The following is a 71,463-nucleotide window of genomic DNA, read 5'->3' as shown; positions in this document are numbered from 1 at the left end:
AAATATGGCAGCTCATTGAATTAACGCACCATCCTTTTCCCAGAAGACATGTCGGCGATAATCAGATTATCCGTGTCGCGGTTTTCCGTGAAAGCGGCCAGGATCTCGGGCGAGCGGGAAGACGGCAGGGACGCGCGGATTAACCCCGGCGCTTACCTCAGCGGCACTCCCACGAAAACGGAAGAAAAGTCTCCAAGAGCGAGTCCTGGCTCTCCTCCAGATCCGGGCCGTGGTAAAAAGGAAGAAAGAATTCCAAGGTTTACGATCCATCAAAACCAGCAATTTACCGTGTCATTTTTGGCACGTCGAGGGCGGATCGACGGTAACGTCTCGGTCTCCGTGTCTTCCCAGGAGTTTCCGTTGCTTTCCCCTAGCAAGGAATAGTGGATTAATACCTGTTGCGCGCAGAGACGGCTGTGCCCTCTTTAATTACAGCGCGCTGCCCTCCGGCATCGAGCAGACAGGCGATGATGTACGGCAGCACGCCGGACCCCGGCTGCAAAAGCCGACGTCCCCCGAGCCAACGGCACGTGCAAGAAGCCTCCACCACAAGTCTTCACGAAGTCCGGCTCGATCATCTGTGCCGAAGCGCCCGCTAAATATCTATTTCCGTTAGGTATTAGGAATATATTTATGCGAGCGGAAGTGATATTCTCTGAACATAGATAGTCTTTTCTGCATTTTTAGAAACATTGAACTTGAGAACAATCAGCGTGTAGCGCAGTGTCAGTTGTTACACAGGCTCTACGCGACACATTCGGACCAGAGGGTGTTTGCTGTGATTCTTGAAAAAAAGAGTTCAGACAACAGCAGAGGAACTTCACACATAACAAACCACATTATACCTTTTTTTCCTCTAGAAAAGATATGTTTTCGCTGTTTTTCTTTAAGTGGACAGTGGAAAAAAATGAGAGAAGACTCAAAAAAGGAGTGAACTTGGGAGCACTTTCATCACTGGAGAAAAATGACAAATGCATGTATTATGTGCCATAATAAAATTCAACACAGTATGTAAAATCATATTGTAATTGAAATTATTTAGAAAATTGTGCATCGGGGAAAAACACGGCGGGTAGCACCGCCGGCTGAGAGCGCAGGTTTGAATCTGGCTGTGTGGCGTTGACTTGTTCTCCCTGTGTTCATGTAGCATTCCTCCTGGTGCTCTGGTTTCCTCCCACAGTCCAAAGACATGCATTTCAGGTGAGCTGTTGTCTCCAAATTGCTCATAGTGCATCGCTGTGTGAATGGGCGTGTCTAGTTATTCTGCAAAGCGCTAACATCCTTGCCAGGCTATACACGCCTCCAGCTTAGCACCCAGTGATCCCAGGATAGGCTCTAGGCTGCCATGACTCTGAAAAAGGACAAGCAGTTTATGAAAGTGAGCGAGCGAGTGAGTATTTAGAAAAACGAACCTCGCAAACTAAATATGTGGAACATTTATACACATTAAACATCTACCTTTGAATCCTCGTCACACACATACACGTTGTCTGAACCGCTTGTCCCATGCGAGGTCGCGGGGAGGCGGAGCCTAACCCGGCAACACAGGGCGTAAGGCCGGAGGGGGAGGGGACGCACCCGGGACGGGACGCCAGTCCGTCGCAAGGCACCCCGAGCGGGACTCGAACCCCAGACCCACCGGAGAGCAGGACCTGGTCCAACCCGCTGCGCCACCGCGCCCCCTGTTGAATCCTTGTCTGATTTTTCAAAAACATGTCAAGTGGAATTAGGAGAAAATTGTTCACGTTCATGTTACATACCACAAAACATTAGAACTGGCCTGCGATATATTTTCTCGTGTCTTTATTTGTTCTGCAAGGCTTCGCACATTTCAAGCTATGACCTTGGATAACCCGCAGCAAACCGAGGCAGGCGGGGTGTGTTTTGTTCTCCATCTGCTGTTGCTCAACTTAAAACCAATTAGAAGACGTTCATAACGCCTGGGCCGGGACCAGGGGCCCACAGATTCTACAGTGATGCTGGCAAGAATAGGAAAATCAAGCAAAACAGCCTTGTGAAATATGGTTAGCCGCAGATTCCAACAAGACAATAAAGTGAACCCTTGACATTGCTATGGAAACCAAAAATGACCAGCTGTACGTCCCAGGAGAAGCCACTAGTCAACATGTTGATTTTGTTTGTCGGGCTCACACTTCGGGAATTTATGAGGTGCATAATTCAAACTGTACACGTTACTCTCTTCCAACCCAAATACCGCACGTGTTTTGATAGAAAAGCTGCTATGAAGGAGTTTCAAAATGGAAACAAAGGCCGCCTGAATTTCAGAATATTGCAACAAGAAATCCACGCGCGCATACAGTACGTACTCTATTCTGTGTAGTAGCCCATGCTTAATTCCGTGGGCCGTAGGGTTTCTCTCCAAGGCAACTTGAGTACGTTAATATAATCAGCATCTCTTTTTCTCTTTTTGTCATATCAGCCTCTTCTGTATTCCTGCACACCTTGCTTTGTGCATTGGGCACTATCCCCTGAGCTGCAATATTTACCAGGAAGCAGATGGCTTGCGTATAATAAGGAGCGCCAGCTGATCACACGCTTCATTTGCTGATTAAATCGTCGTGCGTGATGTACCGAAACACTTGTCAAACGAAACTACCAGAAAAAGGGCCAGTTTGTAAAAGTCTGCGACACGATGTTAGCGTTTGAGGTTCTAAACCATCATGAACTGCATCGCGTTGCACGGGAGCTTGAAATCGCATCGACGGTGATCACGCTCTCAAAGTAAATCCATCAACCGAACACAACGCGACACCCTTCACGAACGGATTGCCTTGAGCAGAGCACGGCTTTCTTTTTAAGCAGGGACGAAAACGTTGCAGAACAATGAAGAAACGCCTCATTTCATATAGAGTGTGACTGCCAGTATGGATCAAGAGAAATGCCCTGCTTATTATAGGATTCCATAAGAGACTCCATAATAGTAAACTGTTATTTCAAATTGATTCAGAGGATCTTTTGGATAAGGGGGATGCGGCGGCGCAGCGGGTTGGGCCGGGTCCTGCCGTCCGGTGGGTCTGAGGTTCGAGTCCCCCTTGGGGTGCCTTGCTGTGGACTGGCGTCCCATCCTGGGTGTGTCCCCTCCCCCTCCAGCATTATGCCCTGTGTTGCCAGGTTAGGCTCTGGCTCCCCGCGATCCTGTATGGGACAAGCGGTTCAAACAGTGTGTGGGTCGGTCTTTGGGATAATATTAATTAATACTTCAATCAAGTTCATTTAAAAGAAACACTCTTGATACCCCTGGGTGCTCCGGTAAACCTCATCTACTGCATATGAAGGAAGGGCAAACAGAGAATACATCTAAGAAGCAGACAGGGCTGGAAACCGATTCACTTGGGAGGAGTGGAATTATGGCCCCTATGCTGGAAGCTACACAATGCACCCACCTGAAGACGGCGAGGCAGCGAAGACCTAAGGGACTCCACTCCTGTTCCTGCTGAACTGAGCCAGCTCTCCGAGGGCACACTGATACCAGTTCAGTAGGTACAAGAGGTCACAGCCCAGACTTTGAGGACTTGTGGAGGGCAGCGACGTGCCTCCCTGCGTAAGAAGACGAGCAGAAGGGGTTCTGGACAGGTGGTATGTCGCTCCAAAGGGCTGTGGGGACATGCAAACGGGATGTTGAAATGACGGTATAGAAGAAATGGAAAAACGGACGAGTGATGAAGAAATATGGGCGTGTGCCGCTCCGTATTCGCGTGCTGGATTAGCGGAGCCTCCGTGTCGCTCTTGGCCTTAAGCTGTGATTTTTGACTGCACACACACACACACACACACTCAGCGAAAGGCTTGCTCAATTCAAAAGAAGCCCACTACTCTTCCCATGCAGTCAGACCAGGCGGTGGTGCGTGGGCTTGCCACACAAGGCAGCGTTTTCTGTCAAAAACACGCATTGAGCAAAGAGAACTGGAGCTCTGCGTGCCTCCACTGGCCTGACATTTCCAGGGCATTCCTGAGCACTTTATTGGTAACCCGCTACACCCTGCTATTGGCTCCATGCTCTAAGCCATAGCAAGGCATTGTGCATCAGAGTTTTCCTCGTCTTCTTCCGCGGAGCAGCGCGTCCGCTGCAGCGCATCATCTGTTTCACTTCAGGCACTGAACTTAGCCACTGTGAACAATATCTACAACCGACCAATGTTCGCCAATTAGCTAAGTCCCGTGCCTCGAGAAAGTGACGGAGGCGAACGCGTACGATGCGAGCGAAGACGAGAAAGCGCCGACGGTTCCCGGAGATCGGCCGTGCGCCCTGGTCTTCCGGGGCGGAATGTTTTTTTAAGCTCATCGAAAGGTGCAGCGGTCAGATAGGCGTGGAATTAAACGTGCTAAGTTAACGCCGATCATTCCTCTACATGCCCGAACACTAAGACTTCTGTTTTGTCTGTGCGAAACGGTAAGAAAACCAAAACAGGGCAGGAGGGCGATACCGTTTTTCCGAATCTCGACTTGCGAACAAGCAAAGTTAAACCTGAAAGTTAAAACTCGGGGAGAGAAAGTGGTGGATCTGCGTGACAGCAAGTCCGATGACGCGGATTGCTTCGGTAAATGCGTATCCCTCTAAATGTACATGGTTACGCGTGTAACGTTGCGTAGAAGATTCTAAGTAGGCAAACAGATACTAAGTAAGCTGTAATAACCGTGAGCCTTTGCGTTTCTAAAGACAAGCAGCAAAATCAACATTTTCAACACAGTATTGGCTTTCCTTACATGAACAAGAGATGATAAAATTCCAGCTGCAAAGTTTTAACCGAGACGTTTCCATTAAATGCCTAATGTCACACGCAACACCTAATGCCAGGAAGAAGTTTCGGCATCCGGCTCGACGGGGGGAACGGTTTGAGGACATCCAGCCGTTTGAACGCGGACAACCTGAACGCTGCGGTAGAGTGGAAATCCCTGGCAATGTGATTTTTGTCTCTGTTTTTGCACCAAATCACTGTGCCAGGAACCCACCCCGCAGCAGCCGGACCGGTAGCTCACCGCGGCATCCAGATGCTCGTCAGCCGCAGTCCAGCCGTGACCCGAGTCGGCTTTGCCCTGCAAGGGAAGAGACGCGAATCCTCAAGTCCTTCTCGGCAGCGTTCTCCTTTGCGTGCGTGAGATGAGTTTGCCACAAGATCTTTCGGCGACACGCAAGCCAGGAATAGAGCAACGGCAATTGTAAAACTACCAGTCAGATTTCTGCGTGACTTTCCACCAGCGTTATATAGCAAACATCTGAATATGAGGCAAATTTTATTGGTTGTGTTTCAACATGTTTGCAAAAAGTTCATTATGTACAAGAGCCCTTGGAGAACTTGCCTTATTCAGGTTGTGTGTTTCAGGGAGGACAAAGGCAACCGCCTGATAAAACTTTTAAGAAGTAGCAAGAGGCTGAAAAGAAAGGTCACGTTTATTTATAAAGAGGTTTGAGTAAAATTAATATATGAAAAAAATCAATATATAAATCTGCCTTTATATATAAATATATATGTATCTCTATATAACGGGGGGCAGCGGCACAGTGGGCTTGGCTGGGTCCCGTTCTCCGGTGGGTCTGGGGTTCGAGTCCCGTTTGGGGTGCCTTGCGACGGACTGGCGTCCCGTCCTGGGTGCGTTCCCTCCCCCTCCGGCCTCACGCCCTGTGTTGCCGGCTTAGGCTCCGGTTCGCCGCGACCTCGCTTGGGACAAGCCGTTCCAGACGGTGAGCCAAACGTTCCCTCGAACCTACTGAAGATCCAGAGCTGCTGTGAGTCTATAACATCTACTGCTGTTTGTTTTCGTGGGAAAATGTCATTTCTTATTGTTGCAACTGTTGCAGTTCCGCTTAACAGCCAAATTCCCGAGGGACCCTCACGATGTCTACACGAAGACACGACTCTGCTCTGTTTGGTGTGAAACAACCTAAACGGAAGAGTGTGAAGAAGACTGGAAAGAGCGCTGGCTGTGATCATAATGGGAACGCTTTAAAACGAAACCGGTTACTGCAAATTCTAAATTGAGTAAACACACTAATGCTAAAGTAAATTAATACTCTTAGCAGGTCCCTAATACAAGTGAAAAACTTAAAAATACATAAAGCAAAGCAACTGATATACAAGGATGTTTCAAGACAGACACTTACTCAAGAGAACATTCAGTTCAGCAAATGACATAGCATTTAGAGTATAATTTTGACGTTCAACCCCTGGCAATTGAGCTGTGAGCAAAATACAATAAAATTTTTTTATCAGTTTTTATCCGTTGAATTTTTTTTGCTCACATAGTTTGACCTGCGGGACGAAACGCTGCCATCAAATATGATCGGAAAGATTATTTAAAAAATGAAACCTTTTTGCATGAATTTCCAATCTGAAAGAGTTAATGAGAAAAATGTATCGCTGAAGGAAATGAGATATATAGTAAGGTTTAGAAAGGTATAAAGCTGGTGCAAACCATAGAAAAATCTTTGGCCCGTTGCGTCGGATTGGTGGCGCGGGGTACAAAGAAAGGTCTCTATTAACTCGGCACCCCGTTCCCTGGCGGATGGACGAGGCCCGGAATCCCTCCCACTCGCATCGACTTCTGCGAAAAGACCCGCAGCTCAGATCCTTGTCGAACAAGTGAGAGACTATTCCACCGGAGGATTAGCATGGGCAGCGTCCCGTGAATTCTTGTCATACCGGTAAGTGCATAGTAGCGTCTCCGACCGTTGCCTCCACGCCTCCTCTCGTCCTGCTCCGTCGTTCCGGTTGCCGTCGCGGGATGAGGCGGCGAGGCCCTGCGAAACCTCAGAGTGACGCGGCGTCCTGGCGGAGCCGTCCCCTCCGCACATTTTCCGTGCCAGCGGCCGGGAGCTCAAAGTCCTGGCACCGAAATGCGGCGGCACCCAGAATGGGACGCTGTGCTTCGTAGCGGGAGAATATTTCTAATGTGAGAAGTCAGCTTCTGGCTCACATTTGGAAGTCATCACCCACACCCCTCCTGCCCCTGGAAATGCCAAAAATCAGACCATAAGTCCAATTTGGGAAATTCTCAGTGGGCTGGAAGTACTAAAGGGCAGATGAGTGATAAAAAGCAGAAAGTTTGTTCCCTTTGCAGAGCTGGAAAAGCGGGAGAGAGGCTTCAGTGAGGCGGCTGTCTCGCCCTCCGTCATTCTCAGATTTGGCCTAAGAGCTCTCTCACAGGAAGGACCTTCCCGCTGGTACCTCTTTTCACCCTGAAGGCCAAGCAGCACCGCACTGGAGTGCAGCATGTTCTTCATTATGCATTCAAAAGCACCCTGGGAAGACTCACGCAGAGATGCTCTGCATTTGTTCATTTAGCTGACGCTTTTCTTCAACGTTGGCTGAAACTGCTTGTCCCGGTGGGGTCGTGGGGAACGGGAGCCTAACCCGACAACACAGGGCACGAGGCTGGACGCACCCAGGACGGGACGCCAGTCCATCGCAAGGCACCCCAAGCAGGACTCGAACCCCAGACCCACCGGAGTGCGGGACCCGGCCAAACCCGCCGCGCCCCCCTATACGCAGCTGAGAATTTTTACTTGAGCAATATAGGCTAAGAGAAGTAGACAACGTTTGAACCAGCAACCTTCAGAGCCAAAAGCAGCAACTCTAACCACGAGACCACAAGACCATAAGCTGCCCCAAGCTACCCCTTAGAGAATAATTTCTATTGCCATTGTTTTCTTTTGAGGACATACCGCAAACAGGACACATTTCAAATGGCTTTTAGAAACACGACGACAGCGGAAACCCTTATCATTTATTTCTGTCGGGTTGCAAAAGAAAGTGTCCTTCTAATGGGAAGAGCAGCTAGAGATGAAGAATTCGCTCAACGGGGAATGACTAAGAGCTGGAGTTCAAACCACAAGTGGTAATGGACATACGAGTTTACAAATAAAGATTGCAGGGATGAGTCAGTACAGTACTTCTAATACGTTACGTGGCTGACGGATGGGGAAAAATGGCTGCTCGCGTCAAGCCGTCCACCGCTTGGAAGGCCAGAGGAAACAAGAAAACGGTCATTTTGTACCGCAGTCCATCCTTCTCCTTCGCGCGCTATTTTGTTGCTTGAGATGTAACGCCTTTTTTCTGTTCTGTGGATATGGTCCTTCCCTGACCACACCTAATTGGTATAATTAATATCATTTTCTGTCTCAGTAATCCTTTTATTGGCAAAGCAGTACGCTTTGAAGTCTGTATCAAATAGTCTTTTTTGAATCTCTGAGCGGAATATCACTTTTCAGAGGAGACTGTGGGATAGCGAATGAAGAAGATTACATCACTGCTATCTCCTTCTTACTGGAATATGTAATTGCAGTGGAAGAAAGGTCTCATACGGCAGTTTGCCACTGTACTCACGATACAGATCGCATTTTGGGATGAACATAATACTGTCAGGAATCACGTCACCCGTGGGGACAGCTGGCAGTATGTCTTTGGATCCGAAGGTCATAGGTTTGATTTCCACCTCCAGCTGTGGCAGCCTTGAGCTGATCCAGTAAAATTACCCAGCTGTATAAATGGGTAAATAACTTCAAGGACCTTAACGCTGTCAGTCGCTTCGAGGAAAAAGCATCAGCTAAGCGAATCGATGTAAATGTACGTTCAGACCGAGCCCACGGAGCTGACGCCAGGCCGCAGCGTCGCGCGTAGGTGTCGCATTCCCGTATTTCAGCACGCAGCACAGGGCCAAAATCCATATGCACCGAAAACCTTTCGGCCTTTATATCCAGCCGCATCGTGCATAATTACATCCAAAACCGCTGTCGGTCTTCTTTGTTGCCTTCCAACAGGAACAATGCGATACACACTCAGTACTCTGCGCTTGACCTAGGAATGAATAACAGTTGGTCGAGCGCAAAAGGCCACGGAAAAGCTCCGATAATATGGCGCGAACCCCTGTTCCTGCGGGCTTTGGCCGGGTCCGAAAGGTCGCGTCTCGGCAGGCGCGTTCACCGCGCCCGCGGAGCGAATGGATCGGGTGGTCTCGGCTTGGGGAAAAAAGGCCCGGAGCGTGACGCGCGGCCCCTGCCGCGCGGCACCGCTCCGAATCACTCGCGCCCGAGCAGCCCGAGCAGCAGGAAAAGCTGGCCTGGGGGAAGGGGCGGGCGGCTGAGCTCAAGGCCCGGCCTCGGTGGGCGGACAACCCGAGACGGTCGGGAGGCGAGGTGAGGGAAGGGAGGTGACGTGGAGCTCCGAAGAATGACCGTGCTCCCGCGCTCACAGGTATCGCTAAGCTGCCCGGCATTAAAAAGTCATTAGCGATGCTCATTAGGGTGTACCTCACCGGAGCCGGAGCGTCCATTAAACCTCTACATCCAAAGCAAGGACTCCCCCAGAGAGACTCATTTAGAATGGATAGAACCTATCTGGCTTGGTTTCATCAGTATTTTTAATCCGTCGAGCTCCTACGGATAGCGGGATGGAGTGCACTCGGGCGGCTTCGCGTTTAATGTTGCAAGAATGAAAGAATAAGGTTCACCGTCTACGCATCCCGCCGCTTCCGTAGACGGAGCAATTTTTTGGGATGAAGGATAAACAGAGCCGCAACCACCGACGGGAGCTCAGCGGAAGAACCTGCATCGTGCCGCTTATGGATCCATACGGTTACAAAGTAATAATTTATTTTAACGACAATGCGGCTCGCTACAGAAATACGTTTGCGACCATAACATACATCCGTTGCATTTTTCTCGCGGCGAAAGCCTACATTTCCATGTTTCGGATCGCCTCGGATGAAAACGTCATCTGCACTTACATGTATTCGCTTAGCGGAAGCTTTTCTCCAAAGCGACGTACATCTCGCAGGAAACACATCTCAGAGGAAACTCAATTTGTGCATGACATTAGGAGAAAGAGAGGCATAGATTTAGACTTGTGATATTTAAGTGAACTTAGTTTCTTTCTTTCCACTTTATGCAACGATGTCCGTCACGCGAGTGGGTGCGCAAAACTCGGAACAGACCATTCCTGATCACCTTCCTCCAAAATACGTATATATATTTTTTATGAAGGTATTCAAACATTTACCTACAACACAGGTGTAGCGGCTGTGAAAAAGCTTATCTGGGCCTGATCGTAAAACATATCTGCTTTAAAGCGAGAGGAAACCTTTAACACGAGAATTATGGAGTCTGATGTAGGAATGGAACGGCATAAGTGGTCTAATAGCTGCTTTTTGTCGTCAGACCAAGGAAGGACAGAGCCAACATACAGACACATATTCGGAGGGCTTGTTCATCACGCTGAATCGAAAAACACCACAAAATTGTGTAGGACAGCTCATAAAAGGTCATTGAACCAATACCAAATTGCACCTGGAGCTGTGTATGACACAGGGCAGCACAATTATTTCTTTTCTTTCAGACTTTTTACCAAACTCCTGGTGCTCCCAAACACACACTTTCTGAACCGCTTGTCCCATACGGGGTCGCGGGGAACCGGAGCCTAACCCGGCAACACAGGGCGTAGGGCCGGAGGGTGAGGGGACGCACCCAGGACGGGACGCCAGTCCGTCGCAAGGCACCTCAAGCGGGACTCGAACCCCAGACCCACGGGAAAGCAGGACCCGGTCCAACCCACTGCACCACCGCACCCCCCTCACGTGTTCCCAAACACCATTTGCAAATTAGGCACCAACCTCTTTTAGCACCGTAATATGAAAATATATAGAAGCATCCCTGTTTATCATAGTCTTGTGTGTGTGTGTGTGTGTGTGTTTATGCTCTTGTAGCAGTCTTGTTTAAAAAAAAAAAGTTTATTCCTTTGGCAGTTGTAAAAGTAGAAACGTGGCGGTCAGGCCTTTCAAAGAATGCCTAATTTCACGCACTGATCGGATGCGTTCGATAATTGCCGCTGTTGAGAGGATCATTACCGTTTCCCTGTGGTGGCTGGCTGGGGTTCACTCCACCAAAGTGAAACCGTTGGAAATTCCTGCTGCTGTCTACGTTATATAACATCCCACCCTTCTCTGGGTGGGACTGACAACACACAGACACAACGAGTGCGCGAGGGATGACAACAAATCACACTCGGCGGATCTTTGTGGCTGTCTTGTTCGGGTGGTGCCCCTTCTGCTGGACAGTGGCCTCTAAATCGAACAGGTAGAGAACCCACTGACACACACACACTGACCGAAACGGCTTGTCCCAAGAGGGGTCGCGGCGAACCAGAGCCTAACCCGGCAACACAGGGTGCGAGGCTGGAGGGGGGGGGGACACGCCCAGGACAGGACGCCAGTCCATCGCAAGGCACCCCAAGTGGGGCTTGAACCCCAGAGAGCAGGCACAGCCCAAACCTGCTGCGCCACTGCACCCCCCCCTCCAGAACCCATTGAGTTTAAGTTTAAAAAAAAAAAAAAAAAATACTTCTGAAGCCTCATTTTTTGGCACTGAGACTGTCTGAGAGTTATTTGTAGGCGATCATGGGCGGCACGGTGGCACAGCGAGTAGAGCTGCTGTCTCACAGCGCCTGGGTGGTGTGAGAGAACGTGGATTCGATCCCCGCTCAGTCTGTGTGGAGTTTGCATGTTCTCCCTGTGTCCGCGTTGGTTTCCTCTGGGTGCTCTGGTTTCCTCCCACAGTCCAAAGACATGCTGTTCAGGTTCCCCCATAGCGTGTGAGTGACAGAGAGAGTGTGTGTGTTCCACTGATGTATGGATGAGTGAGCCAGTGTAAGTAGTGTATCTAGCAGTGTAAGTCACTGCGGTGAAGAAGGTGTGTGGGCTCATAACACTACATAGTATCTGTTGTAAGTCGCTTTGGACAAAAGCATCTGCTAAGTGAATAAATGCAACCCAAAAGGTTATATGCCTCCAGATAGAAAAGGAAACCAACTGAAGCATTTCTTCAGGGCTGTTGCATACATCCAGCGATATAGTTTATTACCTTCCACGAAAAAGTGGTGCTCTTATCTTACACTCGAGACAAAAAAGGTCTCGGATGCAGAGCCATGTCCTCGGTCTGCAGCGGGCGTCGCAGAGAAAAGTTGCTGGGCGCAAGAACCTGTCCGTTTTTTGAAGGCAGTTATCATATCGGCTTTCCTTTCGGCACACAAGCCGAAAAAAGAATGCCTAACTAAAGCGTGGCAGTCGCCAGCCTGATGTACCTCGAAGGAGAAGCGTAGCCAAGAGTACCAAGAGATTCCTTGTAGGAAAAGCGAGTAAAACAAGCGCTGCCCTCAGCCGTGCGGAGGCACGGATGTTTCGGTGGACGCGTTTAAAGGTCAGTCAAGGACTTTGCCACTTTCCCAATGTTTGCCATAATAAATTTCGCACATAATTGCCTAAAGCCAATAAAAAGACAAGGTTCACCTCGCAGGTGGTGAGCGGGTGTGTCGGGATTCAAAACCACCTTTGTAAAAAAAAGGCATCGAGCAAAAACAACAGAAAGACCGGATCAAACTGATGTGTCGCGGACGAAAGGCCGTGATCATTTTGGGCTACGGCTTCCTGCGAGTTAGGAGAGGAGGGGGAAATTGGTGCAAATAGATAAATAAATTACTTCTCGTTCAAAACATGCATTAATAATACTGGAAAAATCGTGGAGGCTGACATTCCATTAAAGGCGAAGATGAGGTGTAACTGGGCTTTGCAGACGTTCCGGTAAACTGCTGTATTATACATATTTCACTACAAGGTCATTTAACTGAAAAAATCTAATTTAGGAGTAAAAAATATAGATTAATATCTGTTCCAAATGACATATTAGATTTAACTTAATTATTATACAGCCCTTAATTATACATCCGAATATGAATTATTAACATTCCTGTTACTATATGACTAGTACCCAGTCTAAATCGTGCTAATAAATTCAGCATACTATTAATATCACAATGTATTGGTATGGCGCTTTTCGTCCAAAGGGTAACATACCTTAGAAGTAGTCTATTAAAATTATCTGTAAAATGGAACAGCAGCGAATGGGTTTGCCATGTTAAATAATGTATGTACCTGAAAATTTTAAATCTGAAAAAACAAATCCAATATTGAAAACACTGTCGGCCATAAATCGATTTGCAATCCGCTTTAACCGTGTTTACATGACTTGAACAATCAATGTGTTTCATTATTTCCAAAGATCTTCCATTTCTGTGTGTATGTATATATATGATGTGTATATAAATTGCATACATATATATAATATACGTATTATATGTATGTATACAATTTATATTAAGCACAAATATAAAGCTTATATATACACAGAAAATCTTAAGAAACATGACTTTAAATGCACAGAAAATGTCAGTGCCAGCTGAAAATCATGGTACCATTATTATTATTATTATTATTATTATTATTATTATTATTACTGCATTTCTTTTCAATGTATTTTATATCTCCACATTTTCTGAACCTTTAATACGCATTGTCCAATACCTTTAATACATTCTCTGTATGTGTATAATTATTATTATTATTATTATTATTATTATTGTTATAGCTGATGGAATAACATTTCAAGCGCCTAACATGTGAAAACTCTTCAAACTTGCTGCAGACACAGAATGAGGAGAAGTGAATGAAGAGAGCTCTACTCACCATGTGCTTTGCTCACATGTACTTTAGAGGGGTGCGCCGTTCCTGGCGGGATGTTGCCAGGGGAACGAGCCCGGGATCGCGAAAGGAGCGGCGGAAAACGTGACATTTCGGATCCGTCATCTCCGCTCGGTGCCTTGCTTGCCGGGAATTGGAAGGTGCTCCGGGGTCCTCGAGTACTCTCCTCGTCCCACCGTAGCCTGGGGTGGAGCGAGCGGCCAGGTGCCGCACGTTTTCGCAGCGCAAGCCGAGCCGTCCGACCGCAGTCACCTGCGGATCTTCGGCCGATCCGGATGAGTCACTCCGGCAGCCGGGACACCTCATCCGAGGAACTGCGGGACACAGAAGAGGCAAGAAGAGAGTGAAGGTGAGAGGCAAACACCATCAGGCATTGCTGTCTCTGATAATCTGCTGACAGCGTGAAGCTCCGCATCCAGGCCAGCCCTCGCTTCCCGCCCCTCCCTCAGTCCACTTTTCTCCTTCTGTTTTTTTTCGTTTTTTTTTTCCTGGCTCCTTTGAGATGTCTTTATTGTTGCAATTGCATTAGCCTTTATCCAGAAAGGAATGGCTTCTCCTGTCTCATACACACTCTCTCTCTGACTCCCACACACACACACACACACACTCTTCTCCTAAGTTATTCCTTAAAGGGACAGCACTTTTTTCTCTCGGAAAAGCACAGCGATTCCATGGTGTTGGGAAACCTTCTTGTCGTGCATCTTTCTTGCTAGCGTCCGCAGTACAATTCGGTGATTGTGTAGATATACTTCGGAAGGTCGACGCGGCACGCTTTCGTATCCGGCAACACGTAAAATGTCCACCGTTAATTACATTTGTAGAAATGCATTATTTTTCAGATTTCTTGGAAGGATAGAAAATTGACAAGGACGGATAAGCTGAAATAAGAGGAATCAAGGTAAAGGGAAAGATGATGCATTTTTCACCATTGCAGCTGAAGCGATTGCATCGAAGTGAAATCAAATCAAAATTTTTCAGTAGCGTTCTGAACATTTTTGTGATTATGACCTGCTCCCTGATTCAGAATTTAGCGTTAGAACGACAGGACTGGGACCAAACTGAAACGTAGAGCTCTCGACGTACGTCGTGACGACGTCTGACGTTTTCTTGACGTGCTTGACATGTCAAGCATCACGCTGTGTTGCGATGCTCTGGGGTTTAAGCTTCTAAGACTCAGGCCACATAAACACAAAGACCTCTCTGGGCCGCTCTGATGTAAAAGAAAAAATATATTAGACAGGTCAAATCAAGAGATTTAAAAACTGGTGTTGCCATATTCCTGCAGAAACGGATTAAATTCGCTCCTGCGGAAGGGGCGGAAAATGTGCCGCAAGTTTAACGCGACGTCCTCCGCTTTGCGGGCTAAATGCGACAACGACTGCAGGGCGAAGCCGTAAATGGCGAACAAAAGCGGCGTTGTGTTTCCCGAAGTATGTCGCTGCCCTCCCCGAACGAGACGGCTCCGAAGAGGAAGCGTAGCTGCCCACATTTATGAATAGGCAGCCCGAGATTTTTCTTTTCTGATGTTTGTTTATCCGTAGTCGTAGCATCGAGACTTTCCAGCATCGCGTGCCAGCTCAGCAGCGAGAGTTCCCAGTGTTTGCGGGAGCGAGAGCTGCGGGCACTGCAGAGAAGATGCCATCGAGTTGTTGCTGCAGACAAGAGGCCCACGTGCAGAGGCGCCAACCCTCGTCCTTGAGCAGCTCTCGGTCACGCGGCATGCGCCCGATGCCGGCGCCAAAGCCCACGCCATAATACAGCGGTCCCACTCTTCCCTAGAAAACCAGCAAAGTCTTGTGCCCTCTGAGATTTCTCATCACTGTCCCTTTACGGGGTGGGGGTTTGGCCGGGTTCCGCTCTCCGACGGGGCTGGGGTTCGAGTCCTGTTGGGGGGCCTTGTGATGGACGGGCGTCCCGCCCTGGGTGTGTCCCCTCCCCCTCCAGCCTTGCGTACTGTGTTAGGCTCTGGTTCACTGTGACCCTGCTCAGGATGAGTGGCTTGTGTGTGTGTGTGTGTGTGTGTGTGTGTGTGTGTGTGTGTGTGCGCGCGCCCGTCCCTTTTCAACCTGGCCGTGTTGCTGAGATTCACTGGAGAAGAGCCGTAATGTTTAACATGCAACATAAAATCATCAGCCGGGATGAAACAATCTCCGACAAGATATTACTCTATACGTATTACTGTATAAGTGTTTGCGCAGCGACGGAGCGCACCTTCTGTCTGCAAAATTACTTACGTTTGCGTGTGGGTGCGTACATAGCTACGCCTTCCGAAAATAAGCCAGGTGGCGTGATATTCCCGCTGGAACAACCCCACCCACTCCTGCACCTAGAGCCTAGGCCTTCAAACTACAGAGCGCCGCTCACCCCAGAGGGACGTGCCGTTCCCCCCTTGACGTGTGCCGCAGTCCCCATTATGTCTGCGTGGAGTAACCGGGAGGTGAGCTGGCGCCCCAAACCTGCGTTCACCTGCAGGCCCACATCCAAGTCTGGGCCCTAAGACAAAGGCTGACAAAAGTTTTCTTTGTCACTCCTCCAAGATCATCCACTGTGACAAGGCTGCTGTGCAACAGAGCTCTGTCGAGCGCTGCGTGCCATCAGGGGCCCAGAATGCAAATTTAAACATACGGGGAGCCGGAACCTAACCCTAACCCGGCAACACAGGGCGTAAGACCGGAGGGGGAGGGGACACACCCAGGACGGGACGCCAGTCCGTCGCAAGGCACCCCCAGCGGGACTCGAACCCCAGACCCACCGGAGAGCAGGACCCGGTCCAACCCACTGCACCACCGTGCCCCTTGCAAATTTAAATATCTTATTTAATCTTTGATCCGTCTTCCAGCGTCACGTATGGTTTACGATTGCTCCCTGTCCCCATTGTACCTTTCGCAAAGATACTGGTCAAAATCAGAATCCTGGGGCGTAGCTGAAACGAATACATTTGAAAGCAAGAAGCAAGAGCACGCTGGTCTGGCTCCGCGTGAGCGTCTATCGGGAAACAACCGTTTTATTTCTGAACAGCAATATTAGATTTGGAAACCGGCCGTCGAACGAATTTCGGCTCGTGACACGGCAGCCGCTCCTTTCCCAGCAGCGGTCAGTAATTTAACATCGTTCCATTTGTTATGGCCGTGCAGGCCACCAATTAGCCACGGGAAAAAGACAGCGGGGCACTCACTCATACCGCAGTATACTTTATGCCGCGGTATTAGTACTGCGTTATGCCATTAAAGCGCTGCTATAGTCACGGTGCCCTCCCTCGTCTGCAACGCCCCCGACTGCCTACAGTAAATTCCAGAACCACGTTGGTCCTTGTCGGCAGCTGAAGCACAGTTACGCAGTGAAAAGAAGCAAGATTTCTTAACTTCCTGCGTAACCTTGTTTTAGGTCTAAATTGCGCTTGTCTTGCTTGTTGTTTTCAGCCCTTAGTCATCCGCTTTACTGAAGTGTTGTCATCATAGCAGCAGAAGACTATGTTTTGCATTCGCGCCGTTGTATTATTAGTATTTAAGAGAATGTCGGTGGTCAGTAAGCGGTGGGTTAGATGCAGAAGAAAACACGGCAGTCATGTGGAGAACGGGCCAAACAGCTTACAACTTGAGCAAAAACAACTACAGGAAAAAACAATCTCTTTGTGGGAAATGTCAAGTGTGAAGGACGCATCCAGTGGAACATCTGAGGCCCTGCGATCGCTCGCGGGATGTCGAAACGGATAGCGTGTTGCGGGGACGCAGAGGGTTTGGCCGGGTCCCGGTCTCCGGCCGGTCTGGGGTTCGAGTCCCGCTTGGGGTGCCACGCGATGGAGCGGCGTCCCGTCCCGGGCGCGTCCCCTCCGGCCCCGCGCCCCGTGTTGCCGGGTTAGGCTCCGGCTCCCCGCGACCCTCTATGGGATACGTGGTTTCAGAGAGCGTGTGTGATGTTGAAACACACTGTTGAATATTATGATGACGCACTCTTGGGCGAGGTTCTCAGACTATTCCAAGTACCTCAAGTAAGGAATCTGCTCTTTAGGCTACCTCTCCAGGGTTTCCGTAAGAGCCGCATAACACAAGAGCGACTCGACGGGAACGGAATTGTCCACGGCGACATTTTCACCCGGGTAGATTTCGCCCTCTGCTGCTGCTTTCTACTCGGACGTACGGCGATTTCCCGTCGGTACGTTAATGGATTTTTTTTTTCTTGGAACGCGCCGAACAACGTGCGTAAAATTTGAGACGAAAACAACCATTCGCAGCTAGTAAAGCCTGTGATTAAAGCACTAAAGACACAATAAATAAGAAAAATGGAAAAAGTCCAACGTAACCCTTGTGCCACTTTAAGAACTAATTGATATTTAAGTTCCCCCTAACAGACCATGCTTCTACGCTCCCGCATGTCTGAATAGCCCGCATTCTCCTCGCTGGATGGCACTGTAGGAGTTTAATTGCCTCCTATTTCCATTGCTGAGTTCATTACGTTAACAGCTCAGCCCACACGCCGCATACCTCTGGCCCGCTGCAATTTGTTTTTATATTTATTAGGCCGTCGGTGGCTGATCTCCATTCCCAGACGCCGTCTGAGAGAAGAAGGTCAGCGGCTCTGGCACAAGCGCTCTTTGTGATCCCTCAACCGCGCGAATGGAAACGTGACGAAGGGCGCGAGCCCCACGGAGCGGCGGTCAAGTGTCGCACGTCACACGCGGACGCCGCACGCGGCCCGGATCTGGCAAGCCCGCAAATGAACGTAAATCCCGGGTTGAATCTCAAGCGGTTTTCCACCGGAAACGCTTTTAGACTCTTACGGTCATTAAAAAGTTTCCCAGACTCTACCCGAGAAGCAAGGCTCAGAAGGGTGCGTGCCGAGTTAAAATGCTGTCAAAAGCAGGCAGCGAAGCATCTCCATAAACACCCAGCGCAGAGGTGGAGAGCGCATGCGGGTGGGTTAATGCTGCTTCCAGCAAAGGAGAGTCTGAAGAGTCAATCGAGGCGCTGAGCCAATTTTATAAAATAACTGAGGTGAGGTGTAGGTGGACAGGTGTCGCAGACAAATTCCCCGGGATGACAGGAGATCAGTTTGCGCAGGAACGAAGGGAGCGTTCGCCGAAACCCCTTCCGGCCGTCGGCGCTTGACAGGTTTCGGAGCAGCCCGTTAGGTCGAGCGGTTTACGGCGGCGGGCACCGGCTGCGCGTTTCGCCGCGTTTGACTAGATCCTTCTACAGGCCCGGCCGCTTCTGCTCGAAAAATGTAGAAACGGAGCGGCGAAGCCACTCTTCGCTAATTCGTGTAATTCAGACGACAAAAAAAAGAAAAGACTAGAATTCACGAAACGCTGAAATATTTCTGCAGCACCGGAGTTCATCATGTCAGCTCGAGCAATGGCACGCGACCGCTCCGGGACAGCTCCAATTAGTAGCGGTACATTTTGCGACGTACGAATGGAAAGTACGAACCGATTCGAGGAGTGTCGATTACCCGGCAGCGCGTATACGTCGATCGCGTTCGCGTTAATCGAAAGACAAGAGCAGCGTTATCGCCAAATACTCATATTAGGAAAAATTGGATGAAACTTCATAACTCCTCATAAAATTCCACATATGAGTGTCTGTGAATTATAAAACATCTGCAAAAACCTCTCAAAAGTGTATCATATTCAAATGTCAATGCCTATAGCGAAAAACCTACCCAAAGTTTAAAATGCAAACTTAACTCGTTCAGGAGAAACAAGGGAAAATTTAGCGGATGTCTTCGGCGCTTGTCCCAGATGCTCCCCCCCACCTTCCCCCAGCATGTTTCCACCAGTCCTTCACATGAAGAAACCGCTGCGACGGGGGATGCGATAAGATGAGCATTTAGACGACTCTCCTGAATGCATTAATGAAACTTAATGGGAGCGCTGGCTCCATGACTCCTCGCCATCCATTATCTGTGCCTCACTATTGCAGCAGAGATGGGCTGTCTTATTGCACTGACCTTTCAAAACTCATCCGCTCACCGCCACGCGAGCTCAACTGCCTTCTTCGGTTGCACATCACATCATTCACAGCTGCTATTTCCTTTGGCCAGCTGGGGCTCCTGTGAGCTAGCCCTCTTAAACGTCTATTATCTCTCCTGCCTCCAATGCACCGTTGCATTATTCTCCAAAAACGTCGGTCTTTCCCACTTGATTCACGGACCAATTTTAGCTGCTCTCACGTGTACCGGGCTTGACTTCCCTGGAAATGTTGTGATTTTTTGGGATGTACTGGGATGTGCCTTTCAGTGCTTTTCAGTGTTTTGATAACTGCTTCGAGAAAAATGCATACTAAACATTATAATACAGTTATAGGGCATGTAACTGAAGTCAATACGAATTTCTTTTAATTTATATTGCATCCTGAACAAAATATCACAACTAAAACACACACACACACATTTTCAGAACCGCTTGTCCCATACGGGGTCGAACCGGAGCCTACCCGGCAACACAGGGCATAAGGCTGGAGGGGGAGGGGACACACCCAGGACAGGACACCAGTCCATCGCAAGGTACCCCAAGCGGGACTTGAACCCCAGACCCACCGGACAGCAGGACTGTGGTCCAACCCCCCACCACAACTAAAACACTTTAATGCTAATTCCCATCACCACACTTTAACGGATAATAATATGCAACATGATATTTTTTTTTGAAATAAGGAATACAAAAAGCTATTGCAAACTATCAGATAATGGGGATTTTCTTAGATTTTTTAAATAATTTCTGTTTTAGCACTGTTATGATGTGATTTCCCTTTTGAAGTCAAATTCTTAACAAATACTCAGAGTTTCATCAAATGATAAACCTTTTCATACTTTTAGTGTTCACTCAGACGCAACAAAACTGGGCATGATGGAAGTAATGAATACTGAGGTCCATTAAGTGCAATTGCAGGGCATGATCTGGTCATTAATCTCACACTTGCTGGAGTAGCTTGCCAAGAACAAGACAAATTATATGACGTCATTCCATCTTTTCCTCCTGTGCTGTCACTGATTGCTTCTACTTCTGAATTTCAAGTGATAGTGTATAAATTAGAATTATAAGATGTACATTAAAATATAAAGCTCTTCCCTTAGTAATAATTCTGTTAGTGTGTGTATATTTATTTGAATTTCATATACACGTATCATAAAGCTTCAACAAACTAGACAGTGAAAAAATTACTGTTCAGAAATACCGCGATTTCCATTTAACAAGGGCTAATAATCTTCAGTTCCGTTCACATTTATGAATTTGTCCGGTATTATTATTATTGTTATTATTAATCCCAGTGTTGGCTAATGTTTCACAGCCTCTCTCTTCTAAAAAGCTTCAAAACAATATTTAAATACGTAGCTTTAAGCAGTCCCCCATGATTAAGAAACTGGCCTAGAGCTTCTTTGTAAATTGCCTACAGATCTGTTGAAAAGGTTACGATACGGCACGTTTTCTTTCATTAACGTGTTATAGATTAGCACGAGGTCGCTTTTACGGAACAGTATTCTCTTTTACTTCCTAATGGGTTCTAACTGATCTGAAATCTTGCAAACCCATGATATCCAATATGACCTGCAAGCATCATTTGGGTATTGCTGTCTCACCACTCCAGGACATCATTCATTCGCTTCCCGCACTTAGAAGGGCCTCTACAGGGATGCACGTATAAACCAAGCAGACATAGCGCCCCCTGTCTTTCAGCAGAACTTCATTTCATTTTCTTTGGTTTTCGTTGCGCACGTTAACACGCTGGGGTGAATTTCCGAGAAAGTAACTCACCTGAAACACTCATCTCTACACTGTGGGAGGAAACCAGAGCACCTGAAGGAAAACAATAATGTAAAGTGAATGTGTGCGGCCACCCTGGGATGGACTGGCGTCCCCTCCGGGGTGTACCCTCTCTAACCCGCTGTGGACCACCGCAACCTTGCTGGATGGACAACCGGTTAAGGAGAGCGCTTTCCCACGGTTCTCAGCGTTGACGCCGTTCATTTATTCAAAGTTAAAAGTTGAAATAGCATACGAATCTTGTTGCAGACATAAAACACATAGAGACACTGCAGGTATACATATATTATTTAAAGAAAGAAAAAAGAAGGAAAAATTTCAGGTAAGCTTAGTTTGACCATCCTTCAAAGTTTGATTACTATATGAAACCAGAAAACAAATAATGATGAAAACATGAACTTGGAATAAAACTTCAGCTTTGTTGACAGTAAAATTATGTTCACATGATATGTCATATGATCCGTATAAGTTACCCAAAGTTAACGCGTCAGCATTAAATGTTACAGTGAGATTCTTTATTCAGCTACATCACTTCATGACAGATGTGAAAACTACATTGTTGAATTTAGAGACACATAATAACGGAACTTGTACCGGAACCCCCATCCTAACCCTGAGCGCCCGAGATTCTGCTGAGCCACGGCAGTATTTCATTGTCACAAAAATAGCTGTCTAAACGATCGCCCGAAGGACCCCTGCCGAAGAGGGAGGGGGGGGAAAGACTCCAAAGGTTTGCTGAAAAAAAGGTTCTTATGATTTCACATTTAATTTATTCAAACTACTTAACATAACGGAGAACAGCTCTCTGCACGAACGCGGTCAGACCACACACAATGACGGCACTTTCGCGCGTCGTCTTTTTTTTTTTTTTTTTCCCTTTGACCTGATATAGGTGTCTAACAAGGACGCCTGAAGGTCCTTGTTCCGCTCGCGCTGTGTGACCGTGTGTGAACGTTCGCTGGCGATTTATAGAATCTCCGGCGCCGGCTTTTCGCTCAACCTTTAAACGTTAATATTTGCTGTGTTTTTTGGATACCGTAAACATGTTTGAAGAGGCTAGCGAGGTGTTTGACAACATGTTTAAGTCTTCTTTTCCGCTGACGTTCATTGTTTTTTTACCGGCAGTATTGATTCTTGTCTCGCCGCTTCCAGCCGAAGCCGCACACGAATTCACGGTGTATCGCATGCAGCAGTACGACCTACAGGGGCAGCCCTACGGTAAGGTGTACCCTCAAAAATGTGTTTTTCAGAAACAAACTGGTACATGATTATTAGAAGGTGCCCCACACGTGTCCGAATGGTCCATTCAATGAACAGGTGCAGGTGGTCGTGACTCGTGAGGGTAGCTACCGAAGAAGAGCACTCTCCCACCCAGGCTGCTGTGTGCGCCGGCGCGAGCAAACAAGCATCGGCAGGTCCGACGACACAGTGTCGCGGGCAGCCTGCAGTTGCAAACGCAACAGGAAGGCGCACATCACAGCTCTACTTAACATCTGATTTTGGAAACGTGATTTGTAGTAGCCTAGGCATGCGCAGAATAGTCATTGGTTCCTTTTTCCCTCTGGTAACAGCATTGATTGTTGTGTAGTTTTTCATCAGCAAAGACATTGATTGATCAGGCACTTCTCCAAAGTGACTTCCAATGAACTCTGTTACCAGCCCACACACCTTGATTCACCGCAGTGACTTGCACTGCTAGACACACCACTGGGTCACTCATCCATACATCGCTGAAATACACTCTCTCTGTCACTCACACACTGTGGGGGAACCTGAACAGCATGTCAGTGCTCATGTCTTTGGAGTGTGGGAGGAAACCAGAGCACCCACAGGGGACATGCAAACTCCACACAGACTGAGCAGGGATTGAACCCGTGTCCTCTTGCACCACCCAGGTGCTGTGAGACAGCAGCACTACTTGCTGTGCCACCGTGCTGCCCCCAAGACATGAGTATCTAGTTGTTGCTGGTAAACAAATTAGTAGAGGGTCATTGATAAATCTTATAATGATTTGAGGGCCTAGATGACAGAGCCACTACTAACTTATGCTCTTTTTTTTTTTTTTTTTTAACAAACAACAATGTGATGAGCATATTTTTACATTTATTCATTTAGCTGATGCTTTTTCCCCCCCAAAGTGACTTCTAATGTTAATCTACCTATAGTTATTTATCCATTTATACAGCTGGGTAATTTTACTGGAGCAGTTTTATGGTAAGTACCTTGCTCAAGAGTACTGCAGCCGGAGGTGAGATTTGAACCCGCAACCTTTTGGGTCCAAAGGAAGCAGTTCTGACCACTATGCTATTAGCTGTCCTTTTTTTTTTTAATTTTATGTTGAATCTGCCTGGTCGACCCCCCCCCCCCCCCCCCCAAAATGGCAATGCTCAGTAAGAGTAACTCCCACTATGAAGCAGTTGTAACATGTTGATGTTGTCTTCACAGGCACCCGGAATGCGATTTTAAACACGGAGGCTCGCACGGTGGAAGCAGAAGTGCTAAGTCGCCGCTGTGTCGTCATGCGACTGGTGGATTTTTCCTATGAGAGATACCAGAAAGCACTGCGCCAATCCGCGGGAGCCGTGGTCATCATCCTGCCTCAGAACATGTCAACCATGCCGCAGGACATAGTGCAGGTGAAGTGCCTCAAACATTATTATCAATCATTAATTAGTTGACATATTTGTTCAAGGACTCTAATTAAATAAACTCTGCAGATTTACCCAATTATACAGCAGGATATTCTTACTGTATGAATTCAGATTTGGTGCCTTGATCAAGGGTGTTAGAGGTAGGAATGGAATTCAGACTGAGGACCTAAGATTTCAAGGCATTTACCTTTATTTATTTATTTAGCAGATGCTTTTCCCCAAAGCAACTTCTAATGAACTCTGTGTAATGTTATCAGCCCACACACCTTACTCACCAAGGTGACTTATACTGCTAGATACACTACTTACAATGGGTCACTCGTCCATACATCAGCAAAACACACTCTCTCTGTGTCACTCACACATTATGGGGAACCTGAACAGCATGTCTTTGGACTGCGGGAGGAAACCCACGCATACACGGGGAGAACATGCGAACTCCACACGGACTGAGCAGGGATCAAACCCACATTCTCTTGCACCACCCACGCGCTGTGAAACAGCAGCGCTACGCACTGTGCCACCCGTAGGCAATGGTCCCAACCACTCTACTACCTGCTGCCTTAAACCTACACCGCTAGAATTTGTTTTGAGGTGATAGTGATCAGATGCTTGATTTTTATAAAAACCTGTAAGAGATTGTTTTGACTTGTCCTCCTTGTGAACTTGGAAACATGCCCCTTTTATGGGTCACAAAAAACCTAGTAAAGCCAGATTTTCTGGAAAGTGTAAAAGTTGGACTGCTCCCAAGGAATGGGTTATACTTAACCTTTGTGTTGCTTATGGCTCCTCCAGTCATGTCGTAACTTTGTCGTTATTTATTTATTAACCTCAAAATATTGCAGCAGTTCATGGAGATGGAGCCAGAGCTTCTGGCTACAGAAACCATTGTTCCTGTGTACTTTGCCCTGGAGGATGATGAACTTCTCTCTATATATGAGCAGACGCTCATATCCTCATCCTCACAAGGGTCTGCTTCCGCAGCAGAAGGTAAACATAATATTAAGGTTTCAACATTCTTTAATTCTGTGGTGTCATTTTTTGCTGTAGGTGGCTGTGTAAGCATGAGATTACTGATATTTCACTACGGGATAAAATGGTACGGTTTGTAATTTATTTTGTTCAGAAAGAGTCTGAGCTCGTTTGAAATTACTGCACTGTGTGTTGTGTCTTTCAGTGTTACTGCACACAGCGACAGCCAATGGCTTCCAGATGGTGACGAGTGGTGCTCAGAGTAAGGCTGTGAGTGACTGGGCCATCACTAGTCTAGAAGTGAGTAGCTTTAACATTACTCAATACTACTGTTAATTTATGCTCACCTACATTGTCTGCCACTTAATCCTTCACTAATTCACCATTGATGGAAGGATTATACAGGATTCCAGACAAGGTTCAAAAGAGATTCTTAACATTTTAATTTAGCCTACAATTAAAGGTTTTAGCATTATTCATATTTTTCTGCTTAATCTAAGTACGTGCCAAAGTGAATTATCGGCTCGCTGGCACCTGGTGGAATATTTTCTCTGATTTTCACAGCTTTTCCTCATTATGAAATATACTGTACACCATAATATCTATATGTAAGTTTCCAAGCAAGAGCCATGGTTTTTGTTAGTGAACTCACGTCAGGCACAGTAGTGCCTCTTTTCTCAGATGTGTGTGTTTGTTCTGTGTTTGACAGTTTTACTCATCAGAATTTTGGTTACAATGATTCTTTTTTGATAAAGCAAATTCCTCCTGTATAAAGGTATTTGTTGATTTCATTTAACTTATGCCTTTTCTCCATTCTATACGTGATAGATTTGATAGGTATTTTATCAGGTTATGACATTTTCAGCATTTTCTGAAGTCATGAAATTTATTTACCTGTTTATACACCTGTGAAATTTTTACTGGAGTAAATTTAGGTCAAGTGCCTAGTTCAAGGGTACTACAAGAGGAGGTGTCAGTTGCTCCAGTGAAATCATCCAGCTGTGTAAATAGGTAAATAACTATTTTGCTTAACACTGAAAGTTGCTTTGGTCAAAAGCATCAGCTAAATGAATACATATAAATATATGGACAGTGTTTGTGCACTTTTTCATTTCCAATAAAAAAATTTAGGAAAAGTATTTTATAAACAGAACAATACGATGGCACAGCAAGTAGTGCTGGTACCTCACAGCTCCGGGTCTGACTTTTTGGCATTGATTTGAAACTGCTCACAGACTGAGCAAGGTTTCATGTTTTTCACCTGTTTGTGTGGGTTTACTCCAGGTAGTATGGTTTTCTTCCACGTTCCAAAGATATGATAGTTATTTTTATCAACATGTGACATTTTCAGCAGTTGGTAATGGTACACACTGTATATAAATGCAAATTGAACAAAATCTTTAAAATAATGTACATCCATCGGCATACTGATTATAAGGGCATCAATATTTAATTATTGTGGACGTCTGGTAGTGTAGTAGTTAGAGCTGCTGCCTTTGGATCCAAAGGTTGCAGATTCGATCCCTACCTCCGGCTATAATACCCTTTAACAAAGTACTTATCCTAAAATTGCTACAGTAAAATTACCACGCCGTATAAATGGGTCAGTAATTGTAAGCATGTAATAATTGTAACCCTAATATTCTAAGTCGCTTTGGAGAAAAGCGTCAGCTAAGTGACTAAATGTAATTAGTTGCCTCCATTTGTAGTTTGCCAGGGTTGTCAAGTTTATCAGCTCGTGTGATTAATGATCAGACAGTATCTTCAGAATGTCCTCAGTGTGGTTATCTTTCCTATTTTTCCCACCAGGGAAGACTAGCAGGAGTCGGGGGAGAAGATCTGCCAACGATCGTCTTGGTGGCTCACTATGATTCCTTTGGTGTGGCTCCAGTAAGCTTTCTCTGTGTGCTTGTATTTTTAATTTTTTATATTTATATATATGAATGATTTAATTTGTGAATTGTTTACAGCTCTATGCCTTTTACAAATTTAGGACTGTGTAAACTGATGGGGGAGCAACACTTTGATTTTATCGTTTATACTATTTACACTTGCCTATTACGTTTATGATATTCATTCTTTCTGTTCTTTTCATTCCTATGTATATTGCTGTGAAACTGCACATATAAAGTTCTGGAGTAACAGAGCTATTGTGTAGATTGCTAAAGTGCTGAAAGACCTCAGATGGCTGTTTTGTATGGTTCAATATGTATAGAAAGACAGAAAATGCTTAGCTGTGCACATGGGTACATTAATTCAGCAAATGCCTGAATTCCTCATGATGAAAGGCTATATGTCCTTTGCAAGTGAGTGCGTATGTCAGTGATGGCTAACTCCTAGTATAATTCTACAGAACGGTAATAAGCTTTATTGTGCCTCATCATTGAGACTCCAAAGAACCTTGAACTCTCTGGGGGGGAGATCAGTTCTTACCAAACCATCCGTATATGTTGTACGTGGTCAAATGTCTTAAAGCTACTCAACCTTAATTAAGGTGTACCGGTGAAAGAAGCAGTGATATGTTATCTCCTTGTCTGCATAATATAAGGTATAACTGGAAGATGCCCAATGCCCTGTAATATTCTGTTGGCTATGTGTGGACAGTGGCTCTCGTATGGTGCAGACTCCAATGGCAGCGGAGTGAGTGTTCTGCTGGAGCTGGCTCGCCTTTTCTCCCGGCTGTACACCTACAAAAGAACCCATGCTGGGTAGGCATTGCTCCTAGGCTGCTGGTGCACCGCAGCTCCCGAGAGCTTTAACTTACGAGCATTATCCCTGCATTATCAGCAGCATTGTTGTCTTCTTTGTGTTCATGGCCCTGTTTGCCAAACTTTGAAGCATATATGATGATGTAGCAGGCTAAAATAGACTTTTTAGGTTTGAAACTGCATTCATCAGAAAAGTTTGAGAACAGTCTTTTACCTGATACTGGGTTTAGGACAAAAAACAAAAGTCCCTGCATTTGACAAAGTGCACTGTAAGGGTTGGTTTTAACATGATTAAAATTTTGATTAGTAAACTTCCTTCTTCATTTACAGGTACAATTTGTTGTTCTTTGTCTCTGGAGGTGGGAAGTTCAATTATCAGGGCACCAAGCGGTGGCTGGAGGAAAACCTGGATCATACAGGTGTGGTTCTAAGGTTTCTGAGACCAGCTGTCCCTCCCAAGTCATGACAGTAATAAGGGTTTGTAATTCATCTTGCCACATGCATCTTTGGATCAGTTCAATAATGACATGAACACACTGTCTGCTAAAAAGTCAGTACGCATCCTTCTCGGGTTAGAAGTTTGTTGAGTTATGAATTGTCAAGCAAGACTAAAAATACATTCCATGTTTTCTTCACTTATCAACAGAAATGATAGAAAATACCAGCGCAAGTGTGACCTGTGTGTACTTAATGAGCCAACAGGTCATAGTAAATTGCATCCATACAGAATAGGATTGTGGGATCACCATGTTGTTTACAGCCTCTGTCTGGTGTTTGTGAATGTTGGGTAATTCTAACAGCAACTAAAAAAAAAGGTGTCAACACTTACAGAAAAGTGAAGATAACATAGTTTAAAGTGGCAAGAAGAGTTGCTTGTACTTGTGGGATGAATTGATCAACAGTTTGAGACATTTTTATTTTCAGTAATTCTAAATTAATTTTAATGTAGCTCAGCATTAATGGAGTTGTAAAGGCAAGTGTTTGTTTTTGCAAAGATGAGGCTAATAGTCAGTGTAGCTTACAGCTTGATATTTTTGCATCCTTACTAGCTAGGTCTCTAAGAATCTGTGTCCTTATTGAATCTGTGTCCTTGTCTTGTTTTGTCATAAAGAGTCTAGTCTCCTCCAGGACAACGTAGCCTTTGTCCTTTGTCTGGACACTCTGGGCAATGGGAATAGTCTGCACCTCCACGTGTCTAAGCCCCCCAAAGAGGGCAGCCCTCAGCATGTCCTGTTGAAAGAGCTTGAAATGGTAAATACACCAGTGTTTACATTGTGCTTGTCCTGTATATGACTATATTAGCTAGTTATAATTGGAGAGACTCATGCCACATATACTAAACTTTTTTGTTGATCTAATGCTGATCAAAACTTAGCCTGTAAATCAGGCACCCAATATTTACTAAAGGAAATGATGTTACACAAGTGATACATTACTCAATTTAAAGAAACAGGACAATGCCTTTTAGCAGTAGCTTTTACTTATTGTTGTTTGTTGCTTTAAACTTTAACTGCACAATGTTAGTTTCAGTATTTGTAAAGACTTTTTGCTTCCATTTGCCAGGTGATCTCCAGTCAGTACCCAGATGTCACATTCTCCATGGTTCACAAAAAGATCAACCTTGCAGATGACACGCTGGCCTGGGAGCATGAACGTTTTGGGATTCGACGCCTCCCGGCTTTTACGTTGTCCCACTTGGACAGCCACCGCAATGCTGTACGAAGCAGCATCATGGATATGCGGTCAGTATTCCTATAGCTGCCAACCTCCAATGAGGGGGAAAAAAATGGTATTGGGATGGGGGGTTATCATAATCAACATCATCGCTATTGCTTTTATTGTCATAGTTTTACATGGCTGAAATACAGAGTGTAACTGAGTGAAAAGATACATTTTTGAGCAAGTTCACTGTGCATGGCGGCAAAAGTTTGCGGTGCTCATGCAGAATCTGAGCTGTGGTTGCTTTTGCGAAGCAGTTACATGTGCCGGGTATGGTGCTCGTGGTCGGAGCAAGTATCCGTACGAATGGTTGATTTAAAAAGTCAGACCAGAGACAAGTGAGTGTGTAGTGATTTTTATTTATTTATTTTGGAAAGCGGTATTTATCAACAAAAATCAAATTTTGTACTCTTGAAAATCAGAAAAATTCCTGGAAAATAAGCATGGTTGGCAGCTATGTATTCTTCTTAGGTGGGATCAAGGATAGTGGGGAATTTGGGCAATAATGTCTTTGCCTCTGTCATCAGTCATTAGTCAGCTTTTAGCCGTCACAGTTCCATGTGTCCGTTAATGTGCTGCTGTTGCTGCCATTACCGTTATATATAAGTCCGTTTTCCAGAGTGCTTATAAAATATCTTCTGCAGGCCTCACGTGGACCTCAGAAAGCTTAGCCGCAACACAAAGATCATCGCAGAGGCACTTGCTAGAGTGATCTATAACCTCACAGAGAAGGTAATGTTTCGAGAAACATCTGTAGCATCTACTGGTCTTTCTTTGCAGGTGTTAAAACATCTCACTTATATAGCATGGAATTTAGGATATGAAGAATACAGTTTTTGGTGCATTGCGCTAGGCCATTCACTTTGCATGACTATATTTATAGCGTTATTATTCCAAATATACATAGAATGTGTTTAATTTTTGCTCTGACAAACACTGATTGTCTGGACCACTGTGACCATGCACTGGACAAGTGATTAATGAGAGAAACCTTTTGAATTTTTTTTTTTGAAGTTATCATGACATACTTTCAATATGCAATTTTTACATTTTGTATACACTACATTCAACATCTATATTTTCAATGGCTCTGTTGACCTGAACAGCTTAAGGTGCTCTGAATGATAAAAAGATATGGCATTTTTTCATGGCAGTTCTTTGTGGAGTATGAACTTTTTCATTGCTGCTTGTATCCCGGTTGAGTGTAAAAATTTGTGAACCTCCTGTGTGTTACACAGGGGGCCCCTGGAGACCTACAGATCTTCACTGAGCAAATGGTGAGTGTTTACCACCTCAAAGCACTTCCTCTGCGTGAGGCCAGTTGGGGCATCGGGCTAGTGAGAATGAGCATATATCTTTGGCTTCCATCCAGCAGGTGCAGGAGGAGCAGCTGTCCTCAGTGGTGGACTGGCTGACCACCCAGCCACGTGCTGCTCAGCTGGTGGACAAAGACAGTATTGTGGTCACCACCCTGGAGTACCACCTGTCCAGATATCTAAAGGATGTCAAGAAACACTACGTCAAAGCCGACAAGAGGTAATGCCACCGTTACACATTTCTGTAGCCGTTTCATTGTTCTAGTAGCAAGACTGAGATAATGGAGAAGTAGTGCAGGAAATGTGCTTCCTTGTACATGACTTGTATGTGACTTGAGTCATAGTAAACACATAGTGTTGTGTAAGTGAATTTCAACATCTGTATAACTGAAATGTACTGTTCTAAGTTAGATGCTGTTTTTTTTTTTTTTTGTTATAAAGTCTGCTTTCTGATTTGGAATTTGATTTACTTTTCTCTGTTGCTCAGCTTGGCTCCTTGCTTTGCCGTCATGCCCATCAAAGCTCTTTTAAGGCAGAATGTGCTGTTTACAGAACTGAGTAGATACCGTACACATCACATGGAACCTGCTGAAGAGCTCACACTGTTTCACAGAAGCAATATTTCACTGTTGCTGATAATGTAACAATCTAACATTTTTAACCTAGGGTCCACCATAGGCTTCACCAGATTGTCAAAGGGGTCCATGTTGTGAAAAAGGATAAGCTCTGGTCTAACAGGATGTTTAAGTGTGTACAGCAGTCTTTGTCAAGCTGAGAAAGGTTGACTGACCTAAACTCTTTCCTAGTGGCATAAGTGTAAAGTGCATGGATGGAATGGGGCAGACTGAGCATAATGCCAGATGCAGGATCCTCAGGAAGAGTCTTTGCAGTCTTAGCCACTGGGGGGCCCTGTTACATAGCTTTTTCCTGTTTCCCTAATAAGGGCTGATGTTTCCTGTTTGGAGCAGGAGAACATTACACACACACACACACACACACACACACACACACACACACATTTTCTGAACCGCTTGTCCCATACGGGGTCGCGGGGAACATTACATAATCATTTTAAAAACAGATGTGATAAATATATTTAAAGTTGAGTTTTTCTACATTTTATTCTGTGCGTGATTGTTGTTTTAAAGTTGTGTCACAGAGTTGCAAATTTTAGTGGTTCCAAAAGCCAGCTGTAAAATCACTTGTGAGAGCCTTGTAGTTCTGCATTCACTATACAGAAACTGAATCTCAAAGTTTTATGTCACCTTTTTTTGGAATTACTATTTTGTCTGTAATTGTTTCACATTACCTAATCCTGAATTTTGCTTTAGGATTGGGCAGATGGTAGCGTAGTGGTTAGAGCTGCTGCCTTTGGATGCAAAGGTCACAAGTTTGATCTCCAGCTGTAGTACCCTTGAGCAAAGTACTTATCCTAAGTTGCTCCAGTAAAATTACCCAGCTGTATAAATGGGTAAATAATTGTAAATACCTCAACATTGTAAGTCACTTTGGAGAAAAGCATCAGCTAAATGAGTAAATGTAATTTTGATGTACAAAATTTTTGATCAGTTCCTCATTGCTTGGAAGTCTGTTAAACTACAACTTAATATTGTGTTGACTCTTCAGGGACCCAGAATTTGTCTTCTATGATCAACTGAAACAAACCATGAATGCATACAAGTAAGTAAATGTTCGGTCCTGTCAGTGCTTTTTGTCACACGCCAACCTGAATGTTGCTCTTTAGTTTGTTGCTGTATTTGCTTTCAGATTTGTTCCCTTTTAAATCCTTTCTCTTCATTCTGTTTTCATACACCTCAGGGTGAAGCCAGCTGTGTTTGACCTGCTCCTGGCAGTCTGCATAGCAGCCTACCTAGGTGTGATATATTTGGCCATTCAGGTAAACAGCCTTTGGTGAAGAACCAGTTTCTAATGAGGATTGTGTAAAGTTAGCGATGGAGCCAAGTGAAGAATATCTCCTGCTCATTCCTGTCCCGTCTCTTTGTTGCAGAATTTTGGACTGCTCTACAGCTTCATGCGCAGGGTCACCCAGCCCAAAACTAAGCAGCACTGATTCAGGACAACTCAATTTTTACCAGTCTCTGACATGTACGGTTCTCAGAATTTTGAGTTCAGAGCAAACAAAGATTCATACCATGAATATTTTTTTTTTTTTTTTTTTGCCAACTTTGTTGTTTGAGGTGTCTTGCTGGCTTTGTGGCTGCCGCTGAGCAACAGAGCCTTTCATGTCTTCCTATGCTGATGAACACTGGCCTTTTCTACCATGCCTAAAAATTTGTCCGAGTCCCTTCTCTTTGCCCCTTCTCTGTAAACCACCCAGTCAGTAATTCCCTTTCAGCCTGGGATACAGTTACAAGCTTTGATAAGAGTGGAAGCGGAAACCTGTAAAAGAGCATCATCTGAATATTCAAACTGTACAGAGGAGATAAGTGGTTCCCCTTCCCCAAATCCTCAATGGAAGCTTGAATATTTAAAGTTATACATAGAAAAATGAATTGTTCTAATTACAGATGACTTATTTGGCATATTCAGTTTTGTTAGAATTTATTTGCATTAAATGAGTATCAATCCTTACATGAATGACAAAAACATGCATTTATTTTATGTTTCAGCATTCTTGCCATTCCATTCTGTTCTTAAGATCATTTTTTGATCTGGTGCAGCTATGTATAAAATAAGCCTTTGTAAGGGAGAACTGGCCAGTTTGTGTCCACCTTATTGGAGTCATTTATTAGAATGACTTTAGTTATCTAAAGTTTAGAAAACAATCCAAATTAATATTTTAAACAAGACAAAAACCAATCCATAAGTATGTTTGGTAGAATATTAACATCTAAATATTTGGTTGTCAGCTCTTAATGTGCAAGTAGTATTCTGATGTAAGGAAAATTAATTTCTTTTATGGCCATTTCACTCAAAATGCCTTAATTGTATTTACCACATCAACACAATTTACTTATTAAACTTATCAGCTTGATGGTAATTATATTTCAAAATTTGATTTGTATGCCAAATGCTCCTAGCCATCTACTGCATGAATTTTGTCCTTTTGAAGAGAATTTTACTTTCTTATACAGAGGTATTTGTCATCCAGTGGCTCATGTCAGTATCACCTCTTACTGTGAAGGGTCATCAGGAAGAGCTCCCCTGCCAATGAGCCAGATACTGTGTGATGCAGATTCTTAATTTATTGGAGCAAAAGAATATGTAACTGTGCACTGAAATGAATTTTTTACTTTTCTTTTTGCTGTTGTCAAGATTGTGTTGTACTTGATCCATGAAACTTGATACCTGCAACAAAACAACTCAAGAAATAAATGTTCAAATACTGAAGAACTCTAATTTTATTTAAAGCAAAATGTAGTACAATAACACTGGTCCAGTGGAAACATTTAATGTCTCCATGATTTGTTTTTAAAGCCACCTTTAAGCAGCCAAACTAACAAAGATTGATTTCACTGGTTCTGTAAAAGTCCATTTATTTCCATGCCAATCTTTCATACTTAATTTTGGATAATTGTTATAAAACTGAAGTTTCATAGCCCTATAATCCCTTCAGTGCTGTTCAATTAAAAAAAAAAAATGCATCTTGTCCAGACTGCCAACCTTTGTTCAAACACTTAAGTGTTCTCTTTCTTCTCAACATTACCCTTAAAGCATGTGTCATTGTGCAGTTTTTGCAAGATGATTGATGATTAAAAACAATGTCAGTGCTTCTGCATTCAGTACTGGGGGGGGGGGGGGGGGGGGAGACGATATCCACATCCCCTTGTTAAGACTCAGATGTGCTGGAGGCCAGTGTAATACCTTGCTAACATTTCGGTGGCACCTGACCAGATCATTCTGTTTTGTCATGGTGGCCTTGGCGGACCAGAGAAGTAGCAGAAGACAACGCACAACTCAGAGCTGCATTACGCAGTACCTGACGCACAGCGACAACAGCAACAAAACAATAATTGCCCACCTTTCTGGAACATCAGCTATTAAATACTTAAACCCAACCTAGCAAAGGAATATTAATGAAAAATAGAGCTATTAAACTGGAAGACACCACAGCATCAGCCATTTAGCATCCGTTTTCCTCTTCCAGTTCGTGTTTACTATCAGTGTAGAGACCAGATTGGACTCAGATATGGTATTTTAACTCAAAAGCTGATGGATAATTTTAGAATCAAAACCCGTTTCACTTATATGTCCGTATATATGAATATGGTCTGTTCCCAATTCCGATTTTACGCAGACCACTTGTAAAAGCACAAACTAAACCATTTTTTACCACTTCATGTGTCATTCCACTAGACTAATTCGAATAAAACAAGAGTTATATAAACACACATCAGCTCTCGGTAATCAGCTTGTATGCTACCATTTCAGTGAAAAAATAAGTCATTTATATTCTGTACCCATGATACTTTGACACAGGTTTTAAAGATCCATGTAAGCTGGAGAACCGATGACAATATTCTCAGGACACACCGTTCCATTGCGAAGAGGCGAAAAATTATATTTCCCTTTGTTTTTTACATCCGCTCAGTCCTCAGATTAAAGACCGAGAAGGACGTGTTCCCGTAATCGATACAGTCCCCAACAGTTTCTCGTTCATCCAGGCCTTTTGCAGTGTATCTAGTAAAGTTACAACTTAAACATACAAAGTTTTTCCACATAACTGCAGGCGCCATCTTTAAACAAATAGAAGACAACAATCTGAGATAAGTGCTACAATTTTTTAAAATATAAATAAACGCATCCCTTTAGAACACTTTTTTTTTTTTTGCTAAACCACTCGACAATTTGAAGTCTACTGAAGTAAACTAAAATAAAACCAGGTCAGCACTGCTTGTGTTCGTCTCCTGAGAGCGGCAGAAATGATGCCATTATGTATGCTTTTCCTTTATGATTCCGTTTCTCATGCATTTCCTAGAAGGGGGGAGGAAAAAAAAAAAAAAAACATGGTTGGCACTTATTTTCATACATTTTGCTTAAGTTATCAAAGATCATAATTTATGTTCAAGGTGGTTTGATAAGCATTTCAGCTCTTGCCATAACTGCTAATCTTCATGATACAAGATCTTTCCAACAGTCATGCAGTACATAATTCCTGAAAGATACTGAACGTTTCTGAAGAATGTACAATTTAAAAAAATCTGTATTGATTGCTGGCTAGATTAAGAAATTCATATACAAGAATGGGGGGGGAGAAATCTGGACTCTAAACTCCTTATGCTTTGATGAAACATAAGAGTATGCGTCCAAGGTGAAGAACATACGTGGACAGCTACTAGCATAGGGGTTAGAGCTATGGCCTTTAGATCCAAAGGTTGCAGGTTCAACTCTCAAAAGTCTGTAGTACCCTTGAGCACGGTACTTGCCCTAAATTGCTCCACTCAAATGACCCCGCTGTATAAATGGGTAAATAACTGTAACACAGCTTAACCTCGTAAGTCGCTTTGGAGAAAAGCGTCAGCTAAATGACTCGATGTATGGAAAGGATACAGCAGTAAATGCATAACCCTTCCACCTTAAGAGGGTGTTTATATCTTTGTCACCATGCCTTACCCCCTTTTCACCAAGATCTGGGATCCGGCGTCGCCAGCGTGCCCTGCCTGTTGCACTGTGCTCATCTGCTGCTCTTCCTCGTACTCACGTACATCATTAACCTCAGTCATCTGCCCCGTCAGCACCTTCACCACGGTTTGAACTATGAACTTTGGAGAGAGACGGGCAGAAATGGGTGACAAAAGGCAGAGCCACTAGAACTAGACATCCAAAAAGACACAGACGCGCACGATCTAGGAACAGACACCTGTGCAGCGCACTCTCGCACTGCAGTCAGACACATGCCGCCACCTCCTTTGACCACGAGCGATGGCCACCGCCAGCGTGGGCGTGCGCGAGCCAACGGGCGCCGAGGTCGTCTAATGGGACAAGCTACCGGACGCCGCGCACACGTACGGAAAGCGAGGTGCCCGGGCGAGCGTGGGTTTCGGCCGCTTCCGCACTCACCAGAAACCAGTAGATGTTCATCAGGAGGAGTGCGAAAAGAAGGGAGTTGAAGAAGAAGTAGAAGGGGATACTCGGGACAGACTGGACACTGGTTACGATGGAGGCGTACAGCACTTTGAGAGGAAACCAGTACAGGCGGAACCAAAACCTGCACGAAGAGCACACGGGGCACGTTACTTCATGGGTTTCGCAGGCAGGGCAAGGCAGGGCAGGGCAGGGCAGGGCAGCATCCGCACCTCCTCCGCACGGTGTCCCCTGCCGGTGACCGAGCGCAAGGCGAGACTCACCACGTGATGCCAAAGCTTATGAAACCCACGGTGGACAGCATGTCGTTGACCAGGTGGTAATGTCCCCCTCTGCTCTTGAAGTAGACGTTGAGCTTCGTGAACTCCAGCAGGATGTCATTGAGATCGTGAAGGAACAGGACCAGAATGCCGATGCTGTGGTACCTGGGAGGCGTTCGGGTAAAACGGGTCAGATGATTTTACACGCCGTTTACACTGTTTTATTACGTTTTATTATAAAGAACCGACTGCTTACCCGACACTTCTATCCAAAGCAACGTGACCCATTTCTAAAGTGCGGTATCTCTGCTGGTGCAGTTCAGAATAAACACAGCTATTTTTTCAGCACTCTGGGCACTCCATAAAAATTTACTGAATACCTTGTTAAAAGGTCCTCTAGCAATAAGGGCAGAAGGCTTAAACTAACAACCTTCAGAAGTAAGGGACACCGGATGCTACCTTGCCTTAAAGTTAGCGCTACTGCCTTCGGTCCCAAAGGTCGCAGGTTCGAGCCCCACCTCCGGCCGTGGTACCCTCGAGCAAGGTACTTACCCTAAATTGCTCCAGTAAAAATGACCCTGCTGTATAAATGGGTAAATAACTATGTAGATCAACACTAAGTCATTTTGAGGGAAAGCGTCAGATAAACGTAAAGAGATGGGAATCCCATGATGTGGGACTGGGGTGACAGGAGCGCTCACCTGAAAGCATAAGAGAAGGTAATGAGGGCCAATGTGATGACGTGGTGCACGATCATAACGATGGAGTCTTTCCTCCAGGCATCCATGTACATCGTGGCATATATGGAGTGGCCATAGAAGCTTCCCTGGATCAGGTAGGCGACGGCAATGTCAGCGGGAACCCCCATCCCGCTCGTCCAGCCTAACGGGACGCAGGATGAGACGATACATGAGCTCAAGACTTACACGGGACTAATAAGAAAAGTCAGGAAAAAACACCACTTACTAAGTTTTAATCAAGCATCACAATATCTGCAAGAACCACAACATGGAAACCTGCTGCTTGAGTTTCCTGCCAACCATAGAACTTTGAAAGCTTTCCCCCGTGGAATTTCCATATAATCTGGAAATCCACCCCGTTATCTATTAGATTGGGAACCAGTTTATCAGGTAGGATACAGGCAGTTCCCGGATTACGAACGAGTTCCCCTCCTCAGTCTGTCTTTAAGTCGGAGTTTGACATAAATCGGAACAGTTGGGTATGGTGGGTAACTAACGTCAGTTTGTCAAATGTTTGTTTTAGTATATAGTGTATCGTGTACCTTTCCATGCGTAAAAAATATTAAACACTTGCAGATGCACTAAAACATTTAATATAACCATATGGTAATAATACAATGTCATAGTAACAATAATAAATGTAACTACAGTATTTATAATAGCGGGGGTGCAGTGACGCAGCGGGTCGGACCGGGTCCTGCTCTCCGGGGGGTCCGGGGTTCGAATCCTGCCTGGGGTGCCTTGGGACGGACTGGCGTCCTGTCCTGGGTGCGTCCCCTCCCCCTCCGGCCCTGCGCCTTGTGTTGCTGGGTTAGGCTCCGATTCGCTGCAACCCCATTTGGGACAAGTGGGTGTGTGTGTATTTATAAGAGAGAGAAACAGACATAGACAGAGATAAATGTTACTACTGCAATGATGAACAGAGGACACGGAGGAGGCTGGACCCACATGCCGGACCGTTTATTCAGAAACGAAGGACTAGATGTGTTCTTGTGGTTGGGGACGAGCGACCGGTCGGTCGATCGGCCAACTAACAGAGGCGAGGATCTGAAATCGGGGTCGACGCACAAGGCGGGCCGCCCTTATCAAAGAGACGTGGAACGGGACCGGGGATCGATGAGGGACAGGACTCGGAAGAGCAAAGCGAGGGACGTCCGAGAACGCGGAGGGGACGGTTTTCTGGAGCGAGATTCTGCAACCGGGAAAAGATTGAGGAGTGTCTTTTATAGCGGAGTGCTTTCGCAGAGAGAGCGCGCGAGTGGGTGTGCGCAAAACTTTAATGTTCACTTTTGCAACGTTCGTTGGCATTTCACCTTTTGCTCGTTTTCTTTAATGCATCACCATCACTTGCATAACAGTTACGCTTTGGTGTCATGGTTAGGAGGGTAAAAACAAAAATAAAATTAAAGCCAAATACAGTAACACGAGACATTAACAGCAACGTGGTCCGACTGAAAAGGAGGAAGTGTCTGTCCTACCTCAGGCTCACACGCCGACGAACCGCTGCAGACATGCAATGTTTTGATGTGTCGTAAAGTAGCGCTGATTTGTTACGAATCATTGTATGTAACTTGAAATGTTAATACAATAGGCTTCGTGGGAGGGTGTTCATAACTACGGGTTGTACGCAAGTCGGACGTTCATAACCCGGGAACTGCATGTATATAAAAAGAATATCACAATTCTGTGACATTTGTAAAAATGTGCTATAATATATACAGTTTCAAAAGTGATATGTCCTCACTATTAATGCAGTACCAGGGATCATCATCACGTCTTGTGATTTTTTTTTTTTTTTTTTTTTTAGACGCTACATTGAAGTCGTAACCCGGGGACTGCCTGTAAAGCGCCATCCTTACCGTAAAAAACAGAAGGTGGGTCGTGAAAGAAGGGATACTGGCAGAAAAAGAGCAAGTATGTGCTGTAGGACCAAGACACGGAATAGAAGATGAGCTTCCATGCACTCTCGGGCATCTTGGCAGCATCGTTGGGCAGCAGCAAACACCGCCGTGCAGCCGGCTGTAAAAGATCACACGCCTGTTAACGTGACCAAATCTACGGAAGAACCTCGAGTCAAAGGCAGCGATGAGCTAAGTTGTGTGACAAAGCTACTGAGTTTTACATAAGATTAGGAGAGGAGAGAAAGAAAAAGTTGAATCGGCCAAGAACGATGCATGCACCCTTACACTGAGCTTTTCTCAAAGGGACGACGTTTGTTGCTCCTTTAGGTGCATTATAAGAGCGGGAGGTCAGGGTCCGGAAGGCCCGAGCGAAGCATCGCGCAAACCTCAGTGGAACCGAGGAGCCTTTAAGAGCCCTGAGCTGCACAATCTCTCAGCCGCTATAAACGCTGTCTGCACGTGTAACCCGACGCTGTAGAAGGCATAACTCATCTCACCGACGCACAGCTGATGAGAAACCGCACACCCTTCTTATCATGAAGCACAACAAGTCATCTCCCTTATTTTAAACCTTGATCTGCCACCGCGAATACAACTCAAAGCAAGCAAAAAAGGGCAAAAAATAAATAAAACGGCAATTTTTCAGCTGTCAAAAGAGGACCACGCCGCCGCTTCACGTGGGACTTTCGGCAGGGCCCGCCGAATGACCCGGACACGCCCCGGCAGAGAAAAGAGAAGCTCGGACAGGTCGGATGATGAACGTGCACATCCTGTGCCGCGCACTTCTCCGTTCCGCCGCCGTAGCGTGCCAGCCGTCACGCACAGCTGCTCGCGCAAGGCGCGTAACCACGTGCGACTCGGTCTGCGCGGAGTTTGCGGGCTCTCCCCCTGTCCAAAAATATGTTTGCTGTGAACAGGTCATTAAATTTCCCATTGTGCGTGCGAAAAGGATCGACAGCATTGTAGTGTCTCTCGCACTGTAACTTACCTTTGATGGGAAAAGTGCCCTCACTTCGAAGAAAAGCGTCTCCTAAATTAATAGGTGTAATAAATTTCCCCGTATTTGTTTATTCACACAGACTAACAGAAGAACCCCGTCTCGTTTCATTGCGGCATTCCCAATATCCTAATAGCCAAGCAATGTTTATCATGTTATTTATCTCGTGCGAAGGGAAATGCAGCACCGCCGCTCCTTGGATTTAACCCTCCGTTGGCAGGATCAGTTTGCTCACTGGCACTCCTTCCCCTTCCGCCAAGAGCCTCATAATTCACTTTTCGCATTATGCGATTATGTTAATGCATTCAACTGGATCCTGCACCTGGAAAAAAACAAGCATGAAAAATATGCATAGCAAGGGCATCACCTTTAATCATATCACCGAAGGCCGCTCTAAAAATGTCTCGCCGGTGCCCGAGAGGTCAGTCGGAGAAAGGGTGAAAATCTCGTCAGGCGGCCGGAACGACGCGAGCGAAACGGAGCGCAGGCTGCCTTTCGTATCCTCTTTTTTGCTAAAGAGCCCTCAATCAATTATTGGTTCCCATAGCAACAGAACGAGGGTAATGGCTTCCGCTGCTGAATAATGTCATCGAGAGAGTTTCTTCATGCTAGCTGTGCTCCACACGTCTTTTTAGGCTCTCCCTCCTTTTCTCACCAACAACGATTTTTTCCTAAAGGGGGACGGAAGAGCGTTACGTAGAAGGGCTGACCTGGGGAGACAGACATAAGATGCATACGGAGGCCCGTTCAATACGGCAGTCTACAGCTGTCAGGCAACAGATGTCAGTACAACAGCAGCAGCAGCACCCCCCACCCCACGGGAGCAAAAGGCTCTTTGTCCTTTAGCGCCCTCCCCGAACCCATCCATCCTGCCCCACCTCCAAACAAAGCTCGTATCAACGGCCTCCGTTCACAGCCCAGCCAGCAGAGGGATCCGGCGATGCTCCGTGGACGAACATCAAAACCCGCAGTGGTCACGGTAACCGCGTGCACTAAGGGGAAACACCAGCAGTAAAGCACTCGGTTGTTTCGCGCACCGTGGACATTATCCTAAGAGAGGAGGAGGAGGACAAAGCGGACGAGCATCGAGACACGGCAGCACCGACGCATCGAGAAATCTTCACCACGGTCCAGATCCGGCTCACGATTCCGCGCTCGCCCCGCTAGTGACCTCTTCTGCAAATTGACAGACGCGTTGCTCGCGTTTCCCTTGTGTTTTCGCACAATGGCTCAACGTGCACATTTTCATCAAACCGCTGCTTATTTTACAAGAAAATGCTGCGTAGCGTCGATCTAGAGTTACCGTCGATTTTATTAGACTCATTACACAATGCAGAAAAGTGGTTGAGGACCAGAACGTTCAAACCACAAGGTTACAGCTTCGCATCTCAGTACGGTAAAAGTAAACTATTCGGCTGTGTCAATTCATGGAAATGTAAGTTGCTCCAGATGAAAGCATCAGCACAGAGAGGGGTAAAGTACACACACACACACACACACACACACACACACACACACACACACGTCTGAACCGCTTGTCCCATGTGGGGTTGCGGGGAACCGGAGCCTAACCCGGCAACACAGGGCGTAAGGCCGGAGGAGGAGGGGACACACCCAGGACGGGGCGCCAGTCCATCACAAGGCACCCCAACTGGGACTTGAACCCCAGACCCACCGAAGAGCAGGACTTGGTCCAACCCACTGCGTCACCGCACCCCCCCCAAGGGGTAAAGTAGCTGCTGGAAAAGAGTCTGACATTTTCTTTACAAAAAGACATGAGCCAAGGTCAGCTCTACCCATGGAAGTCCCACTGCTAGATGCACGGTCGCATTTGTTCATTTAGCTCACGCTTCTCTCCGACGTGATTTACAACGTTAAGCAAACAAAGAGGTTATTTTCCAGAATTAAAAGGCAGAAAACTGAAGTTGTGCTCATTTATCCAAAACGCACATCGTGAAAAGCAGAAGAATCACTTCTGGGTTTCGGCAAATTCAAAACGCGGGGGCTCGGCTGCACCGGACGGGCAGAATCTCGCCCAGCTCGCCGTCTTGATGATTGATCGCGAGGTACCTCCAGCCAAGAGTCGCTCCGGGACAACGAACGGTAGCTGGCTTGAAGGATGGGGGAGCCTAGGGCATCCGAGGCGAGTTTCCGGATCCCGTTCTCGCGGCCGAACGCCGCGAGTCAAAAGGGTTTCTGCACTTTGTTTTCACCCCGTTTAAAGCGGCTGACTGGTTTCGCAAGTACTGTTCGGTTCAAAAAGCCTGCTATTTGCGGGGTCACTCCGCTGCCCACGCGGCCACCTCCGCACCACTACAGACCACACACACGCCATTTTCGAACGAGGCACGAGGACTAACCGCTGCCGTGTCGAAGAGGAACTAGAGCCGCACAGCCCTGCAGAGTAACTAGTGCAGTAAACAAGGGTAAATCCCAACCGGCAAGGCCTGCTCCTTCACTTTGTCAAGGCATAACCGTTTATTACTGTGGTTCCGCTCTTGGACGAGCCTCTTTCGGCCTCCCGCCGAAGCACTTGCCAGATGCCCTCGAGTTTGCCGAAGCGTGCCAGCCCCAGAGGAAGAGGAAAGCGCTACAACTGGGAGATCATTCTAGAAGGAGCTTCCTTCCTGCTGCTGCGATTCCGCAGGGAGTAAACAGCCCTTCAAAAGGGACGCAGAGCTCGTTTCGCCAAGATCGTCTCCAAACATAGAAAGCTTGGCTATAACTTTTGGAAAATATTCACTGCTCCATTTGCAGTGTGGGAAAACCCCTCCGCAGCGAAGACGTACCTTAGAATATACAGCGCAGCAAAACACGCGCAGTCCGAAAGCGCTTATCCCGTACGGGGTCGCGGGGAGCAGGAGCCCAACCCGGCAACATAGGGCGCGAGACCGGAGGGGAAGGGACGCCAGTCCATCACAAGGCACCCCAAGCGGGACTCGAACCCCAGACCCACCAGAGAGCAGGATCTGGCCAAACCCGCTGCGCCACCATGCGCCACCATGCCCACCCCGCCCCCGAAGACTGGCAAAGTGGCCTAGTCAACATAAGATTCTTACAGTCAACCACAGTTCTTTGTCTACTGTCCAGCACTCTTTGCCCAAACAAAAGAGAGCAACATACCCTTGACAATGTGAGCAGAAAGGACATTCAGTCTAAAGAAAACAGTCAGGACTGGAACATCAGCAGCGAGCCACTCAAACCTGGCCACTTTCCGCTGTGCTGTTGTCCTGCTTAGCAAATAACTAAAGCCAAACTGGTTTAATAAACATCTACGAATACATAAAATAATTAACCGGCAAGCTACATAAATGGCCTTGGAAAAGGGCATCAACTGAACAAGCAAATACGTGAATAGTCCTGAATAACCTCGTTAAATGAATTAGAAGACATTTACTTATCACTTTTCTCCAAAGCGACTTCCAATGAACTCTATGTAGTGCTATGAGCCCACACACCTTATTCACCGCGGTGACTTACACTACTTACGCTGGGTCACTCATCCACACATCAGTAAAACACACACACACACACACACACACACACACACACACACACACACACACTCTCTCTCTCGATGAACCTCAACAGCATGTCTGGACTGTGGGAGGAAACCAGAGCACCCCTAGGCAACCCACACAGACACGGGGAGAACATGCAAACTCCACAGAGACTGAGTGGGGATCGAACCCACGTCCTCTCGCACCACCCAGGCGCTGCGAGACAGCAGCGCTGCTCTGTGCCACCATCATTAACCCCATCGTTATGCCAAAAAGCAAAAGGAAGTGTGAACAAATGACACGCACGCTGCATCTTCTGAGCATGCCCAGCAATGGTGAGGTCAGGCTGCACCACAACACACATCGACAGATATGCATTCATCGTGGCTCATGTAAGGAAACACTAATGGAACCCAGACTACTTCGCAGCTGGCCACAATGGAAGGAATTTGAGAGCCAGACGGGCTGCGACTAAGTGCACTTCGCTTTCGAGTTAACGGCTTCCTCTGATGCAAATGGCTCTGGAGAAGCAGCGTGACCAACAGCGGCTTTAACCTCGGTTATCACAAATACTCTCGTTCATATCATCTTATGAGGCCCAGAGAGGTCCGCAGAACAGAGCGGCGTTAAGACATGGACTGAAATTAAAGAAACGAAACACACACTAATTTGTCACAAATAGAAGCCCACATCACACAGTGACAAACATTACTTTTCCCTGGTAAGCGTGCGGTACAAAAACAACGTAACAACAGTTCCTGAACTGCGAATAAATAATTCTACTAACTGATGGACCAGCCCAGTGAATACAAACACAGATAAATACCCAAGGCTGTGGGACCTATTCCCTGGCCCACCCTAAGGTCAGCATCGGCCGTGAAGCTCACAATACCGTGGTACTGACCGTTGTAAACGGTGCTTCCTTGGTCTACGGCGCCCAACACCAAGAATAATGCAATGCCTGTATCAGACAAAAATTTGCTGAAGCCTCGTCCTCTGGATATGACGGGCACATGGATGTTGCGCAACTACCATCGGCCACAGATCGATATTCAGAAGCCCCGAGAACTGCGAAGTTTATGAAAGTTGTTGATGCCATCGAGTCAAACATGACCCACGGCAACCAACAGTGTGGTTTTCATGGCAAGGGAGGAAGAACGGAAGGGGGTCGACAGTGCCGTGTTCTGTATGTTGGGGGAGGCACAAGCGGGGGGGAAACACGGAACCGCCGCGCACCGAGCAGACCTCAAACCCCATACCTGCCAAACCCGCCCCGTTGCCAAAGTCCCTGGTTTACGAAAGTACTGCAAGAAAGTTTTCTTTGATGCAGCAGGTGAAATATTGCTTTCAGAACTGTGATAAATAAATGTAAATGTATCACACACTTGGGGGTGCGGTGGCGCAGTGGGTTGGACCAGGTCCTGCTCTCCGGTGGGTCTGGGGTTTGAGTCCCGCTTGGGGTGCCTTGCGACGGACCGGCGTCCCGTCCGGGGTGCGTCCCCTCCCCCTCCGGCCTTACACCCTGTGTTGCCGGGTAGGCTCCGGTTCCCCGCGACCCCGTTTGGGACAAGCGGTTCTGAAAGTGCGTGGGTGTATCACACACTTCTCCAAAGTGACTTACAATGGATACTCTGTAGTGTTATCAACCCACACACCTTATTCACCGCGGTGACTTCCACTGCTAGATACACTACTTACACTGGGTCACTCATCCATACATCAGTGGAACATACACTCTCTCTGTCACTCACACACTGTATGAACTTGAACAGCATGTCTTTGGACTGTGTGAGGAAACCAGAGCACCCGGAGGAAACATGCAAACTCCACGCAGACTGAGCGGGGATATAACACACGAGAGACAGCAGCGCTATTCGCTGTGCCACCGTGTCACTCAGCACACAGTCAGAAGTCCATCAATTCAAGAGTCAGAGGCCGCTGTTGTGTGTCAGGGAAGAAATACATTTAGAACGGGACTTTAAATTTAGCGAAGGGCAAAAAGACATGAATGGTTTTTCATCTACCACCGAAGGCTGGACAGGCGTTTTCAGATAAGATTACAACGTATGGAACATTCCATGCCACCTTCTGTACTTTGGCACAAAGACTAAGGGTAACATCCTGTTGCAGTAACATTGCTGACGGGCAATTTCAATCGGTCTTCTGTTGCTGACATATCAGGGGAATCGTGTGCCCACCCGTTGAGACCTTCCGAGGAAAAAAGCCGTTTTGAGCACATCAAACACGTGTTCCCTTTGGCTCTTTCATACCACTACTGTTCAAAAAGCCTGGAGGAAACACTGATAGTGTTCATTTTCAAGCTGAAATTCAAGCCCTTCATTTGAGCTTTCCCTTGACTCGGTGCTTTGGGTTTAGATTTACGCTCCGATTATACCGAGCTGTAAGCCTGACAATTCCGACTGCCATAGAGGTCACAAAATTCCACCTTTCACATTACTCCATGTGCGCTCTCCGCTCGCACGCTGGCTCGTCCGATCCAGAGAGCACCATCTGTGGTGCGCTTCATTCCCAAATACAAACAAACCCATTTATTTCACTCGAGGTCTCATTTGCAATGCTTTGCAGTCAGTGCTACTTTCATTTACCTTCCCTGGAAAAGCAGTTCATTGTACTCATTCATCAAAAACTAGTTAACTGTATCTGCTTAAACCATCCATAAGAAATGATACCATCTCTCTCACACACACGGAGTCTGAAACCGCTCGTCCCAAGCAGGGTTTCGGTAAATCGGAGCCTAACCCGGCAAAACAGGGCGCAAGGCTGGAAGGGGACACACCCAGGACGGGACGCCAGTCCGTCGCAAGGCACCCCAAGCAGGACTCGAACCCCAGACCCACCGGAGAGCAGGACCCGGCCAAACCCGCCGCGCCCCCGTGATACCATCACTAATGCTTAAAATATCAGCATCTTGGAGAGGCCTTGGAATTTTTGCCCTGTTACATTCCAAAGTCATCACGTACTGCTCTTTACTGTAAATGCTATCTCTAGGACTAAATATATACTGTTTGATTTACTTGAACATGCAGATCAATACCTCTTTAGTGCTGAGAACACACAGTAAAGTAGTAGTTCGTCCTTCACATTAGCTATCTTTCAGGAGGTACAAAGTGTTACTTTGCAGTAGCATCACGGTAAGACCCAAACTTCAATAAATCCAGCGTTACACGTTATTCACGTTCACATGCATAAGGCACCGAATGAGCGTCTGTCCAGCTCATGGTACAGTTCTGCTGTGACAGCATTTTGGATGCAGCTCCCTTACAGAACTGTATTCACTGATTATTACCGTTTTATGATCTTACATAAATGCACCTTCCTTTTTCAAAGCGATTTACCTTTGTTCCTCTCCTTGGGATGATATGGCATTGTAAAAGTTGTGTGAAGGGGAAAGGTTATTGTTTCAGAACTGAACCAATGACATTAAAGCAAGCACTTTATGCAAAATCCTGGCCACAGTATAGTACATAATTAACCACCTGTAGGATAGTTACTCAAACATTGATGAAAACAAACGGTGTTTGTAAAACAAACTACCTTTTTAAAGAAAAGCTATGCATGCATAAACAGACAAAATTTCACAAAGTATAGTACTGCATTTCCTCCATAAGCATGTACACATTCTAGAGGGTTACTTCGTAAGAAATAAAATCGACAGATTTAGTACAAGGAAGGGCGGCCCTGCTGTTGTACGCATGAGAAATTTCCTCAATCGACTACTGAGCCATGAACAGTGTAGTTATCAAACCGAATCCTAAGAGAACCACAGACCTTTATTTGCCCAATAATATCTCCGGATCTAACTACTCCATTTCTAGAGCCTTTGCACTAAAGGGACACATCGAGCACGCTCCATATTCCTGAAGGAGAAGAAACACAAAACAACATATCTTGACACTGCCTAGCGCAGCAGTTAGTGTAATGGTTACTACCTTGAGCTTACAGGAGGGTTGCTGGTTCAAATCCCACTCCTAATGTAGTAACCACCATCAACTCAAGGTACTTACTGTGCATTTAAGAAAATCCTGCTGTGTAAATAGGTAAGTCATTGTAAAGTTAATAATCTAACACCGACTAGTAGAGAGGGGTCAGCTGAATAAAGGTTAATAAAAGATAACGGCTTGTTACTTAATGTACAGGGCTGAGATCAAAGTGCCCGTCGGGTACCTGAAAGAGACAGGCGGTGAGCGCGCGGCGCACGGTGGTCCACAGGACGGCGCACAGGACGAAGAGTCCCACCTCGCTCCAGGTGATGTGGGCATTGTTCACGAGAGTCCTTCTGGAGAGCTCCACGCCACAGTCCGTGCAGTCCCTCAAGGCACTGAGCATCACGGCGTAGCCTCGGCTCACTAAGTCCGAATAGCCGGACACGGGTTCGATCAGCGGCGGCTTTTCAATACTCCCCCCTTCGCCGTGTCCTTCCATTGTGGGTAAACCTGAACGGATGTCAGCCTCTCTGTGCTTTGCTTGGGGGGGGAGGTAAAAAAAAACCCGACCCGAGTGTGCGAAAAAGAATCACGGATCGCACACGTCCCGTACGACTCGCGCACTCAGCAGAGCGACAAGACGCGCATCACGAAAGCGCGCTGAAATACTTAAGCGGCTTCCGCCGAGCGTAACCCAGTTCTTAGCTCGCTACATCACGGCATGGAGCCATTCCACGCGTGGGGAGGAAGAACGGCTTAAACAGGGCGCTGAAATGTCGGTAATACCGATATTAATGCTATTTTAAAAAGACACAATGCTGCATTAATTATACGTAAAATACGTCCCAAAACACGTGTCGGAGCGCTTCTCTCTCTTACAAACTAAGCCGATCGCGCGAGGTAAGAATCAGGCTCCGCTAAGAGCCTGGTTAAGTGGCTCCAACTGTTGAAAATGCTGAGCAGATCTAACTAGAAGCACCACCTGCTTTTGCACTTAGTGAAAGAGCGTGAAGACAAGAAGAAGAAGAGAAAAAAGCGCGCAGAAAAACAGCCGCCGGCGGTGCTCAGCACACACAGCACAGGCCCGCTATACTATACTAGTAATAACATAAAAGCAGAGCTCGGGTCGAGCCGCTACACGGAAACCGCGCGACCGCATTTATTACAGCAACTTAATTCTACAGCCCGCGGCTCTTCCTCATCGCGCCGCGCGCATCCTCTCTTATCGCACAACGTCACTTCGTCGCCCGCTATTTTAAAAAATACAGACATTGAGGCGGAAGTTGCCTTGATATCACATAATAATATCACGACAGAGTGAAAAGAAGAGAAGAAATAAAAGGGAATGCAGACTAGTCTATTAGACTATTTATTATTATTATTATTATTATTATTATTGTGTCATGCGCCTGAGTCCCTGTGTCTCTGCGTGCCGGCGGCTCCTAATCTCGACAAGACAAGTGCGCCGCGTTTTTCAGTCAGCGTGGACTCACTCCCTCCCTCCACACCGGCGTTAATATTTCTAATCGACGAGTCACGTTCTTTCCCGTATTGGAAACAAGGCGCGTAAAATTTACGCTACGCTCCTCGCTGCTTATTATAGACAGCCAGCCACGCGCTCATCAAAGTAGAAGAAAGCAGCGGGTGCAGTGACGTCATGAGAGCTCGCGGTCGCCTTCGGCCATGAGCAAGAAGAGCGCCGTTAAAGCAACAGTGTAACAATGGGGGGGGGGGAGGACACGCGTTCACTACACCCTTCGTTTTATGAGCCCGTGTTTTCTCACGCAAGCAAATACATTACAAATGCGTTCCTGGGTATTTGTCGATTAGAACATTTTATACACGTCCTAATGATGCTGGATACACAGCTCACTCCTGTTACAGTTTCAGGCATTTATTTTAATAGTCTAATGTTTTCTCAGAGGCTACATTTAGAGTCTGCTGGAAAACAAAAACATTGACAGCTATGACAGGATGGATGATAACTGCACGACATAACAGAACAACACAGTGTAAAATCAGAGATGGTAAGATAGATTGCTGAATTAAATGAGGAGGAAAAATATACTGTCTAAAGCAGGCAATGGAAATACTCCCAACAGACACACACACAATGTGTACAACCGCTTGCCCCAAGCAGGGTCACAGCGAGCCGGAGCCTAACCTGGCAACACAGGGCACGAGGCCGGAGGAGGACGGAACACACCCCGGACAGGATGCCAGTCTGCCGCAGGGCACCCCAAGCGGGACTCGAACCCCAGGCCCACCATACACCAGGACCCAGCCAAACCCTCCGCGCCACCGCATCCCCTCTCCAGCAGACACAGACCTTAAAATAACATTCTTTGAGAACCACCTGTTTATCTAAAACAGAGGAAAACGGTAACGATTTAACCCAAGGTGTCCTTAACTGATTCTGCATTGTGATGCAGGTGTGACTGACACAAAGTGTCATTTTTAGGAAGGCCAAAAGAGGAGGAGTCCCCCTTTTCAACAATGCCAGCCAAGAAAACATTCCTTGCAAGCACTGGTTGTAAGGCAACAGGTACACCCTGGATGGGATACCTGCCCATTGCAGAGTGACTACACACACACGTTCACACACGACAGAGAATTCAGAGTGACAGGTTCACCTAAACTCCATGTTTTTGGACTGTAGGAGGAAACCAGAGCATCCAAAGGATGGCCACACATACTACATAGGGAGAACATACAGACTCCACACAGACTGATCTGGATTCGAACCTACACCCCCAACAGCTGAAGCACTGTGAGGTAATAACACTACCCACTGCACCACACTCACAGTCATCGCACTAAAAAAAGATAATCATGGAGATACAAAAAAATAAAATGCCAAAATCAGTCGTCAGAAAAATTGTAAACAAGAATAAACAAGAAATAAAGGAAAATGTCTGAGATTTAAGATGTAAATAACTCCATGTTCACAGATCATGATATGTGTTTATTAAAAATAAGAAGCAAAAACACTTGTAACTAGGACATATCCTCTGTGTTTTAAGTATTTCACATTGTCACATGCTACATTTGACTTTCTTTTCTCCATGACTAAAGGTTCACAAGCGCTGTATAAAACACTGACCCCTACCCTAGTCCGTGGCTCGTGGTTTTCACGCGCTGAATATGAACTCTGATCTCACGTTGGACTACACTTCCCATGAGCCATTGCAGAACCTCGCTCCCTCTTTTTGCTTTGAACTTGGTCTCGCATGTTTTGCAGCGCGGATGCCGAAGTCAGGTGAAATAAATAGATTATGCTGGTGCTTCAACACCCATTGTGAGTTATCAGCAGGCGAACGTATTTCAAATTTTAATTGCATTTCTGTGTCAATTATTGCATGAATATACTGTTGCGGTTGCATGCCATGGGAGCTGAAGGATTCAGCTACGAACAGAAAAAAGCTCAAAAAGAAGCGGATTTTTTAAGCAACAAAATAAACTAGAACACAGTACAGCAGCATTCCAAAATGAACGTTGAATGGTTTCAGGGCTTTCACAAAAGCGCACTGATCACCTATATTAATGGAATACTTTGCGACATTATTTGTTATTTAATTGTAAATAAGTCATTGTTACGTTTGTGTTTTGTTTTATTTCGTATTAGTATGGTTGTTCACCGTTTTTAAGGCGTGGTTGAGAGCATGCGTGTGACGTAAGAGGTGTGGGAGTGCGCATGTGTGAGGGCGTGTTTTTTGGAGGCTGGCGGGAGCTGTGCGGAAGCCGGAAGTGCGCCTTCAGTCTGTGGGAGCCGTTCATACAAGTGTTCGTATCGCTGGTTGGGACGAGGCAGCAGCCAGTTCGGTTGATTACATTAATCTTAAATCTTTGCAAAATACGGGTCTTTACTGGATAGATTCGTACATTATACATGTACATTCTGTTGGGCGCTGACATTTATCGCAATAAGTAACAAAACTGGGTCTTCACTTAGTGGGTGGTCCTGAGTATCCTTCCTAACGGATATTTTCTGTTTGTAGTCTGCCAATATGAATATAAATACATTTTCTCACCGTGCCTAGGTTACATGCAAAAACAATCATCTGAACTTGTCATCTAATTCGATGTCATAAGAGTAATATAGAATACGTTCTGAATATTCCCCGAGATGTAATATTTTATCTAATTTTGTTATAAACAACACATTCTATGAAAAATCAGGAAGGAGATCATTCTTGAAGATCACCTCAGATTATTTGCTATCAGATCTGGCTGGCACTTGCATTCTGGGATTTATTACTGAACTTTGTATTGTTTAGTACTTTATTGCTCTCCTGAAACCTGCTGTCAACAAAAGCTAAACCATTACATTGTATAAAGAAATTACGTACTCAGTGTGAAGTAATTGCGTTTATATAATCAGTTTCCATACATTTTATTTAGAGTGAATTCTTGCATCTAGAGTTTGTTTTAGAAAGGTCTTTAAATACTGTAGATGCTTTATTTAGGTATTTACTTCTTTATGTACTAATCGCATTTGTATACTATATACAGTATCTGTATGTTATTTAATATTGTAAATACGTACTTATTTACCTAATTTACCTGGTTCTTCATTGTTTGTATGTTGTACATGTATTCTATTGCAATTCCCTCTGGGATTAATAAAAAGTTCCTTCGTTCAGGCGCAGAAGAGCAATTAAGAGGCAATAAAACCAGTGGTCTCGGGCGCCCCCTAAAGGTCAACTGTGGAGAATATTTCTTCAGTACACCGGCGGCTCCTCTTACACATGTTCGAGTTGGGCATTTCTGACAATAGACGTTTTCCATGTGAATTTATTTTTAATTTCATTTTCTTCAATTACCCATTTCATAAAGTTTTTGTGTGCTGCGGATTGAAAGTAACCTCATTTACATTTGTTCGTTTAGCAGGCACTTTTCTCCAAAGCGACTTCCAGTGAACTCTGTGTAACGTTATCAGCCCACACACCTTATTCACCGCGGTGACTTACACTGCTAGATACACTACTTACACTGGGTCACTGATCCATACATCAGCGGAACACACACTCTCTCTGTCACACACACACTATGGGGGAACCTGAACAGCATGCCTTTGGACTGTGGGAAGAAACCAGAGCACCCGGAGGAAACCCATGCAGATACAAGGAAAACAAGCAAATGCCACACAGTGAGTGGGGATTGAACTCACATCATCTCACACCACCAAGGCCCTGTGAGACAGCAGTGTTACTCACTGTGCCAGCACGCCACCCATTCCTGTGGCTAGCCATTAGCTGACAGTGAAAAGTACTGAAACAGGAGTGTGGGACCTCCTATTCAACTCCCTTTCAGTGATTACAGCTGATGTTTCTCAGTGTCTGTGATCAACAGCAAGATGAAAAATGCTGCACATATTTATGGGATGCATTACTCAATATTAACAATGACCAGGAGTTTGTTGAAATAATGTACTTTTAATTTCTTTGCTTTAACGTAATTTGAAGATCTGTAAAATAAAGAGTCAAAAGTATACATTTATGCATTATACCTGACGAAGCTGCGCAATGTTAAATATACTCACAGTATGTGACCAGAGAACTGATTAGGAGGTTAGGGAATTGTTTTCTACATTCAATCATTTTAAAGTAATTTTAATATTCTTTGAAGTTGTTAGAACAAGTGAAATGCATATTAAAGATTATATTAAATTTATTATAGCGCTGTCCACCATTTTTCAAAATCTAACCAGTGAATAAATCGTGGCACATGTGTATCACAAAGCTTTTACTGATTGTGCATCAGTAACAAAAGCAACTTTGCATTTACAATCAAATCAAGTTACAAAAAGACTTCTGGTCCCAGTTGTTTGTAAGTTGAGGAACCACTGTACTGAACTTCATAACCAGGAAGATGGATTACACTTGTTACAGTAAAACCAAAACTGTGTCGTTTGCCTTGACAAACATTTTGTAGCATACCCTCCACTTTCTCTAGGTCACTGGGACCTTAGTGTCGGAAAATATTTGAGTTATCTCGGAAGTTGTCACTTTCTAATTTTCTGCTCCCTGTAGTAAGTGGGGAGCCCAACAAGAAATGAACACGTAATCTGCTTTCTTATTACAGCTGTGAGGTGATAGGCCCAAGCAAACCCAAACAGTCATTTTAAATATGGATGATGAGTGACCCAGTGTAAGTAGTGTATCTAGCAGTGTAAGTCACCTTGGTGAATAAGGTGTGTGGGCTGATGGTAACACTACATAGAGTTCATTGGAAGTCGCTTTGGACAAAAGCATCTGCTTAATAAATAAATGGAAATAGAGCAGGCACTCACCACAGAGGGTCTCATCAAAGCAGCAATCAGTTGGGTTCATGAATACTACACCCATTCTTCAACTCCTTCCTTTGGAACTCTGTCAATGATGTGGTCTTTTCAACATGTAATATGATTTTGTCAAAATCACAAAAATACACAGACACGTTCAATCGCTTGTTCCTAAAATAATCTTTGAGCATGCCTAAATGATCTTCGGCACAGGCATGCAACTAAAATTTGAAGAAGGATCTGACCACTAGTCTATACATTTACTCATTTAGCTGACACTTTTCTCCAAGGTATCTTACGCTGTTAAACTACCTGTGATTGTTTACACGTTGTTACCCATTTACACAGCCGGGTAATTTTACCGGCACAATTTAGGGTATATTTCTTGCTCAATGGTACTACAGCTGGAGGTGGGATTCAAACTTGCTACCTTTGGGGACAAAGGCAGCACCTCTTAGCACTATGGTACCAGCTGCTCCCTAAATATACAACTTTGAAGCGAAACACACAAAAATCGCAAACGGTCTAGAGTTACCATGTAGATGTGCATAAAAATTGATGTTTTACAATTGCGGTCTTCCAGAAAAGGGAAAGAAGTTACGATGGCCCATACCATCAGTCTTGAAACTCGGTTTCAGTGACAGATATGCAAGGCTGCTTCTCATTTTAACTCCTAAAAGTAGAATAGCAAGAAACTGTCATTTACCATGCTAGCACTGTCATCTTTTCATCAAGATTAACCAGCACAGCATCTCTGTGCAGGAAGAGAGTTGTTTTTCTAAATACTTCTAGAAACCACAGAAACAACATATCACAACTCTTAACTGTGAAGGATCATCAACATGAGGGTTCCATTTCCCCAGTTTATTAAAGCAATATACTAATATACGAACTAACTGATATGTTTAGACAAAATCTAATTTTTGAGGTTTTTAGCGTGAGATCTTAAAAACCTATTTGCATATATTCATATTACAGTAGCTACCTTTCTAAAAACAAACTGCGCAGGAAATCAGCAAACGATCTGATGTGCAATTCTGGTTTTGTTGTCCTTCTCTATCACTACAGCATGCCTCTGCTGTAAAAGTTTAATCCTACGCCACAGTAGCATGCGAGCGCTTGTAGGAAAATGTGCACATATGTCGAGACTTCTCACATCTGTATTATCTGTAAAGTTCAATCAGAAAGTGTATAATCTCAGATCAGGTTACATTCTCCTACAGAACCAATGTATTTAAACAAATACTTCATAGAACCTAAATGGTAACATTAAAAATGTAAACGTCTGACCCGCACTATAACAGAAATTAAGGTCCAATCTGTGGTGTTGCTTGATTACCCCAAATCCCCGTCTTCTGTCTTTTTCTAGCAACTTCCGAGGCCTTGCGTCTTTGATAGTTTTGGTCGCAGAAAGAAGCGTGCGGTGTAGCGCTCTTAAAACGGTGGTGTCTGGTTGCCGCAAACACAAGAACACCCCCCACACGCTCTGTGACCGTCCAGGACCGGGCCCGGAAACTTAAGGCCTCTACAGCAGGCCGATAAATTCCGCATCAGAAGAGTCACCATTTGTTCTTTCAGCCACACCACGCTGAATAGATGCATGGAACTTCCGCCCACGTGCTGTAGTCTGTATGCTGAAATTTTACGCAGTAGCATGAAAAAAGGACCGGTATTGTAATAATTTATTTTTTTTTACATCGTAGCAGCTTCTGCTTCAGACATGCCCCAAGTTGTTAGCATTTTAAAGTGAAGAAAAAAAAAAAAAAAAAAAAAAAACACCTGATTAACTGGGCCAGGGTCCCCAAATCTGTTTGGCCAATATCAATAGTGTGTAGTTGCCCACAACACACACACAAACCACTTGTCCCAAGTAGGGTTGCGGGGAGCCGGAGCCTAACCCGGCAACGCAGGGCGTAAGGCCGGAGGGGAAGGGGACGCACCCGGGACGGGACGCCAGTCCGTCACAGGGCATCCCAAGCGGGACTCGAACCCCACACCCACCGGAGAGCGGGCCCCGGCCAAACCCGCTGCGCCACCGCACCCTCTTGCCCGCAACAGACATAGCCAAATAGGTCCAGCTGCAGCCCATTCTTATTTTCCCTTCCTCTTAGCGTTTAACTTTTCTATTCGGATAGTAAGTTACCTCAGCAGGTTTCATGGGAAATCGGGCACAAATTAAAATGCATTTTGCATAAACCTTGCGAACCGTCGTCTGTCTGGCCTAGGGGTGGAAACTGTTTGCACGAGGGCCTTAGGCTGTATGTTTTTAGGCGTAACCCCTTCCTGTTCGTTCGGTTCGACAAACTAGCCGACTAACGTACGCCGTTCCGTTCCGCTGTCAACAAGCGCTTGTCCCGGAGCCTGAGCCAGCAACGCGGGGCGCGAGGTACGCCGCAATTATCAAAATTGTTGGATGGCAGCAAAATGGCCATAGTAACAATTATTCACCATTGTAAAAGCCAGGTGGAATTTCCAGAATAAGTGTAAATCGGATAATACAGCCGTAATACACGAGGGACCCTACAGGACATGGCCGTCACCAACGCTCTCATTTATAGAACAAGAGCATTTTTTAGCACATTAAATTACCAGGATCTCACGGTTCCAAGTCATCATTATTTGCGTCAGATGGTTCCTTCAACTTTTAAACCACCCGAAAGTAGTAAATTACATGATCACAGCATGAGTTCTGGTTAAAAAAATGCAGAATCTATTTTCTCGCTCCGTTCCACTAAGAGACGAAGGAATAAATGCCAATTAAGAAAGAATCAGTGTGTAAATGCAGTGTTAAATAGAAATAAATGAAAAAGGCTGGAATTCCTTCTGCTTATTCAACTCGCGGAAATAACAATATCCGTTCGCCAGCGCAAACTAATCATGTTCCTGTTCCTGTTATTAGTCACACATCTGGACAACATGCTGTGTTTCATTTTTAAAGTCTGTTTGGGTTATTTGTTTAATGGCACACAATAATAATGCTGCCTAAATAATAATAGAAATAATTCTAATAATACTACTACTAAGAAAAATAACAACAACAACAACAAGGAGCAGCAGCCTTCTTAGGATTTAATATTTTTAACTACGCAGACTTCCTCTTCATTGTTCCTCAGCGTAATTTCCTTTGAGAAACTCGCAGCCTTGGACCGAGTCCTGACTCACGAGAATTACTGTAAAGTAAACGCGAACCGCGCAACATGATTGGGTGCTGAATTTCCTATTCTGCTTTTTTATTGGTCGCTCGAGAGGTCGGTCTGCAAACTGCGCCGCCCACAATGTTTGAAACTTTTTGGGGAGTCGGGTTACGAACGGCTGTAACCGATCCGTAGGAGGGAGGGAGGGAGAGAGAGAGAGAGAGAGAGAGAGAGAGAGAGAGAGAGAGAGAGAGAGAGAGAGAGAGAATCTGAATTATTTACACACTCGTTACCTGATACGGACTACTGTGCAATACAAAAGTTGACTAACTAGAAATTCGTCGAGCAAGAGAGGGAAGGGAGGCGCGGAGGAAGACAAGGCTTTACGAAAGATTGCGCGGTCCAATGTCACAATTATGAAGGTTCAAGATTTATATGCCTGAGGTGATTCTGAAGTACGAGCTTGGCGGACCGGGTTACGTTACCCCTCACTCGCTCGTATCTGCTCGGAGTGTTTAGCAGGAAAGAAGGTAAGAAACGCTGTCTGTCAGTGTCACCAGCTAGTTTCTGACGAAAACGCACACCGACTGGATGAGAATTCGACGATATTGTTCGAAGCAGGCAACTTTAGAGGTGCACAAGAGCCTGAAGTGATAATCAAACGGAGCCGAGTGAGGTGTTTTGTTGCGAGGGGCGCGAGCGCCGTCCACACTGAGCGTAATGTGCCCGTATAACACACGCGCACCGCTATTTATTCGGCTACGACCCAACGGTTTTCTGGCTGAAACATGATGGGGTCTCCCGAAAAAGTGTGTGTGAGAGAGCGAGAGAGAGACACACGAGTCGTGTCACTGTGTTTCCTCACGGCAGCAGCGGCATTATTGATTACGACGAGTACGATCAGCACCTAAAGAAACTTTGGGGGGGGGGGGAGTGTCGCATATATATTAAAGAAGAAGGGCCCGTTTGAACTCTTTCGTCGTCTGTTGCTTAACCCCACCACAGGCTCCAGAGCCCCAGCCTCAAGAACTGCTCCTCATTATGATGATGAAGGGGGAATGGCTCTCAGCAGAGTTCATTGAGGATGACTGCTGGGATGTGTGTGTCACTTTTTGGCTAAACACCATATGAAAAGATGACACCCCACACACAGACAGCGTTGCTCGCAGGCTTTGACAGGAAATGTAGGGGATGGATCCGTTTTTCAGCCGTACGTGCTGCTGGCAGCGAAAGAGTAGAATGGCACACGTTTTCAGTACTTCTTCAGAAAGATGTCAATCCAGGGAGGTTTGTGAGTAACTCTTGATGAGAATTAGGAGCACTGCCGTTCCTCCCTGTGTCTCAGGAGGGACAGTGCCGTGTTCTCAGCTTGTGTCACTGGAACGTTAGTTAGGTTGGACACTAAACACCAGCAGGCCTGCTGCGGTCTCCGCACGAAAACGTCACCCCCTCTCGCAATTCATGAGAACGTGTCCAAAACCTTTTCGCTGTGGTGCTGTACATTAGGTGACCGGTAACCTGCTGCTTGACTAGAATATCAAAATAGAAACGATCTCGATGACTTGATCTGGGTAGGGAACTAATAAGGGCTTATTTTTAACAACGCACTTGACGCAGTGACATTTCCTTGTGCTGAGTTATCACTTTCACAACCTAAATCATAAGCTGTAATGTAAGGGCTATATAAGACACTGTAACTCATTTACAGAAATGCAGGCATTTGACCCCACGCACACGACAAAGTTCAGATGGACTGGCAGCATCGTGTTGCTATGGTAACACACGGTAACATGTGAACGCAGAGTTGTTCCACAAGTTGACGTTTTAAGGTGCTTATAAACCTTCTGCTTTCGTAGATATATTTGATGCAATGTTTTTGACTTACAAAACAAAGAATGTGCATAGTGTGTATTTCAGCCTCAAGTAGTTCCTTTGAACAATGTTTCAGAAGATGAACACATACACCCTTTTGACTGAAAACCTAGTGGTGTGTTGGCAATACAGCAGTTTGTTTATTTTCATCCTACCTAATCCAACATTGTTGTAAATAAACTGATCGCTGCTGTGTTCCTATGCTTTTAAGCAGTGGTCTTTATGAAACGTTCAATGACTTCAACTAAGACATTCCCATCACAAAAAAAAAAAAAAAAAAAAAGGACAGACAGAAGAAAAGGGCAGTTGGCATCCTGTCTTTGTTCAGCTGGAATGCATCTTTTGTTTCTCTCTTGTTCTGTATGCATTCATTCAATCTATCCTGTTTTCACATTGTGCTTAACAATTGCTCCAACAGTGTTGAATATCCACATCCCCACAATGCTTTGTCCCAGTTGTTTTCCACCTGTTACTTTAACATACAAATTTTTCCACCTTTCTCTCAAAATGGCCATTATGAATTATTAACCTGTGATGTTTTTGTTCTGTGCCGCACAGCAAAGTCTTTCAGGTCTAAGTGGATGCTTTTTTAAAACAGGCTGCTTGTGAGTTGAATTATTATTTCCTTCCTTGAAGTTCTACAGAGCCCCTGTGGGAGGATAAGAGTGGCAGCATGAGTGTCGATATTAGAAGCGAGCTCCTGCTTTTAACTCCCATTTCAGCACCTCCCTCACCGCATAATACTATAACAAAGGAAGAAATTAAAACAAAAGATGACAGTTAAAACAGATTTCCACATCTAAAATGAACTGGTGCCAATTATTGTGCTGTGTAAAGCACCTATTGAGTGTGTATTCTTAACCACATGCATAAAGCATATATACTCCACATTTAGAAATGAGTTACAGAGAGACATGGATGTTAAAGCATTTATAAAATCTTCCCTTCACAACACACTCGAAACTTCCTTATTTTCAACACGGAAGTCTGAAGTTGCCTTTGTCAGAGTTACTTGGTAAGAAATTTATTTTTACTACAGTACAAGCAGAGAATCAAGATTGCCTGCTTCGTTCAAGAATGCCTGCTTCGTTAAACATATAAAAGACACACAAAACAGAGATCTTACATAAGGTGTATATTATAAAAAGATCATGTTACAAGTGCAGAAATGCATGACTTTGGAAATTAATCCCAGGTATTCCACAGACGCCATGAACATACTGAACCCTCATAACTACAGTCATGCGTATATGTATGACTGTGGTCCTATAAGATTATAACGGAGCTGAAAAATTCTTATCGACTAGCGATGTTGTAGTGCGGTTGTGTTACATGTTCATGGTGTTGCTGATGTAAACAAACCTACTGCGCTGCCAGTCATATAAAAGTATAGCACATACAATTATGTACAGTACATAATTGATAACGATAAACACCTGTCATTGGTTTATGCATTTACTATACTGTACTTTTTATCATTTAGAGTGTACTTAAAAAGTTTACTGTAAAACAGTATGCTGCGTTATGCCCGCAGCAGCGTCAAATCTTGTTTTTACCATGTCTCGACTGCATCGAAGCTATACCGTCTAGGTTTGCGTAAGTACACTGATGTTCGCACATCAACAAAATCACCTAGCAATGCATTTCTCAGATCGTAACCCCGTCATTAAGCGACGCGTGTATGTACTTTTAAAAGTAGTTCATAGCGGGTTAATGAACTCAGTTTGGTTCAGGCTATCAGTTAATTATCCACCATGGTTTACATTTACATTTATTCACTTACCACACGCTTTTGTCCAAAGCAACTTACAACGGATACTATGTAGTGTTACTAGCCCACACACCTTATTCACCAAGGTGACTTACACTGCTAGATACACTACTTACAAGGGGTTACTCATCCATGCATCAGTGAAACATACTCACTCCGTGACACTCACACACTACGAGGGAACCTGAACAGCATGTCTTTGGACTGTGGGAGGAAACCCACGCAGACACGGGGAGAACATGCAAACTCCATACAGACTGAGTGGGGATCGAACCCAAGTTCTCTTGCACCACCCAGGCGCTGAGACAACAGCGCTACTCGCTGTGTCACCGTGCCGTGGTTTTTAAAGAGTTGTAGCCTGGGAAAGACTAGACACTTTACAGTCATTGCCGGTGCAGTTCTGATCTCCTAAGTTCTCAGAGTGGACAAAATGAAGAGCAGCTTAGAAGCAGTTAGTACAAGGGAGAATGTGTAAGAGTCACAGAAGGTAGGATGGTGGAGACCAAGGTAAAGAACGCTTGAATGAGTCTTAACAGGCTTCCACAGCTCTGTTCAGCCAGTGGAAGAAGAGAAGCAGACATGCAGTAGACAAGAAAAGGGGAGCAGAGTGCAGTTCCCTGTAAAGTGGATGCCCAAGATTCTCCTGCCTCACAGATAGCATTATCTTTATTTATTTGTTCTTCATCACAGAACATTTCTGTTGGGAGGCAAATTAGTGACATAGGCCCAACTTGTCAGCCAATGCACAACCGAGTTTATGTAGTATACACCATGATGCTGTGTGTATTTTATGGATCAAAGGATTAGTGTGACATTTTGGTTAGTTCATTGCTGTGTACACATATTCAAGAAGCAACAAGAACCCTGTACATTTTTTTTTAAAGGAAGGCCCAAACTTATTCCATTAACTGATGCTTTTATCTAGACTAACGTGATTTACAGCATTGTCACCTACAATTATTTATTCCTTATAGAACTGGGTAATTCTTGCTTGTACATTTCAAGGAAGGTACCTTGCTCGAATGTATTGCAGCAGTAAGGTGATCTGAAGTGCAACTTCCAAGGCCAATGGCAACAGCTCTAACCACTACACTGTCTACCACCCCTAGCTGGAATTATAAAGAAAGCTACAAACAAAATGCCTTGAGCAATTTTGCTGGTATCAAGTGCTCTTGCTTCATAGAGTAGAAAACAACTGCATCAAAATACAAATATTGAAATTTGATGATACTATTTGATATTTTTCAGTAGGCTCCTTACCATTTGACTGAAGAGTCAATCTGAAGCTTCTCATGCTTCCTGAGGGGAAAGGGGAGGAATTTCCAGGTGTCTCCACTTATTGACTTCCTCACCTGAGATAATCAGTGTGAATAGTGTAGCGGGAGGTTTCTCACTCTGGACTGAAAGGCTACAAACTTAGCTCTATGTCTCTATGAGCCTTTCAGACCTCTCAACATGGAGGAGGCTACCTTAGATATGTTAGAGGGTAAGTGCTTTGAACACCAGAGACCTCAGATGGGTATGTGTAACAGTGAGAAACTATTCACTCGGAGGTTGCGATGTTACTGGATCTTCTGTTGTTGCACATTTTGTGCTTTGGTAAAATTAGGTACATTTTTCCATTACTTCAGAAGTTTGTTTTTGCTTTAAGAAGATTTGTTTGTCTTTGAATCTTCCTTTGGCTTTTGTTTAATTATTTTTGTGTATTTAAATGTAAGTTTTTTGCCCATCTTCCTGTTTCCTTATGAATGGTACAATGTGTTTCATATTACTGGCCTAGATTTGCCAAGGTATGGTTAACAGTCATTAATTTAAAACATTTGGGCTGCAAAAATCCGGGCAAGGATATTCAGTGCCTTCATGATTCAGAGTTCTGCTGAATTGCCTGGGAACTGTCTTGCTGACACTTTCTCCTGCTGGGAGTAAGAGTGGATCAGAATGAGCTTATCTGATTAGAGAGCAAGGAATTTGTCATTCTTTGGCTTTGTATAAGACTGCTTATTCCTGAGTATCATCAGTAAACTGAAAGTCATTTGATTTAATGGTGAGGAAAGATAAGTTTTTTTAATGTGAGTTCTGAGTAGAATTAATAGGCCTTTCAATTTAACTCCACTGTCTTTGTGTAAGATAAAGTGCACCAAATGCATCCAGTTGCTTTCCTTCAGAAAGACTGAATATTTTGACCTACTCTAAATGTTAATTAAATTTCAGGTTTGTGTGTGTATATCAAATAAATATAGTGGGTTAATGTCAGCTTGTTAGACAGTATAAATGACTTTTTGAGTAAAGTGCTCGATATGGAGAATGCATGAAGGCAATCTCAAGAATGTTGAACATTTTTCCCTCTGCTATTCATGAGTCTGGAAGTTTTGCGTTAACATCTGGCCCACCAGTAACAGACCTCGGTTCATTTTATGTTGTTTTTTTGGTTTAAATAAAGACTAGGCAGTTTGAATAGATGGCTCTGTCAGCTTGCTTTGCTTGACTGAACAAAAAGACAAATGGTCAACATAGCTTTTTATTTTAAATTATTTCAAAGCCTGTGATCTTTCCCTTCAGGTCATTCTTGAGTTGCATTCATTGCTTCTGAAAGGGAATTTGATTTCTTTTTTGCCTGTTATTTCAATGTTGAGTATTCAAAGAGCAGGAGGTGTGACTATATTCACTTGTTTGAGAGCACTGTTTCCTTCTTCCTTTATAGACACCATGGACTCCTTCAGCACAAAGAACCTCGCTCTGCAGGCTCAGAAGAAGCTAATGAGCAAGATGGCTACAAAGACCATGGCCAATATGTTCATTGATGATACCAGCAGTGAAGTCTTGGATGAATTGTACCGTGTAACTAAAGAGTATACACGCAACCGCAAGGAGGCCCAAAAGATCATCAAGAACCTCATCAAGATAGTGGTGAAATTGGGCGTGTTGTACCGCAACAACCAGTTCAGTAGCGAAGAGTTGGTGCTAGTGGAGAATTTCCGAAAGAAAGTGCACACGCTGGCGATGACTGCCGTCAGCTTTCACCAGATCGAGTTCACGTTCGACCGCCGAGTCATGAGCAACATCCTGAATGAATGTCGTGAGTTGTTGCATCAAGCCATCAACCGCCACCTCACTGCCAAGTCTCATTCTCGAGTTAACCATGTCTTCAACCATTTCTCCGACTGCGACTTTTTGGCAGCGCTTTATGGCCCGTCAGAAATCTATCGTCCACACTTGCAGAAAATCTGCGATGGCGTTAACAAGATGCTTGATGAAGGCAGCCTTTGACCCCTGACCTATCGCTCTTACATTTTTTTTAATAATTGTGGACATTTTGTTTTTCTATTTTTTTGTGCATTGCAGTTACACTGAATTACATTCCAAACCAGTGAAAACATTTCATGCATTGGTTTGTTTATGCCTCTTAAAGAAGAAACTGACAATCTTTTTCAAATTAATGTAACACATAAAGGTCCCGCTCATGCCATTTTAATGACAGATCTTATTCTTCTGAGACAACACTTCATGTAATTGCTTTTCCCCTCACCTATATTTCTGATGTTAACCTATTTTATAACAATTTCAACAAGGTTTTGAACGGACTGAAATTGTTCTTCAGTGTTATGCATGTTTATAAATGGTGTCTGATTCTGGAATGGCAGATATTACTTGCCTCATTTACTTCCATAATTAATTTTTGTTAATAGTCATAGAGAAGTGTTATAGTTCAGTGTGAGCTACATTTGTCTGTTTCCCTTTGTTTATGTAGTTAGTCATGGTGTGAAATATCCAAACTTTTAAAATACTGAAGGGTGTTAAAAAAGGATGGCTGTAAGAGTATAAAAAGGGACCACACAAGCAATTTTATTAGAAGATCGTGGACTTTCTCTGTCATGCAAAGCAAGTTCTCTTTGATTTTGCCTGATCTCACAAGCACTTTGGAAGAAGTTTAACAATAGTTTAATTTGTCTTTGTTTTGCTTTTGTCAGTCAAGATTGTGTGAACTGCAGGACTATTCGTTCTGAAACTTTCATCAAAGTTTTTACTATGCCCTTAAGCAGTCTTTCATTGTGTGTGACTATTTAGAGCATTTTGCCAGTTCTGGAAAAGTATGTCTGTCTTTGACACAGTAAGACTTTTCTTATTAAATGTACTTTGTGAACCTTTTTTCTTCATAAGAATTCATAAGAATTTGGTTGTACACCTGTGAGCCTTGTAGTAACGGCTATATTGTAAGGCACAATCCCTTATCTTGCACTGTTTTTCACTAATATGTTCGGTACATATCCATTCAGAAACTAACCTTTGATTCACTAAAACCTATGAAATCACTCATTATACAGAACTTTATGGATAACTTGTAGTAGTAGTAGCTGTCACCATTTGGTGCTATGCATATGCCATCCAAGAAGGAAATCCTACACTTTTGTGGCCTGTGTTATCTGAACGTGTGCACTGTTGTATTACCTGACTCGTATTCTGTCTGGTAACTGCTATAAATGTGGTCCCAAGTAGTAACAGAAAACTCAGTGAATGTAGGCTGTTAATGGGCAGTGATGTAATTGATACCCTCTTCTGATGAGAATGCATGCTCCCTGTTAACAATGCTATTTTAATTTTTTATAAAGCATCAGATTTCACATCTCAGGGTTAAATTCTATGTTTTGTGCTCATTGTTAAAGCAATCAAGTTTCAGATTATTGCAAAGCTGATGGACCAAAATACACATTTTACACAACTATATTCTCAACTGTATCATGATGTATTTGTAATCTGGAATATTGGTAATTGTACTCTTGATTTTCTTGAGCAAATGAATGTAAATAATGTTTAGTGTGCTTTTTCTAAAATATACCAGTACTGAAAAAACATTGTGTGTTCTTGATGTGACAGAAAACTGGATATTTAGGGGGTTAGAGTGCAGTTTGAAATGTTGGCTTTGAGTTTCAGAGCTGTTTTATTTCATAATCCATCCTTTGTGTAAGTAGGTCTGTTCTGTTGATAAGTCATTTCCTCACTGTTAGTCTCTACAGGTTTTTTGTTTAGAAATGCTGTTTCCCAACTACCAAATATTTCTCTTTTTCTGAGATTTTTCTTTAAGTTTAAACTAAACAAAGTCCAGCAAATGGGCACACCCATTCAGTGGTGAACCGTGAAGGAGCCAAGAGCCTTAGAGACCTCAGTAAAAGAAGCATTTTATTTAATCACGTTTCAAGGCAAATTCATTTCCTGCTACAGTTCTAGTGTTTTTTCTTTTCTGTGAACTTCCATGATATTATTAACCACAAGCCATCAGTTAAGGAACAAAAAAATTTTTTTTTTTTTTTTTTTTTTTTTTTTTTTTTTTTTTTTTTTTTTTTTTTTTTTTTTTTTGAAGAATGTGAATGTTTTAATGGGTATTTAAAAGGTTCTTCTAAGTGGCCAATTGTGATGATTAATTATCAAAGCATATGTTACTTAAGTTCAGTACATTTTTGGAGCACTTAGGAAATGTCTCTATAGAAATCTGGTTGTGAAAACTGTCTTTCTGATGCTCCAAGTAATGACATCTCCAGATAGAGGCAATGTGCTCCTTAGTAGTATAATGTGGATTTAGAAGAACATTATAAAAAGTTGAGCTTCTAATTTTTTCTCATTCACGTTTTTATTCCTTCTTTGTAAAATTTGTTTATGCTTGTCTAGTGCCTTGATTACAAAGGTGGTTGAGGCTTTTCTGTCTTTCAGACTAGACCATAGAATTCTGAATGCATAACTGTTTTACATTTATTCATTTAGCAGGTGCTTTTCTCCAAAGCAACATACATAGCAGCAAAAATTCTTTGTGCATTACATTAAGAGAAAGAGACATGGCTGCAGACGTGATTAAACTTAGTTTACTTTCTACTTCATGCACTGATATTTGTCGTGCGAGTAGGCGTATAAAATGTAGGATAGAGGAATCCTGATAACCCTCCTACAAAACTTTTTTTTTTTTTTTTTTTCTTTTTCCCATAATGAGGTGCATAAACAAACATTCACATACAATGCCAGAGTAGTGGCTGTGTAAAGTTGAGCTGGAGACATCTTGGGTGAAGTGAGTCTGGCAAAGGTGAGTTTTCAGGACCTTCTTGAAGGTGGAGAGAGTTTCTACAGTTCTGAGTGAGAGGAAAGGTCATTCCGCTAGAACTGAGAACCTCCCTGCTTTATCTTTTGTGCTCGGGACCACCAAGCAAGCAAAAGTAGATGAGCAGAGCGGTCTGGTTGGGGTGTAGCGGTTGATCAAGTCTTGTCAAGAGCTGGGAGCTGTTCTATTGATGCATTTGTAGGCAAAAACCACACACACACATTTGCTGAAGCCACTTGTCCTATACGGGGTCGCGGGGAGCCGGAAGAGCATAAACCGGCAACACCGGGCGTAACACTAGAGGGGAAGGGGACACACCCAGGGTAGGATGCCAGTCCATCACAAGGCACACCAAGCGGGACTCAAACCTCAGACCCCCGAGAGAGCCGGACCCAGCCAAAACCCGCTGTGCTGCTACGCTATCACACACCACGCCCCCCCCCCCCCCCCCAGGGAAAAACCAGGGTCTTGAGTTTGATCCGGGCAGCTATAGGAAGCCAGTGCAGAGATGTGAGTAAAGAAGATACAGGGGAACGCTTCGGCAAGTCAAACGCAGCTCGTGCAGCGGCGTTCTGTATCAGCTGTAGAGGTTTGATGGCAGTAGCAGGAAGGCCACACAAGAAAGCGTTCCAGTAGTCCAGATGGGAAGTCACCATGGCCTGGACAAGTAGTTGGGCAGAGTCAGTAGTGAGGTATAGACCGATCCTGTGGCTGTTATGTAGGATGTATCTGTAGGTTCGGGTTGTGGCTTCGATGTGCTGAGAGAAAGACAGACTTGAGTCAATCATCGCTCCCAGACTCTTAGCCGAGGAGGTAGGCAAAATGAGGGAGTTGTCCAGTTTGATTGAGAGATCGTGACGGGAGGACAAGCCAGCTGGGAGGTGTTGGATCTCTGTTTTGGAGAGGTTGAGTTGATGGTGGTGATCAGACATCCATGAAGAGATGTCCAACAGGCAGGCAGCAATGTGTGTGGAAATGAGAGGAAGAGCTGGGTATCATCAGCATAGCAGTGGTATTTGAATCCATGGGAGGCTATGACTGGGCGGAGAGAGGAGATGTAGATCGAGAAGAGAAGAGGACCCAGTACTGAGCCCTGCAGGACTCTGGTTGAAAGAGGCAGAGGAGAAGAATGAGAGCTCCGCCAGACCACTTGATAGGATCTGTCAGATAGGTAGGACTCAAACCATCGTAGTGCCGCTCCTTTGATCCCAAGCTGATTAACTGTTTTAGCTGTCTGTTTTGGTGTATCATCCTTCCTTCCAAATATGAAAGACGTTTTAGTCACAAGGTGCACGAGACTGGAGGGGTTTTGCATTAAGGTACCCTACAAGAATGAGGAAGAGAATCACTGCATAAAGATAATATAATACACCTTTTGCATTCACACGCCAATGTGAGTGTGTTCTAATTCTCGTTGGAATTTTGCAATTCGTGTTTTACATTTAAATCATTTATTCAAATTTTCAGTTTAAAGTATTTTTCCAAGGCATGTCTTTTAACCTCACACATGGCTTACAATATTTATTTAGGATTCCCACTAGATATTGCTTCAGAAAGAAACACCTAGATTTTTGTTTTTTAGTGGATTAACAAAAATGAACTCAGTTGCAAAATAAGGAAAAGTCTGACTTATTTTACTGTGCAGTACGGAACACATATTTACACAAAGCATTTTTAAGGTGGTGGGTGATAAGCACCAATCAGCCACAACATTAAAACCACTGACAGGTGAAGAGAACATCGCTTATCTTGTTACAGTGGCACCTGTCAAGGGGTGGAACATATTAGGCAACAAGTGAACAGTCAGTTCTTCAATCCCATGCGTCGGAAACAGGGAAAATGGTCAAGCATAAGGATCTGAGCGACTTTGACAAGGGCCAAATTGCGATGGCTAGACGACCGGGTCAGAGCATCTCCAAAACAGCAGGTCTTTGGGGGGTGTTGCCAGTATGCAGTAGTTAGTACCTGCCAAAAGTGGCCCAAGGAAGGACAACCGGTGAACCGGCGACAGGGTCATGGGCTCCCAAGGCTCACTGATGAGTGGGGAGCGAAGGCTAGCCCATCTGGTCTGATCCAACAGAAGAGATACTAAAGCACAAATTGCTGAAAACCTTAATGCTGGCCTTGACAGAAAGGTGTCAGGACATACGGTGCATCACAGCTTGCTTCGTATGGGGCCGCGTAGCCGCAGATCGGTCGGAGTGCCCACGCTGACCTCCGTTCGCTGCCGAAAGTGCCTACAATAGGCACGTGAGGGTCAGAACCGGACCGTGGAGGAAGGCAGCGGCCTGGTCTGACGAATCACGTTTTCTTTTAGATCGTGTGGACGGCTGGGTGCGCGTGCGTCGTTTACCCGCGGAAGAGATGGCAGCAGGATGCAGTATGGGAAGAAGGCAAGCCGGCAGAGGCAACGTTCTGCTGGGAAACCTTGGGTTCTGGCATTCATGTGGGTTGTTACTTTGACACGTACTACCTACCTAAAGATTGATGCAGACCACATATACTCCTTCATGGCAACGGTATTCCCTGATGGCAGTGGCCTCTTTCAGTAGGATAATGTGCCCTGCCACACTGCAAAAAATTAAGTTGGGTATTTAAAAAAAAGAACTGGTATTGGCATGGCATTCAAGGTGCAGATCCTTATATATTTAAGCGTAATATGAACCTAGCTCCCATTACGTTTTGCAATGTATCTAATCAGAATTAGTACAGTGTACCATGATGCTGTGAGAACTGTGAAGAAGCTGATTCAAGTTCTGATAAAACTGTCCACTGAACATAAAAAAAATTAATTAAGATGCAGTCAGAGGGGGAAGGTGTTATGAAAAGGAGACCAATGCAGGTGAATGATGGACAGCTGTTCTGGTCTCTCATTGTAAATGCACTACAGCACAGCCGAGTTGCCATGCATGACTGCTGGGAGACCAGAGGACTTGAAGCTCATCTCAATTTCGGGAAGTGCCCCGTCTGTGTTTCTGAAGCCGTGCACGGACAATGAGTAAAAGCCCGCCTGGGAGAATTCGTTCTCCGTGTCTGTGTGGGGGAGTGTTTAGCTGTTAAAGGTGTATTTACTGGAACAGAGGTTATTTTTAATTTATTTCAAACAGCTGTGACAGACTGTGCTTTTTAGGTCAAGCTTAGACACACTAACCTTGTGTTACCTCTCGTGTTTTGAGTTAATCTCTATTTAAGGCCCTGGTCATCAGCTTCACCTGATTCTGTAATTTATCCAATGACACGCCAAGGCATATCAAGTCAGGGAGCGATCGGCTTTGAAAAATTTCGGGGCCTTTTTAAGATATTTTTTTGACTAAAGGAAAAGAGGATCAAACAGAAGCACCCTTTGAGGAAGAGGACACTCTAAGGGCAAAAATCACTATGTTCTTGCAGCCTCTCCCATGCCACAGAGGGACCTAGTAGTATTGTCTGCACCTAAGTGTGCCTGGGCCAACAAGGCTGCCTTCTGGGAGACAGCAACCGGCGGTGACCCAGCTCACCGCCACATGTTCCTTGGACTGATTTTGAAGATAAGATGGAAAGCTGGCAATGATCTGAGGACAAGCGAAGCAAAAAGATCTCTGCACAGTAACTCGATGAGTCAAAGTGTTATAAGAGACAAGCTCCACAGAAATAAATAAAATTGAAAACCGCTTATTTATCTTTTCTTTGCTTTTGTTCCTATTATTTTAATTGTTTATTTTGGTTGGGAGCATGCAGTCTAGGGACTTGAAGTGTAGGTACTTTGAATCTCACCTCCTGCTGCTGGACCCTTGAGCAAGGTACTTGAAGGTACACTGAATTACTCCAAACAACATTACCCAGCTGTGTAAATGGGTAAATAACTATAAGAAGCTTAACCCTGCAAATCACTTTGGAGAAAAGCATCAGCTAAATAAATGTACAGTACTGTGCAAAAGTCTTAGGCACTTGGATGTTTCACAAAAATATTTGTTGTAGATGGTTGTTTAATGTCTTCTGCATTGGCGTCAATGGGGGAAAAAGCATATTTTAGATTTCCAAGCATTCCTTTTGCAAAAAGTTACAGTAAGGATTTTGGATGTCATTGAAGAAAGTACACACACATTTTCTGAAACTGCTTGTCCCAAGCGGGGTTTTGGCAAACCGGAACCTAACCCAGCAACACAGGGCACAAGGCTAGAGGAGGAGGGGACACACCCCGGACGGGACGCCAGTCCATCACAAGGCACCCCAAGCAGGGCTCAAACCCCAGACCCGCCAGAGAGCAGGACTCGGTCAAACCCACTGC

The 71,463-nt window shown here is 44.8% G+C and overlaps 3 protein-coding genes across 7 annotated transcripts; 2 read left to right on the top strand and 1 right to left on the bottom strand.

Moving 5' to 3' along the window:
* The first annotated feature begins 22,192 nt into the window (after positions 1–22,192).
* On the top strand, positions 22,193–34,410 carry ncln (nicalin). 3 transcript variants are annotated; one of them, XM_018728260.2, is made up of 15 exons: positions 22,193–22,519; positions 23,747–23,937; positions 24,801–24,942; positions 25,130–25,224; positions 26,734–26,814; positions 27,529–27,632; positions 27,963–28,051; positions 28,744–28,883; positions 29,196–29,374; positions 29,996–30,083; positions 30,590–30,628; positions 30,724–30,887; positions 32,294–32,347; positions 32,486–32,564; positions 32,676–34,410. In XM_018728260.2, the coding sequence occupies exons 1-15, from the start codon at positions 22,345–22,347 to the stop codon at positions 32,736–32,738; spliced, it is 1,683 nt and encodes a 560-aa protein (XP_018583776.1). In that variant the 5' UTR covers positions 22,193–22,344; the 3' UTR covers positions 32,739–34,410. The 3 variants fall into 3 exon arrangements, with proteins under 3 accessions (XP_018583776.1, XP_018583777.1, XP_018583775.1); XM_018728261.2 differs by having other exon boundaries at positions 24,798–24,942; positions 30,727–30,887; positions 32,676–34,409; XM_018728259.2 differs by having other exon boundaries at positions 24,798–24,942; positions 32,676–34,409.
* Positions 34,411–34,429: 19 nt separating this feature from the next.
* LOC108919894 (ceramide synthase 1-like) lies at positions 34,430–55,704 on the bottom strand. Of its 3 annotated transcripts, none has more exons than XM_018728265.2 (7): positions 55,677–55,704; positions 39,572–39,731; positions 37,674–37,854; positions 36,976–37,137; positions 36,689–36,836; positions 36,242–36,390; positions 34,430–35,602 (listed from the first exon to the last, which is right to left on the bottom strand). In XM_018728265.2, the coding sequence occupies exons 2-7, from the start codon at positions 39,684–39,686 to the stop codon at positions 35,560–35,562; spliced, it is 798 nt and encodes a 265-aa protein (XP_018583781.1). In that variant the 5' UTR covers positions 39,687–39,731; positions 55,677–55,704; the 3' UTR covers positions 34,430–35,559. The 3 variants fall into 3 exon arrangements, with proteins under 3 accessions (XP_018583781.1, XP_018583780.1, XP_018583779.1); XM_018728264.2 differs by lacking the exon at positions 55,677–55,704 and adding an exon at positions 51,164–51,525; XM_018728263.2 differs by lacking the exon at positions 55,677–55,704 and adding an exon at positions 48,296–49,703.
* A 1,941-nt stretch (positions 55,705–57,645) lies between these two features.
* On the top strand, positions 57,646–65,945 carry tnfaip8l1 (tumor necrosis factor, alpha-induced protein 8-like 1). Its single transcript, XM_018728070.2, has 2 exons — positions 57,646–58,000; positions 63,814–65,945. The coding sequence occupies exon 2, from the start codon at positions 63,821–63,823 to the stop codon at positions 64,379–64,381; it is 561 nt and encodes a 186-aa protein (XP_018583586.1). The 5' UTR covers positions 57,646–58,000; positions 63,814–63,820; the 3' UTR covers positions 64,382–65,945.
* Positions 65,946–71,463: the final 5,518 nt, after the last annotated feature.

The sequence above is a fragment of the Scleropages formosus genome, chromosome 9, assembly GCF_900964775.1.
Source record: "Scleropages formosus chromosome 9, fSclFor1.1, whole genome shotgun sequence".
NCBI lineage: Eukaryota > Metazoa > Chordata > Actinopteri > Osteoglossiformes > Osteoglossidae > Scleropages > Scleropages formosus.
The sequence above is the reverse complement of the archived record's forward strand: the minus strand, read 5'-3'. Positions and strand labels throughout refer to the sequence as shown.

Bases quoted from the DNA above. Each gene is read 5' to 3' on its own strand.
- LOC108919894 (XM_018728263.2), bottom strand. From the start codon at position 48,553: ATGGAAGGACACGGCGAAGGGGGGAGTATTGAAAAGCCGCCGCTGATC. The intron at 37,855-39,571 runs GTAAGGATGGCG...GCGTCCCGTTAG, and splicing joins CCCACCTTCTGTTTTTTACG to GCTGGACGAGCGGGATGGGG. The intron at 37,138-37,673 runs GTGAGCGCTCCT...AACGCCTCCCAG, and splicing joins ACCTTCTCTTATGCTTTCAG to GTACCACAGCATCGGCATTC.
- ncln (XM_018728259.2), top strand. From the start codon at position 22,345: ATGTTTGAAGAGGCTAGCGAGGTGTTTGACAACATGTTTAAGTCTTCT. The intron at 27,633-27,962 runs GTAGGCATTGCT...CTTCATTTACAG, and splicing joins TACAAAAGAACCCATGCTGG to GTACAATTTGTTGTTCTTTG. The intron at 28,884-29,195 runs GTAAATACACCA...TCCATTTGCCAG, and splicing joins TGTTGAAAGAGCTTGAAATG to GTGATCTCCAGTCAGTACCC.
- tnfaip8l1 (XM_018728070.2), top strand. From the start codon at position 63,821: ATGGACTCCTTCAGCACAAAGAACCTCGCTCTGCAGGCTCAGAAGAAG.